This window comes from Chiloscyllium plagiosum, unplaced genomic scaffold (genome assembly GCF_037043375.1).
Source record: "Chiloscyllium plagiosum isolate Xiang-an unplaced genomic scaffold, Cpla_swu_hap1 HiC_scaffold_44, whole genome shotgun sequence".
In the NCBI taxonomy this organism is placed as follows: domain Eukaryota; kingdom Metazoa; phylum Chordata; class Chondrichthyes; order Orectolobiformes; family Hemiscylliidae; genus Chiloscyllium; species Chiloscyllium plagiosum.
Window position 1 is genome coordinate 20246829 of NW_028270182.1, and position 72089 is coordinate 20318917.

The 72089-nt window shown below is 44.8% G+C and overlaps 1 long non-coding RNA gene across 2 annotated transcripts; it reads right to left on the minus strand.

The window, feature by feature from the left end:
* Window positions 1–12335: 12335 nt before the first annotated feature.
* On the minus strand, window positions 12336–23623 carry LOC122546599 (uncharacterized). Of its 2 annotated transcripts, none has more exons than XR_006310773.2 (3): window positions 23474–23623; window positions 13149–13436; window positions 12336–12858 (listed from the first exon to the last, which is right to left on the minus strand). It is a non-coding gene; the product is annotated as an uncharacterized LOC122546599 (long non-coding RNA). The 2 variants fall into 2 exon arrangements; XR_015754337.1 differs by lacking the exon at window positions 23474–23623 and adding an exon at window positions 22885–23222.
* Between the last annotated feature and the right edge of the window lie 48466 nt (window positions 23624–72089).

Sequence of the window (72089 nt, forward strand, 5' to 3'; positions counted from 1 at the left end):
AGTACTGGTGGGGACAGGTCTGTTACTCTATAACACTGGGGTACATTACTGGTGGGGGCCGGCCCGTCAATGTATAACTCTGGGGTAAAGTGCTGGTGGGGACAGGTCTGTCACTGTATAACACTGTGGTAAAGTACTGGTGGGGGACAGCTCTGTTACTCTATAACACTGGGGTACAGTACTGGTGGGGACATGTCAGTCACTGTATAACACTGGGGTACAGTACTGGTGGGGACGGGTCAGTCACTGTATAACATTGGCGTATGGTACTGATGGGGACTGGTCAGTCACTGCGTAACACTGGGGTACAGTACTGGTGGGGACAGGTCTGTCTCTGTATACCACTGGGGTACAGTAATGGTGGGGACAGGTCTGTCTCTGTATACCACTGGGGTACAGTACTGGTGGGGACAGGTCTGTCACTATTACACTGGGGTACAGTACTGGTGGGGACAGGTCTGTCTCTGTATAACACTGGGGTACAGTACTGGTGGGGACAGGTCTGACTCTGTACACCACTGGGGTACAGTACTGGTGGGGATTGGTCTGTCAGTGTATAACACTGGGGTACAGTACTGGTGGGGACAGGTCTGTCACAGTATAGCACTGGGGTACGGTACTGGTTGGGACAGGTCTGTCGCTGTATAATACTGGGATACATAACTGGTGGGGACTGCTCTGTCAGTGTCCAACACTGGGGTACAGTGCTGATGGGGACAGGTCTGTCACTGTATAGTCCTGGGTTGCAGTACTGGTGGGGACAGGTCTGTCACTGTATAGTCCTGGGTTGCAGTACTGGTGGGGACAGGTCTGTTATTGTATAACACTGCGGTATTGTACTGGTGGGGACAGGTCTGTCACTGTAAAATATTGGTATACAGTACTGGTGGGGACAGGTCTGTCATTGTACACTATTAGGGTACAGTACTGATGGGGACAGGTCCCTCACTGTAGAATACTGGCGTACTGTACTGGTGGGGATAGGTCTGTATAACACTGGGGTACAGTCCTGATGGGAACGGGTCTGTCACTGTATCACACTGGGGAACATTACTGATGGGGACAGGTCTGTCACTGCGTAACACTGGGGTGCAGTACTGGTGGGGACAGGTCTGTCACTGTATAGCACTGGGGTACATTACTGGTGGGGACAGGTCTGTCACTGTATAACACTGAGGTACAGTACTGGTGGGGACAGGTCTGTCACTGTATGACACTGGGGTACAGTACTGGTGGGGACAGGTCTATCAATGTATGACACTGGGGTACAGTAGTGGTGGGTATAGGTCTGTCACTGTATAACATGGGGGTTACAGTACTGGTGGGGACAGGTCTGTCACTGTATAACACTGGGGTACAGTACTGGTGGGGATTGGTCTGTCACTGTATAACACTGGGGTACAGTACTGATGGGAACAGGTCTGTCACTGTATAACACTGGGGTACAATACTGGTGGGGCACAGGTCTGTCCCTGTATAACACTGGTGTACAGTGCTGCTGGGGCACCTCTGTCACTGTATAACACTGGGGTACAGTACTAGTGGGGACAGGTCTGTCACTGTATAACACTGGCGTACAGTACTGGTGGGGACAGGTCTGTCACTGATTAACACTGCAGTATAGTCCTGATGGGGACGGGGCTTTCCCTGTATAACATTGGGGTACGGTACTGATGGGGGTAGGTCTGTCACTGTATTGCACGGGGATATGGTACTGGTGGGGACAGGTCTGTGACTGTATAACACTAGGGTACAGTACTGATGGGGACAGGTCTGTCACTGTACAGCACTGGGGTACAGTACAGGTGGGGACAGGTCTGTCACTGTACAGCACTGGGGTACAGTACTGATGGGGACAGGTCTGTCACTGTATAACACTGGGGTATAGTACTGATGGGGACAGGTCTGTCACTGTATAACACTGGGGTGCAGTACTGGTGGGGACAGGTCTGTCACTGTATAGCACTGGGGTACGGTACTGGTGGGGACAGGTCTGTCACTGTATAACACTGGGGTACAGTACTGGTGGGGACAGGTCTGTCTCTGTATAACACTGGGGTGCAGTACTGGTGGGGGCAGGTCTGTCACTGTATAACACTGGGGTACAGTACTGGTGGGGGCAGGTCTGTCACTGTATAACACTGGGGTACAGTACTGGTGGGGACAGGTCTGTCACTGTATAACACTGGGGTACAGTACTGGTGGGGACAGGTCTATCACTGTATGACACTGGGGTACAGTACTGGTGGGGACAGGTCTGTCACTGTATAACACTGGGGTACAGTACTGGTGGGGACAGGTCTATCACTGTATGACACTGGGGTACAGTACTGGTGGGGACAGGTCTGTCACTGTATAACACTGGGGTACAGTACTGGTGGGGAAAGGTCTGTCACTGTATAACACTGGGGTACAGTACTGGTGGGGACAGGTCTATCACTGTATGACACTGGGGTACAGTACTGGTGGGGACAGGTCTGTCTCTGTATAACACTGGGGTACGGTACTGGTGGGGGCAGGTCTGTCACTGTATAACACTGGGGTGCAGTACTGGTGGGGGCAGGTCTGTCACTGTATAACACTGGGGTACAGTACTGGTGGGGGCAGGTCTGTCACTGTATAACACTGGGGTACAGTACTGGTGGGGAAAGGTCTGTCACTGTATAACACTGGGGTACAGTACTGGTGGGGACAGGTCTATCACTGTATAACACTGGGGTACAGTACTGGTGGGGACTGGTCTGTCACTGTATAACACTGGGGTACAGTACTGGTGGGGACAGGTCTGTCACTGTATAACACTGGGGTACAGTACTGGTGGGGAAAGGTCTGTCACTGTATAACACTGGGGTACAGTACTGGTGGGGAAAGGTCTGTCACTGTATAACACTGGGGTACAGTACTGGTGGGGACAGGTCTGTCGCTGTATAACACTGGGGTACAGTACTGGTGGGGACAGGTCTATCACTGTATGACACTGGGGTACAGTACTGGTGGGGGCAGGTCTGTCACTGTATAACACTGGGGTACAGTACTGGTGGGGAAAGGTCTGTCACTGTATAACACTGGGGTACAGTACTGGTGGGGACAGGTCTATCACTGTATGACACTGGGGTACAGGACTGGTAGAGACAGGTCTGTCACTGTATAACACTGGGGTACGGTACTGGTGGGGGCAGGTCTGTCACTGTATAACACTGGGGTACAGTACTGGTGGGGACAGGTCTGTCACTGTATAACACTGGGGTACAGTACTGGTGGGGACAGGTCTGTCACTGTATAACACTGGGGTACGGTACTGGTGGGGACAGGTCTATCACTGTATGACACTGGGGTACAGGACTGGTAGAGACAGGTCTGTCACTGTATAACACTGGGGTACAGTACTGGTGGGGACAGGTCTGTCACTGTATAACACTGGGGTACAGTACTGGTGGGGACAGGTCTGTCACTGTATAACACTGGGGTACAGTACAGGTGGGGACTGGTCTGTCACTGTATAACACTGGGGTACAGCACTGGTGGGGACAGGTCTGTGACTGTGTAACACTGGGGTACAGCACTGGTGGGGACAGGTCTGTCACTGTATAACACTGGGGTACAGCACTGGTGGGGACAGGTCTGTGACTGTGTAACACTGGGGTACAGTACTGGTGGGGACAGGTCTGTCTCTGTTTAACACTGGGGTACAGTACTGGTGGGGGACAGGTCTGACACTGGCGTACTCTGCTGGTGTGCAGGTTGTTGTACAATTAGAACTCTTTCTATTATTTCTCTTGAATTCAGATCTTCTTTCGTTGGCCATCTAGCAGGAATTTTGGTCGGCCTTGCCTATGTGAAAGGACCCCTGAAGATGATGATTAATTGGTTTACTGGCCAAGAATATGGTACAATGCGGTTCCCAGAGTGCTGTCACCGTCGGAATATGTGTCTGGATTTGGAGCTAGAAAGAGGTGAGCTCATGGCCGAAGTTTGTTTTCCTATCAGTGACTGCATCTGGGTTTTTGTGTGATTACAGCTTTGGGTGTGCTGGTTTGAGCTGGAGAGAGAGAGAGAATGTGAGTGAGTGTGTGTGTTTGTGTCTGTGTGTGCGAGCGAGTGAGTACGTATATGTGAATGAGTGTGAGTATGGGTGCAAGAGAGAATGTGAGTGTGTGTGTGTATAGATATGAATGCGTGATTGTGTGTGTATGTGTGTATATGTGATATGTGTGCATACATGAATGAGTGTGTGTATGTGTGCGTGTATGTGGATGAGTCATTGTCTGTGTCTGTCTGTTTATGTAACTGTGTGTGAGTATGTATATGTGAATGAGTGTGTGTATATGTGAATGAGTGTGTGTACATGTGAATGAGTGTGTGTGTATGTGAACGTATGTATATATGTCAATGAGTGTGTGTATGTATATGTGAATGAATGTGTGTATATGTGAATGAGAGATTGTGTGTATGTGTGTCTGTGAATGTGTATGTATATATGTGAATGAATGTGTGTGTATATGTGAACAAGAGATTGTGTTTCTATGTAAATGAGTGTGTGTATATAGGTGAATGAGTGTGTGTATGTATGTGAATGAATGTGTGTGTGTATGTGTGAATGAGAGGTTGTGTGTATGTGTGTGTATATGTGAATGAGTGTGTCTATGTATACGTGAATGAACGTGTGTGTGTATATTGAGCAAGTGTGTGCATGTGTGTGTATGTGAATGTGTGTGTCTTTATGTGAATGAGTGATTGTATCTGTGTGTGTTTCTATGTGAATGAGAGATTTTGAGTGTGTGTGTGTGTGTGTGTGTGAGAGAGAGAGAGAATTAGGAATTATGTGTATGCATGCATACGTGTGTGTGTGTATGTGAATGTGTGATTGTGTGTGCCTGTGCATATGTGTGTATGTGAATGAGTGATTTTGTGTCTGTATGTATGTGTGTTTGTGAATGTGTGATTGTGTGTTTGATTGTGTGTGCAAGAGAATGACTGATTGCGTGTGTGCGCGTGCACATGCGTGTGTATGTGAAAGAGTGATTGTGTATGTTTGTGTGAGCGTGTGCATTTGTGAATGAGTGATTTTGTGACTCTGTATGTGTGAATGAGAGGTTGTGTGTATTTGTGAAGGAGTGATTGTGTCTGACTTTGTATGTGTGTGTATGTAATGATTCATTGTATGTATGTGTGTGTGAGTTTGTGAAAGAGTGATTGTGTGTATGTGTGCGTTTGTCTATGTGAATGAGTGATTCTGCAAGGTTTGTGAAGGTTTGTAGCTCAGGTTGAGGTTTAGGGTGTAGGTTTGCTCGCTGAGCTGTAGGTTTGATATCCAGACGTTTCATTACCTGGCCAGGTAACATCATCAGTGGCGACCTCCAAGTGAAGCGAAGCTGTTGTCTCCTGCTTTCTATTTATATCTTTCTCCTGAATGGGGTTCCTGGGGTTTGTGGTGATGTCATTTCCTGTTTGTTTTCTGAGGGGTTGATAGATGGCATCTAGATCTATGTGTTTGTTTATGGCGTTGTGGTTGGAGTGCCAGGCCTCTAGGAATTCTCTGGTATGTCTTTGCTTAGCCTGTCCCAGGATAGGTGTGTTGTCCCAGTCGAAGTGGTGTTTTTTTTCATCTGCGTGTAGGCCCCCTCTCTCCCTCGTAGCCCTACACACAGATGAAAAAAAACATCATTTCGAGTGGGAAACCTACAGCCCATGAATGATTCTGTCTGTGTGTGTGCATATGTGAATGAGTGATCATGTATGTGTGTGTGTGTGCGTGTGAATGAGTGATTATGTGTGTGTTGGTGAATGAGTGATTATGTTTGCGTGTGTATATGTGAATGAGTGATTGTGTGTCTGTGGTGTGTGTCTTTGTGAATAAGTGATTGTGTGTGTGTCTGTATGTGTATGAGTGAATGTGTGTGTGTGTGTGTGTATGTCTTAATGTGAATAAGTGATTGTGTATGTGTGTGTATGTGAATGAGTGATTGTGTGTGCACGCGCGTGTGTGAATGAGTGATTGCGTGCACGTGTCCATGTATGAATGTGTGTGAATGGTTGATTGTGCGTGTGTGTGCGTGCATGCATGTGTATGTGAATGAGTGATTGTGTGTGCGCGTGTATGCTAGTATGTGAATGATTGACGCTGTATGTGCGTATGTGAATGAGTGATTATGAGTGTGTATGTGAATGAGTGATAGTGTGTGTGTGTCTATATGTGTATGTGAATGAGTGATTGTGTGAGTGTGTATATGTACGTGAATGAATGGTTGGGTGTGTGTCTGCATATGTGAATGAGTGATTGTGTGCATAAGTGTGTGTATGTGAATGAGTGATTGTGCGTGTGTGTATGCACGCATCAATGTATATGAATGATTGTGTGTATGTGTGTGCATGTGAATGAGTGGTTGTATGTGTGTGTATCTGAAGGAGTGATTGTGTGTGCACATGTATGTGAATGAGTGATTGTGTGTATATGTGTGTAAGAGAATAAGTGATTGTGTGTCTGTGTGTCTCTGTGAATGAGTGTGTCTTTGTGTATGTGAATGAGAGACTGTGTGTGCGTGTCTTTGTGAAAAGGTGATTGCATGTGTGTGTGTGCGCATGTGAATGAGTAATTGTGTATGTGTATGTGAATGAGTGATTGTGTGTGTGTCTGTATATGTGAATTTGTGTGTGTGAAAATGAGTGATTGTGTGAGTGCTTTTATGTATGTGTGTGTATATGTGAATGAGTGATTGGGTGTGTGTTTGTGAATGAGTGATTGTGTGTGTGTTCAGGAGTGATTGTAAGTATGTGCGTGTGTGTGTGAATGAATAATTGTGTGTGTGCATGTGTGTGTGAGTATATGTGAATGAGTGAATGTGTGTGCTGTGTATGTATATGTGAATGAGCGATCATGTGTGTGTGCATGTGAGTGTATGTGAATGAGTGATTGTATCTGTGTGTGTGTGTAATGTGTGTCTGTGAATGAGTGATTGTGTGTGTACATGGGTGAATTTGTGTGTGCGAGAATGAGTTATTGTGTGTGTGCGATTGTGTATGTGTGTGTATATGAATGAGTGATTGGGTGTGTGAATGGTTGTAAGAGTGTGTGTGTGCTTGTGTGAGTATATGTAAATGAGTGAATGAGTGTGTGTGCATGTGTTTGTGAATGAGTGTGTGTGCATTTGTGAATAAGTGATTGTGTGTGCATTGTGCATGAGTGTTAGTGTGTGTATGTGTGAAAGAGTGATTGTGTGCATGTGTGTGTGTGGTTGAGTAATTGTGTGTGTGTACATGCATGTTTGTGAGTATATGTGAATGAGTGAATGCATGCGTGTGCTGTGTATGTATATGTGAATGAGTGATTATGCGCGTGTGTGTTTGTGAATGAGTGTGTGTGCATTTGTGAATGAGTGTTAGTGTGTATCGGTATGTGTGGAAGAGTGATTGTGTGCATGTCTGTGTGTGTGAATGAGTAATTGTGTGTGTGAGTATATGTGAATGAATGAATGTGTGCGTGCTGTGAATGTATATGTGATTGAGTGATTGTGTGTATGTGCATGAGTGTATGTGACTGAGTGACTGTATCTGTGTGTGTTTGTGAATGAGTGATTATGTGTATGTGAATGAGTATGTGTGTGTATGTGAATGAGTGATTGTACCTGTGTGTGTGTGGGTGTGTGAGTGTGTGTGTGTGTATGTGTGTAATGTGTGTGTCTTTGAATGAGTGATTGTGTGCATGTGTGTGTTTGTGAATGAGTGATAGTGTGTGTCTGTATGTGTGAAAGAGTGATTGTGTGCATAGGTGTGCATCTGTGAATGATTGATTGTGCGTCTGTTTGTGTGTGAATGAGTGATTGTGTGTCTGTTTGTGAATGAGTGTGTGTGTACCTGAAAGAGCTCGCGTGTGTGTGTATATGTGAAGAGCTTGTATGAGTGTGTGTGCACATGTAAATGAGTGATTCTGTTTGCATATGTGAATGAGTAATTGTGTGTGTGTGCGCGCACGTGTCTGTGTATATGTGAATGAGTTACTCTGTGTGTCTGTATGTATATGTGCATGTGAATGCGTTACTTTGTTGTGCGTGTATGTGAATGAGTGATTGTGTGTACATGTGTGTGTATGTTTGTGAATGAGTAATCTAACATAGAACATAGAACAATACAGGGCAGAACAGGCCCTTCGGTCCTTGATGTTGCGCCGATCTGTGAACTATTCTCAGCTCGTCCCCCTACACTATCCCAAAATCATCCATGTGCTTATCTAAGGATTGTTTAAATCTCCCTAATGGGGCTGAGTTGACTACATTGGCAGGCAGGGCATTCCACACCCTTACCACTCTCTGAGTAAAGAACCTGCCTCTGACATCTGTCTTAAATCTATCACCCCTCAATTTGTAAGTATGCTCCCTCGTACAAGCTGGCGTCATCATCCCAGGAAAAAGACTTTCACTGTCTACCCTCTCTAATCCTCTGATCATCTTGTATGTCTCTATCAAATCCCCCCTTAGCCGCCTTCTTTCCAATGAGAACAGACCCAAGTCTCTCAGCCTTTCCTCATAAGACCTTCCCTCCAGATCAGGCAACATCCTGGTAAATCTCCTCTGCACCTTTTCCAATGCTTCCACATCATTCCCGAAATATGGGGACAGGAACTGTACACAATATTCCAAGTGCGGCCGCACCAGCGTTTTGTATAGTTGCAGCATGATATTGCGGTTCCGGAACTCAATCCCTCTACCAATAAAACCTAACACACTCTATGCCTTCTTAACAGCACTATCCACCTGGGTGGCAACTTTCAGGGATCTATGTACATGGACACCAAGATCCCTCTGCACATCCACACTACCAAGAATCTTTCCATTGACCCAGTACTTTGCCTTCCTGTTATTCTTCCCAAAGTGCATCACCTCACATTTATCTACATTCAATTCCATTTGCCACCTCTCAGCCCAATTCTGCAGTTTATCCAAGTCCCCCTGCAACCTGTAACATTCTTCCACACTGTCCACTACTCCACTGACTTTAGTGTCATCTGCAAACTTACCAACCCATCCACCTATACCTGCGTCCAAGTCATTCATAAAAATGACAAACAGCAGTGGTCCCAGAACAGATCCTTGTGGCACACCACTAGTAACCGGATTCTAGGCTGAATATTTTCCATCAACCACCACTCGCTGCCTTCTTTCAGAAAGCCAGTTTCTAATCCAAACTGCTAAATCACCCTCAATTCCATGCCTCTGCATTTTCTCCAACAGCCTACCATGTGGAATCTTATCAAAGGCTTTACTGAAGTCCATGTACCCCACGTCAACTGCCCTACCCTCATCTACAAGCTTGGTCACCTTCTCAAAAAACTCAATAAGGTTTGTGAGACACGACCTGCCCTTGACGAAACCATGTTGACTATCTGAAATCAAATTGTTGCTTGCAAGATTATTATAAATCCTATCTCTCATAATCCTTTCCAAAACCTTTCCTACAACAGACGTAAGGCTCACTGGTCTATAATTACCTGAATCATCTCTACTGCCCTTCTTGAACAAGGGCACAATAGTTGCAATCCTCCAGTCCTCAGGTACTAAACTGTAGACAATGTTGACTCAAATATCAAAGCCAAAGGCTCTGCTATCTCCTCCCTAGCTTCCCAGAGAATTCTCGGATAAATCCCATCCGGCCCAGGGGACTTGTCCACTTTCACTCCTTCTAGAATTGATAACACCTTTGCGTAACTAACCTCGATCCTTTCTAGTCTAATATCTTGTACCTCATTCTTCTCCTCTACAATATTCTCCTTTTCCTGAGTGAACTCCGATGAGAAATGTTCATTTAGCTCCTCTCTGATCTCCACAGGGTCCACACTCAACTTCCCACTTCTGTCTTTGATTGGCCCTATTCCTACCCTAATTATCCTTTTATTCCTCACATACCTATAGAAAGCTTTAGGGTTCTCTATTCTATTTGCTAAAGACTGCTCGTGTCCTCTCTTTGCTCTTCTTAACTCTCTCTTTGAATCCTTCCGAGCTGATCTGTAACTCTCCATCGCCTCATCTGTATCATCTTGTCTCATCGTCACATAAGCCTCCTTCTTCTACTTAACAAGAGAGGCAATTTCTGTAATAAACCACGGTTCCCTTACCTTATCACTTCCTCCCTGCCTGACAGGGACATACATATCAAGGACACACAATATCTGTTCCTTAAACTAGCTCCACATTTCGATTGTCTGCATCCCCTGCATTTTGCTACCCTGTTCTATGCATCCTAATTCTTGCCTAATCGCGTTATAATTGCCCTTGCCCCATTGATAACTCTTGCCGTGTGGCATGTACCTATCCCTTTCCATAGCTAAACTAAACGTAACTGAATTATGGTCACTCTCTCCAAAGTGCATACCTACAACTAAATCAAACACCTGGCCTGGTTCATTACCAAGCACCAGACCCAGTGTGGCCTCCCCTCTTGTCAGCCCTTCGACATACTGTGTCAGGAAACCCTCCTGTACATATTAGACAAAAACTGATCCATTCGACATACTGGAGTTATAACATCTCCAGTCAATGTTGGGGAAGTTAAAGTTCCCAATTGTGTATGTGTATGTGAATGAGTGTTTGTGTGTGTGTGTTTGAGAATGAGTGAACGTGTGTGTGTGTTTGTGGATGAGTGAACGTGTGTGTGTGTTTGTGGATGAGTGAACGTGTGTGTGTGTTTGTGGATGAGTGAACGTGTGTGAGTGAATGAGTGCTGGTGTGTGTATGTGTGAATGAATGATTGTGTGTGTATGTGAATGTGTGACTGTGTCTGTGTGTGTGTCTGTGTGAATGGGAGATTTTGTGTATGTGAACGAGCAATTGTCTGTGTGTATATATGCGTGAATGAGTGATTGTGTTGTGTGTGTTTGTGAATGAGTGATCATGTGTGTGTATGAGTATGCGGATGCGTGTGAATGAGCAATTGTCTGTGTGTATATGTGTGAATGAGTGTATTTGTGCATGTGTGTGTATGAATGAGTGACTGTGTGCCCATATGTGTGTGTATATGTGAATGAGTGATTGTGTGTTGTGTCTGTATGTGTGTGCACGTGAATGGGGTATTGTGTGTACGGGTGTGTGTGTGTGTGTGCAGGTGAATGAGTGATTGTGTTGTTTGTGTGTGTTTTTATGTGAATGAGTGATTGTGTGTGTGTGTGTGCATCTGTGAATGAATGTGTGCGTGTCTGTATTTGTGAATGCGTAATTGTGCGTGTGTGTTTATGTGAATGAGTGATTGTGTGTGTGTGCCTGTATGAAAATGAGTGATTGTGTGTGTGTGTGTGTGTGTTTATGTCAATGAATGATTCTGTGTATGTACGCAAATGAGTGATTTTGTGTTTGTGTGTGTGAGAATGAATGATTGTGTCTTTGTGTTTGTAGGGCTGCGTGTGTGTGCAAGTGAATGAGTGAATGTGTGTATGCATGCATGTTAATGTGTGATTGTGTGTGCATATGAATGTGTGTATATGAATGAGTACTTGTGTCTATGAGTGATTGTGTGTGTGTGAATGTGAATGAGTGATTGCGTGTGCGTGTGTAGGTGTATGTGAATGAGCGAATGTATCTGTGTGTGTATGTCAATGAATGTGTGTGCGGCACAATGAATGGTTCTGTGTGTGCCTGTGTGAATGAGTGATTGTGCGTATGTGTGTTTGTACGTGAATGAGTGTGTGTGAGAATGACTGATTGTGTGTGTGGATGTGAATGAATAATTGTTTCTCTGTGTGAGTGTTTGTGAGTGTGTATGTGAGTGAGTGCTTCTGTGAGTGTGTGTGCACATGTAAATGAGTGTTTATGAATGTGTGGATGTGAGTGAGTAATTGTATGTGCCTGTGTTTGTGCATGTGTCTGTGTATATGTGAATGACTGATTGTGTATGTGTCTGCCTGTATGTGTGTGTGTGTGTGTGAATGAGTCATTGTGTGTTGTGTATGTGTGTGCGTGTGTATGTGAATGAGTGTTTGTATGTATGCGTGTATAAGTAAATGAGTAATTGTGTGTGTGTGTGTATGTGAATGAGTAACTGTGTGCATGTGAATTATTGTGTGTGTGTGCGTGTGAATGAGTGATTGTGTGAGTGTGTGTGCACATGTAAATTAGTGTTTCTATATATGTACGTGAATGAATAATTGTGTGTGTGTGCGCATGTGTCTGTGTATATGTGAACGAGAGAGTGTGTGTGTCTGTATCTTTATGTGCGTGCATATGTGAATGAATGATTGTATGTGTCTGATTGTATGTGTCTGTCTGTATGTGTGTGTGTGTGTGTGTGTGTGTGTGTGAGAGAGAGACAATCGCACACCTTCTGTGTTCCTTGGAGAAACTGCACAATTTCACTTGGAACAAAGGCAATTTTTATATATTTCTTAAGAAATAGTACAGCCTTAATTGCAGAGTAAATCCAATAAAGTGTAATAAAATAGCATTGTGGACAGCAGGTTAACCCAATGATATTTCCTGGGAAACAAAGTTGTTTTCCACACATTATCTCTTCCCACCTGCATTTGAAGGTTAGCTGGGATGGTTAGTAATGTCCTATCTAGCTTTAGTTAATTCCATACTGTGAAGGGTCCATTGATCTGCTTTATCTTTGATACAGTTAGCTCAGCAAGGCAGGAATACCGCCTTTAGCAGGGTGAGAGGGCATTTTAAACGCAGTGTTAATTTGCAGCCTGAAGCCATTTTGTTATGTTACTTTGCGTTGAGAAGTGTCTGGTTATGGTGAATAAAACTATGCGTAAAATGGTTGCTCCTGGTAACAGCCTAAATCCAAGTTTCGGTACCTCATCTCTCCCCTTTGGTCATTCCATTGTGTGATAGGCGACCCTGGTAAGCCTTGCCTTCATTCAAATAAGTCACGCTGCAAAACAGAAGAAGGGGAAAACGTTATCCTTCACAAACAATTTGTTTCTCCAGAGTCACAGCTGAATATCTGGCAGGGATGAAGTGGTCTGTTACTTCAGCAAAAGACTCTCTGACCCCTTTTCCCCTCCCGAATCTCAACAAAGGAGTATGGAACGCTTCTAAAGTGTTTACTGGACATAATATTTCTTTTAGATATTACTTATGTCCACCTGCCAGTTACTTATGGATTTCCTCCAATAAATGGAATGACCAAAGCACAACGGAAATCAAACTGGCACACAGCACCTGGACAGGGTAAAGACCATTGAGACTTGTTCTGTAAATGGATTGTCCGGTCTCGTTGCTGTAGTTGACCACAGCAGCAGTCATTATTGGTAACCTTCCACGCACCAAAGGAACCAGTCTCTTGGCACACAAGGACACCTTCTTGGCATAGATGGTACACAGTCCCTGGTTGCTCAGGATCGCACGGTTAGACGGTCCTTCCTCGTGCACCAGTGCTGGTGATGGCAAGTCCGCATAGCAGGGTAAGCTCGATCTTGATCCTAGTGGTCATTTCTGAAGCAAGGGTATCTAAAACAGAAGGAGAATTAACATTCAGAACAGACAGCTATATCTTAGTGGTCTGGTTCTGGTTCCTCTTTCATTTCCCAACGTCTCCCCCCTTTGAAGGGGCTCGTGTGATGACCTTACAATGATGGAGGTGGGGACCCTGGAAGCTGATTCTTAGCAGCAGTCGGGCTAGTGAGGAGGACTTGGAAGGGTCCCTCCCATCGAAGTCGGAGGCTGCGGCATGTCCAATTCTTGGTGAGGGTAAAGGAGCCTGGCTCAATAGTGGGAACACCGTTGAGAAAGGGGAGGTTTTAGTCAGCAGCACGGACTCGGGAGTGAAGTCCTCGTAAAATTTTAGTTAAGGAGTGGACCTAGGAGGACATGTCTTCAGCCATGTGGTGAAAGTGAACAGGGGTGGTGGTGTCATCCCAAGGGGTGTGAAGGGCTCGGCCATAGACTATTTTGGCAGGAGATAACCGAGTTTTACCAGCAGGAGTGCAGTGTAGGTGAAACTGGTAGACTTCACCAGTTTCCCCATTTTCCCTCCCCCCCACCTTACCTCAGTTCCAACCTTCCAGCTCAGCACTGTCCCCATGACCTGTCCTACCTCCCTTCCCACTCCGCTCCACCTGCGCCCCCCTGACCTATCACCTCCATTCCCCCCCCCCATTCACCTATTGTACTATTTGCTACCTTCCCCCACCCTCCTTTCTGACCTATCACCTCCATCCCCAGCCCCATTCACCTATTGTACTCTTTGCTCCCTACCCCACCCTCCCCTCTGACCTATCACCTCTATCCCCACCCCATTCACCCATTGTACTCTTTGCTCCCTACCCCACCCTCCTCTCTTGCCTATCACCTCTATCCCCACCCCCATTTGCCTATTGTACTCCTGGCTACCTTCTCGCCAGCCCCACCCCCCCATTTATCTCTCCACCCTGGAGGCTCCCTGCCTCTATTCCTGATGAAGGGCTTTTGCCTGAAACATCGATTTTCCTGCTCCTCGGACGCTGCCTGACCTGCTGTGCTTTTCCAGCACCACTCTGATCTAGCCTCCGGTTTCCTGCATCTGCAGTCCTCACTTTTGCCTGGGTGAAACAGTACCAGAGGCAATAGCTTAACCCAGGAAAGGCCTGTCTCCAAAGTCAATTTGGCGAGTTCAGTTTTCAGGGTCTGGTTACAGCGCTCCACAAGACCTGTAGCCTGTGGGCGATAAGCACAATGGAGTGGCGGCAGATGCTGAAGTTGGAGCATAATTCGTCATTTACGTCACCAATAAAATGAGGACCATTGTGAGAAGACAGACAGGGGAATACCAAACCTTAAGTAGGATAATCTTAAGCAGGAGCTTGAGAAATAGAGTAAGCTTTAACCCATTTAGAAAAAAACATAATCAATAACTAAAACATGTAGCTTTGGCACTTTTGTAACTCAATGAAGTCCATTTGAAGGGTTTGAAAGGGCCCTTCAGGGAGGAGGCTCTGTCCCACAGGGCAAGGAACACCCTTACCCAGGCTGTGTTCTTGGCATCTATCACAGACTCGTTGGGACATTGGCTGCAGGTGGGGAGGCCACCAAGTGGTCAGATGTGGGTCAGACATCGAGCGAGCACCACAGTGTGCAGCAGTGTGGAGACAATCAGCTACCCATAGAGCAAGAACATCAGACCTACAGCTGGAGTGGCCCATAGTTTAGTAACAGGACTACAATAACAGCCGGTTTTAGACCACAACTGCCTTTCAGAGGCGTCCCTCTGTAAGAGGACAACATTAGATTTAGATTTAGATTCCCTACAGTGTGGAAACAGGCCCTTCGGCCCAACAAGTCCACACCGACCCTCTGAAGAGCAACCCACCCAGACCCATTCCCCTACATTTACCCTTTCACCTAACACTACGGGTAATTTAGCATGGTCAACCCACCCTGACCTGCACATCTTTTGGTTTGTGGGAGGAAACCGGAGCACCTGGAGGAAACCCGCACAGACACGGGGGAGAATGGGCAAACTCCACATAGACAGTTGCCCGAGGCTGGAGTCGAACCCGGGTCTCTGGCGCTGTGAGGCAGCCGTGCTAACCACTGAGCCACCGTGCCGTCCATCTTGAATGACTTGGAGATGCCGGTGTTGGACTGGGGTGTACCAAGTTAAAAATCCCACAACACCAGGTTATAGTCCAACAGGTTTAATTGGAAGCACTAGCTTTCGGAGCGCTGCTCCTTCATCTTACAACTGTGTCCTCCACAACCACCTGACGAAGGAGCGTCGCTCCGAAAGCTAGTGTGCTTCCAAATAAACCTGTTGGACTATAACCTGGTGTTGTGGGATTTTGAACATCGTGAATGGTTGGCATTAGTTTATCTGAGGTAAACCCACTTTTGTCAGAGCTTTCAGTCTGAGTCATCATTTTAGGCACAATCTTAAGGCTTGTTTTGCCAATATCAACAGGGGATTGGCCAGTAGTATGGACAGTACATTTGATAACAGAAACCTGTTTTGGGAGCAGGAGTGAGGTCAAACGGTCTGAGACAAGCTGACGGTGAGAAATGGGAGTACCATTAGATTAGACTGGATTACAGTGTGGAAACAGGCCCTTCGGCCCAACAAGTCCACACCGACCCGCCGAAGTGCAACCCACCCATACCCCTACATTTACCCCTTACCTAACACTACGGGCAATTTAGCACGGCCAATTCACCTAACAGATGATGTCAAAGATCCTCTGTTACTCCAGAGTTGTCTGAGATCATGCACAACCCCAAAAGCATATTGGGTGTCGGTGTAAATGTTAGCACGGAGCCCTGTCCCGAGAATTCAAGCACGGATGAGGGCAAAAAGCTCAGCTTGCTGGGCAGAGAAAGGGGTCTCAAAGGCAGCGGATTCCAGGATTCCACAGTCATCAACTATCACATACCCTCTACAGTCAGTGAAAGAATTCCCACCAGTGAACATATTGATATCAGGGACTGAGAGAGGGGCATCGGAAAGATCAGGACCACCTCGGGCGTCCTCACTAATGAGGAGAAAACAATCATGTTTGGGAGCGGATAAGGGTGAAGGAGGATGTGCACGGAAATCGGCAGGGTTAGTGGCGGTGCGGTACTTAAAGGCCAGTCCAGGATGGTTCAGGAGATAAATCTCATCACGGTTTCGGCGAGCTGCACTGAAATGTTGACTTTGCAAATTCCCAGGAGGACAGCTACGGAATGAGAACAGTAGATAGCAACATCCTGTTGCAGTTTGAGATTCTCTGCAGATTGTGAACGAAGATAAATAGCTAAAAATCACACAACACCAGGTTATAGTCCAACAGGTTTAATTGGAAGCACACTAGCTTTCGGAGCGACACTCCTTCATCAGGTGGTTGTGGTGTACACAATTGTAAGTCACTGAATTTATAGCAAAAGCTATACAGTGTGATGTAACTGAAATTATACATTGAAAATGACCTTAATTATTTGTTAAGTCTCTCATCTGTTAGGATGACCATAATAGTTTCACTTCTTTCATATGGAAATCACAAAACTATTTTAAAAGTTACATTCTCAGGTTAACTGTAACAATTGGTGTCAGCCAGATACTATGTTGAAGGTGTTAGCCCCCCATGTTCCCTGTCTGTGCCATAATGTTTAGACTGATCTAATCTAAAAAGTGAGTTAACAGAGTCTTACATGGATTCATGCAGTTTTTGAGCAATGTACAATGTAACTCTGCAAGTACAAATTCACCCCACAGATGTATATGTGTATGTGTGCACGTGGGTCTTTGTGTGTGTGTGTGTCTGGGGTGGGCGGTTGAGAGTGTATATGTATGTGTGTGAGTGTAAAGTGTCTACGTTTGTGAGAGGATGCATGTGGGAGTGTGTGTCTGTAGAAGTGTGTGTGAGTGTCTGTCTATGTGTCTGTGTATACATGTGTCTGTGTGTATATATGTATAGGAGTGCCTGTGTGTGTGTAGGAGTGTCTGTGTATGTGTGTGTGTATGTAGGAGTGTCTGTGTGTGTGTGTGTATAGTGCAATGGTGGTCACCTGTAATGTGACATGAACCCAAGGTCCCAGTTGAGGCCCTCCCTATGGGTACGGAACCGAGCTATCGCTTTTCGAAGGGTACCTTTCGTTGTTCAGTACTTCCCAGGAGCTGAAAAACTAGACCATGATCTTCGTGACCTGCAACACATCATCAATGAGGATGAGCACCTCGCCAAGACCTTCCCCACACCTCCACTACTTGCCTTTAAACAACCACCAAACCTCAAACAGATCGTTGTTCGTAGCAAGCTGCCCGGCTCTCAGGACAACTCCATACAACCCTGTCACGGTAGGCGCTGCAAGGCGTATCAGAATGTGGACATAGATACCACCATTACACATGGGGACACCTCCCACCTTGTACATGGCAGGTACTCATGTGACTCAGCCAACGTTGTCTATCTTATACGTTGCAGGCAGGGATGCCCAGAGGCATGGTACACTGGGGAAACCGAGCAAAGGCTATGACAACGGATGAATGGGCACCGCACAACAATCAACAGACAGGAGGGTTCCCTCCCAGTGGGGGAACACTTCAATGGTCCAGGACATTCAGCCTCGGACCTTCGGGTGACCATCCTCCAAGGTGGACTTCGGGACAGGCAGCAGAGGAAAGTGGCCGAGCAGAGGCTGATAGCTAAGTTCAGTACCCATAGGGAGGGCCTTAACCGGGACCTTGGGTTCATGTCACATTACAGGTGACCACCATTGCACTACACACACACAAACACACACACACACACATGCGCGCACACACACACAGGCACTCCTATACACAGACACGCACACAGACATTCACACACTCCTACAGAGACACACACTCCCACACGCATCCTTTCACAGACTTAAACACTCTACACTCACACACACACATATACACTCTCTCACACTCACAACCCCTCACCCCAGGCACACCTACGTGCAACACATACACATTTACGTTTGTGGGGTGAATTTGTACTTGCAGAGTTACATTGTACTTTGCTCAAAACCTGCATGAATCCATGTAAGACTCTGTTAACTCAATTTTTAGGTTAGAATCAATCTAAACATGATGGCGCAGACAGGGAACACAGGGGGCCAACACCTTCAACATCTTACCATCTTATCTGGGCTGACACCAATCGTTACAGTCAACCTGAGAATGTAACTTTTAAAAAAGGTTTTGCAATTTACACATGAAAGAAGTCAAACTATCATGGTCATTCTAACAGGTGAGAGACTCAACAAACAACCAAGGTATGTTTCAATGTATAATTTCAGTTCCATCACATTGTAAACTTTTGCTATAAATTTTGTGACTTACAACTGTGTACTCCACAACCACCAGATGAAGGAGCAGCGCTCTGAAAGCTAGTGCTTCCAATTAAACCTATCGAGTATAACCCCTGGTGGTGTGTGATTTTTAACTTTGTACGCCCCAGTACAACACCGGCATCTCCGAATCAAGATAAATAGCAGTTAAGGTGTGGGTGCAAGGAGGATGGCCTAAAGCAACAGGGTCAAGCTTCGTAGAAAAATAGGTGACTGAGCAAAGTCGATCTCCAGGTGAGTGAGTACTGAAGAGGCACAGTCATCCAGGATGGTATAGTACTTGTCATAAAGTGCTCTTCCCAAAGCTAAAACTTGTGACAAGGCTTGCTTGAGCTCTTCGGAGGTTTACTTTGCCTCTGAGGAGAGGGTGAAGGTACCCTTCGTGGGAGGAAAATGGAGCCAACATCTTAATGAAGAGAGCTGCAGAGGGGATCAATTGTCTGCAGAGGTTGACCATGCCCAGCCATCGGCACACTTGTCTTACGGTGGTTAGGACTGGGAAGTTGACAATAGGGGTGATGCGGCAAGGAGCATGAGTCAGCAGATAGGATGAGGCCTAGGAACTTGACCTGATGTAGTGCAATGGAAACCTTCTGTGGAGAGACTACATATCCCAAGTGCTTCAGGAGGAGGACAACATCAGAGCGGTTGGATTCTCCATCCACACTGGCGACGAGGTGGTCGTCGATATATTGCATCAGTGTAGACCCACTTGTGAGGGTTAGTTGTTTCTGCAGGGTTGGTTAGAAAAGGGTTGGAGAGTGACTGAAGCCTTGAGGTATAGTTGAGTCCATGTCAGCTGTTGTCCAAGGTAAAGGCGAGTAGGTACTGGCTATTTTCATGAAGAGGAAAGGAGAACAGGGCACTTGGAGGTCAACAATGGCGAAAAATTTAGCATCTGATGGTATGGAGGACAAAAATGAGCTGGGTTTGGGACCAGGGCATGAAGAGGCTGGACAATGGCATTGAGAGCTCTTAGGTGTTGAGCCAACCTATATTGGTAGGCTTGCCAGGCTTTGGGACAGCCATAATTGGAGTGTAACAAGACAAGTGATAAGAGACTCGAATGCCTTGATGGAGAATTATTACAGCAGTAAGGCTTGGCATTGCCTGTTGTTTCAGTGGGTATTGGCGATTGGATGGCAGAATAACATTTGGTTTTAGGGCAACTTGAATGGGTTCACAATCAGTGAGTCCAACGTGGGATGATGTTTCGGCCCAGGGTTGACTAAATCAGGGATGTCCCGACTCTCATGGTGTTGGATTGTGGCATTGCAGGAGGTAGGAGTTGGGCAGTCGAGGATGGTCATATCTTCTTAAAATCTTTGCAGCTGATAGCAGTGTGGGTCAGCCCTGGTGACTACACGGTGGACCATAGTCCCCAGGTCCTTAGCATGATGGGGTGGGTTAACCTTCCGAGTGATGTGAGGGGCTGAAGGGTCCCCTTGTTTCCACAGGTGAGGAGGTATTTCAACAGAATCTGCTTCACCTTCTGGACGGGTGACCTGAGCTAAAATCTGCACAGTCCATTCAGTCCCAATCAAGTCCGCAAAGACGTCTACAAGAAATTTGTCTTGGCCTGTCCAATCATAAGCAAGGGTGATGTGACCTCCAAGCACTTGAGGGTCAAGGTCAAGTGACCACCATTGAGATTTAGTGGACACATACAGTTGGCGTTCAACTGAGTCAGAGTCAAGTTGGACACCATCAGGGGAGCAGGCAAGTTTAACTTGAAAGCAGGGTCTCGTCCCATTAGATTGCAGGATAATGTAGTTGTAATCACAAAACGATGGTCTTGGTCTGTTTAGAGATTGGCAAATTCAAGTTTCGCAGAAGATATTGAGGACCCTGTGTCGATCAGGAAGGGGGTACCATCTGCTGTTAACTTTAAGTAAAACTGTGGGTTCCTGCTTGGAAGACACAGACCGTAGGGGAAAATTATTTAGTCAACAGGAAGAGGGATTATTTTGTGAAAAACTGGTGATTTGTCCTCTGCCTCTTGCTTGTGGTGGAGGATGACTATCATCGGAAGGTTTCCCCCAATTGTCATGGGAGTTCTGAGGGTAATTCTCATATAAGCTTCCTTGATTCCTCTTTGCTGCCCCTCTAGGGCAATAAGAGGCCCAATGGAGGGGACTGTCGCAAGTAAAGCAGTTTCGTGTCGGGCAGTCACAGGCCTAGTGCTATAGGCTTTTACAATTAAAACAGGTGGGAGGCAGACTCTAAGAGGAAGCCCCTCGGCCATACCCATGACTGTGGTTTCGAATGGGTGCAGGGCCGTTACTATGATACATGGGATGTTGTTGAGATAGCTCCTCCTGGACTACAAATCCTGATTTTACACAGATTGGTGGTCTGTCTTCGCTCTGCTGTTTCCATAAGGCCTTAATAGAACAATGGAGTTGGTTAGGGGTGGCTTCAACCCATACCAGGTGTTTTGTTTTGACGGCTGTGACTACAGAGGGCGGCAGGCAGTTTAACAGCGTAGAATTAGATTACATTACAGTGTGGAAACAGGCCCTTCGGCCCAACAAGTCCACACTGATCCGCCGAAGCGCAACCCACCCGTACCCCTACACTTACCCCTTACCTAACACTACGGACAATTTAGCATGGCCAATTCACCTGACCTGCACATCTTTGGACTGTGGGAGGAAACCGGAGCATCCGGAAGAAACCCACGCAAACACGGGGAGAATGTGCAAACTCCACACAGTCAGTCGCCTGAGGCGGGAATTGAACCCGGGTCTCTGGCGCTGTGAGGCAACAGTGCTAACCACTGTGCCACCGTGTCACCCACTGAGCATTATACTGAGCATTAATAGCATTCCAAACTCAATTGCTGGAATAACATTCTCTAAAGCACTCAAGGGAGTCTTCAGCAGACTCCTAATTTTTGAGGGTGAGGATGTGAATAAAGTCAATAGGTTTTGCTAGTATGTCAGCAGCAAGGGTAACATCTTGTCGTTGCTGATCTTGGGCAACAGCATTAGGGAAGGCAGTAAACTCACCGTGACCAATACGTTCAGTAAAGCGGGCATGTTCAGAGCAGGTAAGGATTTGTTGACGAAGGGCCCAAAAGATCCTGGGCATTGCCATCACAAACTTTAATTGTGGTGCTTAGGCAATCAATGAACTGCTGATATGGTGGTCCAGTGCTTTACTGAAGATCGGACAGAATTTCATGTGGTTTCCAGGGACAGTAAATACAGATAGCAGAGTTTTGACTGGGATGGCAAGCCCGTGGGTTCAGTAGTTCTCTCATCGGGAACATGCCTAATGCAGGTACTTTGTCTCCCGAGTCCTCAGAAGAGGAACTCAAAGGGGTTTCTAATCGCTGAACAAGTTGAAAGAATTGGTGCTGTTTCAATTTCTGCTGACTACAAGCGTTACAAGCAACAGGGTCAGTAAACCGGGGAGCGGGGTGGCGGGACAGGGATGGCCACAGCAGCAGCATACGTCTTTGGTCGGAGCTGCAGCTGCCGAGTTAACAGTAACCTGGGGGGAATGGGGAGAAGGAGCAACGTTTGTGGGGGGGGGGGGTTAGAACTGGGCGGGAGAACACAAGGGTAGGCTGCAGGAATTTGAGAATCAGGTGGAACAACAGTTTGATATGCCGGAGGCTGAACAGCCTGTGGAGGAGGGGGTAGTGCAGGGGGCACTTGGAGCCCTGAATGTGCAGATCCGACAGAGTAACCCGGGGGTGCGTTCGGACGCACTTGCAAGTCAGGCAGGGATGGCAGGGATTAGGTAGGAACATTCACCTAAATCCGGACTTTCATCCTCTCCCGCGCTTAAACCAAAGCCAACCATTGGACTGGACAGTTCTGTTTGCTAACCAGGCCACGAGTGACTTCTCCTTTCGTTTCTGTTGCTGTTTAACTTGGGCACATTCACTTTTTTGATGAGCTCAATAGATTTCATGGCACCATCAGTAGTTAATTTGATTCCCAATTTAGTGGCGGTTTGAGCACAAAACTGATTCTTTGTGACTTTCGTCACAAAATTGCCGCCACAGTCTAATTCGTTCCTTCATTTTTGGAGCCAGTTTCCGCTGCCAAATCAATTGCCGGGCCGATTTAACCAATTGAATACGTTTCGAGTCACCTAGGGGGCCACTGCTCACCATCTAACGTTTTGTTTAAGCTGCCAGAAAGTTTCCGAAAAGCTTCGGACTTTCCCGGAAACTTCTTACTGACAGTGAAGACGGATCTTCCATCTTGTCTATGTGATTCCCCAATCCTCAAACAGACTTCCTTCCACATAGTGCCGACTCAAAACCTTCACCCGTTGGCGCACAACGGTTTACCGACTTCCGCAAGACTTTCCAAAACCCTCAAGACTTGCGTTATAAAATATCGCCATACTTTCGTATTTCACAGAGCAGTTTAGGTATTAATTTAGATAGCGCCGATCTGATTGAATCAGAGTTTCACGACTCTGAGAAAGTCCCAAATCCTTTCTTTCTCTCTCTTTTTTTGAAGGGTGCTGCACCCTATTGGGATCCGTTTCTCAATCCTGTCCTCAGATCCCCGATCTGAGGTAGAGCCTTTTCGACTTTTCTCTCACTTCTTCCCCCTTTTTATTTATAGGGTCCCCTTGACCCTATCCTTGCCAAGACCCTTAGTCGGGCTGGACTAGGACAATAGACAGAGAGGGGTCAGGTCAACCACTGCTTGAATGAGAGGAAAACCAAACGGATATGAAATACTCACGTCTGGTTGGCCGATTCCTCAACACTCAATAGCAGAGGGCTCAAGGCTCTCACACCACTGTCCACAATCCGTCCGTACCGAATCCGAGTCACGGCACCATATGAAGATCTCAAACCCCGGGAGGGGCCTCTCGGTCCCGCAATTGGTCAAATAATCAACAGGAATGCAGTCTGCTACAGCAAGATTTCGCAGTTTATTACGATGCCAGGCATAGGTTTGTCCAGCAGCACAGAGGTTAAAACCTTCTGTGTTCCTTGGAGAAACTGCACAATTTCACTTGGAACAAAGGCAATTTTTATATGTTTCTTAAGAAATTGCCTTAATTGCAGAGTAAATCCAATAAAGTGTAATAAAATAACTTCGTGGACAGCAGGTTAACCCAATGATATTTCCTGGGAAACAAAGTTGTTTTCCACACATTATCTCTTCCCACCTGCATTTGAAGGTTAGCTGGGATAGTTAGTTAATCGAGCTTTAGTTAATTCCATACTGTGAAGGGTCCATTGATCTGCTTTATCTTTGATACAGTCCCCTTCCAATTTAGGTGCAATCCGTCCTTCTTGTACAGGTCACTTCTACCCCAAAAGAGATTCCAATGATCCAAAAATGTGAATCCTTCTCCCATACACCAGCTCCTCAGCCATGCATTCATCTGCTCTATCCTCCTATTTTTACCCTCATCAGCTCTTGGCACTGGGAGTAATTCAGATATTACTACCCTTGAGGACCTCCTTTTTAAATTCCTGCCTACTCTCTGTAATCTCCCGTCAGAGTCTCAACCTTTTCCCTTCTAATGTCATTGGTTCCAATGTGGACAATGACCTCCTGCTGGCCCCTCTCCCCCCGTGAGAACATTCTGCACCCTCTCTGAGACATCCTTGATCCTGGCACCAGGGAAACAACACACCATTCTGCTTTTTCTCTGCTGGCCACAGAAACGTCTGTCTGTACCTCGGACTACAGAATCCCCTAACACAATTGAACTCTTGGAACCCGACGTATCCCTCATTGCATTAGAGTCAGTCTCAATAACAGAAACTTGGCTGTTTGTGCTACGTTCCCCTGAGAATCCATCACCCCCTACATTTTCCAAAGCAGCATATCTGTTTGAAATGGGGATAGCCACAAAAGACTCCTGCACTAGGTGCCTACCTCTCTTACCTTTCCTGGAGTTAACCCATCTATGTGACTATAACTGCGACTTTACCCCCTTCCTATAACTGCCATCAATCACATACCATTGCTGTTGCAAATTCCTCATTGCCTCTAATTGTATCTCCAACCGATCCATTCAATCTGATAGGATTCACATCCAACAGCATTTATTGCAGATATAATCCACAGTAACCTGTAAACTCTCCTTAAACTCCCACATCTGACAAAAAGCATATATCACTGTACTAAAGGCCATTTTTGCTCCTTCACAATCTACAGACCCAGAAAATAACACCGTCTTATTCCTCTACAAAACACTGCTCCAAGTTAAATTAATAGTTATGGCTTATATCTTTAGTTTAATCAAGAGACATATCTCAAAAAACATATGATCAAGAAAGAACCAACTCTACTCACTACTGCAGACTTTCTGTAGGTCACACTTAAAGCTATTCACTTATCTGTTTCTGTGCTGTGACTTCACCCAAACAGTTCCTCCAAGATTAGTTGTGAATTTCACTGTTTGTTCATTTTCCCAGATGCACTCCGATGTGCAGTGATACATGAATTCAAACAGCAAACGCAGGTTCTCTCTCTCTCTCTCTCTCCTGCACTGTCCACACCATGTGCTTCCTTTGTCTGTACCTCTCCTTTTTTTAAAACTGCTGTTGTTTTGACTTTTTTTCCCAAAGTTCCAAAACAATGCAACAGCATCTAAAACAGGAATTACTGCTCCCGCAATTCGAAGAAATCACCTCCAACACCTAAAATACCTCAAAAATGGAGGAGCTGTTACAGACAGACATTTTTCCTGCCCTCCATCTTGAATTACACAGAATCCTTGTGTGCGATTGTGAATTTCTGACTCTGTGTGTGTGTGTCTTTGAGAATGAGTGCTTTGATTTTGTGTGTGTTTGTGTGTGCGTGTATGTGTATGTGAATGAGTGATTCTGTGTCTGTGGATGTGAATGTGTGATTGTGTGTGTGAATGCGTAATTGTGTGTCTGTATGTATGTGTGCGCTCATGTGTGTATATGTGAATGTGTGTGGATGTGAATGAGTAATTGTGAGTGTATGTATGTAATTAATTGATTGTGTGTGCATGTGAATGTGTGATTGTGTCTGTGTGTGTATGTGAATGAGAACGTTTGTGTGTGTACGTGAATAAGTGATTGTGTGTGTGTGTACATGTGTGTGTTTCAGAGTGTGTGTTTGTGTGAATGAATGGGTGATTTTGTGCATGTGAATGTGAATGGGTGATTGTGTGAATTTATGTGATTCAGGGAATGTGTTTCTGTGTATGTATGTGAATGAGTGATTGTGTGTATGGGTCTGTGTGTTAATGTATGTGAATAAGTGATTCTGTGTATGTGTGTGTATATATATTATTGTGTGTGTGTTTGTGTATGTATGAATGTGTGACTGTGTGTGTATGTGAATCAGTGATTGTGTGTATGTGTATGTCTGTGAATGTGTGTTGCTGGAAAAGCACAGCAGGTTAGGCAATGAATGAGTGATTGTGTGTGTTTGTGAATGAGTGATTGTGTATCTGTGTCTGTGTGCGTGTGCAGGTGAATGAGTGTGTGTGTTTGCGAATGAGTGATGGTATGTGTATTTGTTTGAGAATGAATGATTTTGTGTGTGTGTGATTGTGAATGTGTGTGTGTTCATGTGTTTGAGAATGAGTGATTATGTCTGTGTGTGATTGTGAATGTGTGTGTGTTCATGTGTTTGAGAATGAGTGATTATGTCTGTGTGTGATTGTGAATGTGTGTGTGTTCATGTGTTTGAGAATGAGTGATTATGTCTGTGTGTGATTGTGAATGTGTGTGTGTTCATGTGTTTGAGAATGAGTGATTATGTGCGTGTGTGTCTGTGTGCGCGTGCGTGTGGATGTGAATGATTGATTGTGTACGTAAGTGTGTGTACGTAATTGAGTAAGTGTGTGTATGTGAATGAGTGATTTTGTCTGTGTGTGTGCATATGAATGTGTGATTGAGAGTGTACATGTTTGTGTCTATGAATAAGTGATTGTGGGTGTGTGTTTGTGAATAAGTTATTGTGTATCTGTGTCAGTGTACATGTTTATGTCTGTGAATGAGTGTGTTTGTGTGTTTGTGAATGAGTGTTTGTGTATATGTGTGTGAGAAAGAGTGATTGTGCCTGTGAATGTGAATGAGTGATTGCATGTGTGTATGTGTGTGCATGTGAATGAGTGATTGTGTATGTGTGTGAATGAGTGATGGTGTGTGTGTACGTGTGATTGTATGTGGGTGTATATGAATGAGTAAGTGTGTGTTTGTGTGTCTGTGTATATGTGAATGCATGATTGTGTGTGTCTATATGTGTGTATGTATGTGAATGAGTGATTGCGTGCGCGTGTGTGTACGAGAACGAGTGATTGTGTGTGTCTGTGTATGTGTGTTTGTGCATGTGAATGTGTGAATGTGTGTGTGTGGATGTGAATGATTGATTGTATGTATGTGTGTGTACATAATTGATTGTTTGAGTGTGTTTATGTGAATGCGTGATTTTGTGTGTGTGTGTGTGCATGTGAATGTGTGATTGAGTGTGTACATGTTTGTGTCTATGAATGAGTGATTGTGCTTGTGAATACGTTATTGTGTATCTGTGTCTGTACATGTTTGTGCATGTGAATGAGTGATTGTGTATATGTGTATTTGTCAGTCACATACATACACAGACACACGATCACTGAAACACATACACATACGTGAATAATTGATTTTGACTGTGTGTGTGCATGTGAATGAGTAATTGTATGCATTTGAATGAGTGTGGGTGTTTGAATGGGTGATTGTGTGTCTGTGTGTTGTGTGCACGTGATTGAGTGAGTGATTATATGTGTGTGAATCAATGCTTGTTTGCATGTGTGTGTCTGTACGTGTTTGTGTATATGTGAATGAGTGTGTGTGTATGTGAATTAATGATTGTGTGTGTGTCTGTGAATGAGTGATTTTTGTGTATGTGCTTATGTTAATGAGTGCTTATGTCTGTCTGTGTGTGAATGCGTGATTGTGTATGTATGTATGTGAATTAGGGACTGTGTGTGTATGAGTGATTGTGTGTATGTGTCTGTGTGTGTATATGAATGAATGATTGTGCGTGTGTGTGTGTGAGAAAGAGTGATTGTGCCTGTGCATGTGAATGAGTGATTGTGTATGTGTGTGAATGAGTGATGGTGTGTGTGTACGTGTGATTGTGTGTGGGTGTATATGAATGAGTGAGTGTGTGTTTGTGTGTCTGTGTATATGTGAATGTATGGTTGTGTGTGTCTATATGTGTGTATGTATATGAATGAGTGATTGCGTGTGCGTGTGTGTCTGAGAATGAGTGATTGTGTGTGTGTGTGTGTGAATGAGTGATTGTGGGTGTGTATGTGAATGAGTGATTGTGGGTGTGTATGTGAATGAGTGATTGTGGGTGTGTGTATGTGAATGAGTGATTGTGTGTGTGTGTATGTGAATGAGTGATTGTGTGTGTGTGTATGTGAATGAGTGATTGTGGGTTTGTATGTGAATGAGTGATTGTGTGGGTGTGTATGTGAATGAGTGATTGTGGGTGTGTATGTGAATGAGTGATTGTGGGTGTGTATGTGAATGAGTGATTGTGTGTGTGTGTATGTGAATGAGTGATTGTGGGTTTGTATGTGAATGAGTGATTGTGTGTGTGTATGTGAATGAGTGATTGTGTGTGTGTATGTGAATGAGTGATTGTGTGTGTGTGTATGTGAATGAGTGATTGTGGGTGTGTATGTGAATGAGTGATTGTGTGTGTGTGTGTATGTGAATGAGTGATTGTGGGTGTGTATGTGAATGAGTGATTGTGTGTGTGTGTATGTGAATGAGTGATTGTGGGTGTGTATGTGAATGAGTGATTGTGGGTGTGTATGTGAATGAGTGATTGTGGGTGTGTATGTGAATGAATGCCTCTTTGTTTGTGTGTGTTTGTGTAGGTGTCTGCATGTGAATGAGTAATTGCGTGTGTGTGTGCATGAGTGATGGTGTGTATGTGTGATTGTGTGTGGGTGTATATGAATGAGTGATTGTGTGTTTGTGTGTCTGTGTATATGTAAACGCATGATTGTGTGTCTGTTTGTGTATATGTATGCGTGTGCATGTCAGTGTGAATGAATGATTGTGTGTATGAGTGCTTGTGTGAGTGTTTGAATGAGGGAGTGTGCCTGTGTGTGTGTTTGTGTGTATGTGAATGGGTGATTGTGTGTGTATGTGAATGAGTGATTGTGTGTGTGTGTGTGTGAATGAGTGATTGTGTGTATGTGTGTATGTGAATGAATGCTTATATGTGTCTGTGTGTGTGAATGAGTGATTGTGTATGTATGGCTGTGTGTGTATGTGTGTGACTGTATGATTGTGTGCGTATGTCAATGACTGATTGTGTGTGTGTGTATCAGTGAGTGATTGTATGTGTGTGAATGAGTGCGTGTGTGTGAATGTTAATGCGTTATGGCATCTGTATGAGTATGAGTGATTATGTGTGTATATGAATGAGTGATCATGTGTGTGTGAATAAGTGCTTGTGTGCATGTGTGTGTATGTGAATGAGTGATTTTGTGTGTGTGTTTATGTGAATGAGTGCTTATGATTGTCTGTGTGTGAATGAGTGATTGTGTGTGTGTATGTGAATGTGTGATTGTGTGTGTATGTGTGTGAATGTGTGATTGTGTGTGTGTATGTGAATGATTGTGTGCCTGTGTGTGTGTTTGTGTGCATGTGAATGAGTATTTGTATGTGTGTGTATGTGAATGAATTAATGTGTGTGTGAGAATGAGTGATTGTGTGTGTATGTGAATAAGTGATTATGTGTGAGCGAATGAGTGATTGTGTGTTTGTGTATGTGAATGAGTGATTGTGTGTGTATATATGAATGAATGATTGTGTGTGTGAGAGAGAGAATGAGTGCTTGTATGTGTATGAGAAAGAGTGATTGTGTGTATGTATGCGAATGAGTGCTTGTGTGTTTGTGTGTCTGTATGTGAATGAGTGATTGCATGTTTGTACGTGTGTGCATGTGAATGAGTGATTGTGTATGTCTGTGTGAATGAGTGAATGTGTGTGTGTGTGTCTGTGGTCTGTATGTTTGTTATGTCAATGAATGATTCTGTGTGTGTATGTGAACGAGTGAATGTGTCTGTGTATGTATGTGAATGAGTGATTTTGTATGTGTGGGTGTATATATGTATGTATAGATAGTTTTATATATATATATAAAAAACATATCTGTGTGTATGTTTGTGTACATAAGTGTTTGTGTGTGTATGGGTGATCGTGAGTGTGTGTGTGCGTGTGAATAAGAGATTGTGTGTGTGTATCTGTGTATGAGAATGAGTGATTGTATGTGTATATGTGTGTCTGTGTGAATGAGTGATTGTGTGTGTGTATGTGAATGAGGGACTGTGTGTATGAGTGATTGTGTGTGTGTCTGTGTGTGTATGTGAATGAATGATTGTGTATGTGTGTGTGATTGAGTGATGGTGTGTATGTGTGTGTACGTGTGATTGTGTGTGGGTGTATATGAATGAGTGATTGTGTGTTTGTGTGTCTGTGTATATTTGAATGCATGATTGTGTGTGTCTGTATATGTATATGTATGTGAATGAGTGATTGTGTGTGCATGTCTATGAGTGTGAATGAGTGATTGTGTGTGTGTGCATGTGTATGTTTGTTATGTCAATGAATGATTCTGTGTGTGTGTAAAGAAGTGAATGTGTCTGTGTGTGTATGTCGATGAATGATTCTGTTTGTGTGTGTCAATCAGTGATTGTGTGTATGTCTGTGAATGAGCAATTTTGTATATTTATATACATACGTGAATGACTCATTTTGATTGTGTGTGGATGCAAGAGAATGAGTAATTGTGTGCATTTGAATGAGTGTGTGTGTGTGTATTTGGATGAGTGATTTTGGGTATGTGTGGAAGTATGTGTGTATGAGTGATTGTGTGTGTGTGCGTGTGAATAAGAGATTGTGTGTGTATCTGTGTGTGAGAATGAGTGATTGTAAGTGTGCATGTATGTGTGTAAGAGAGTTAATGAATGAGGGAGTGCGTGTGTGTTTCTGTGTGTGTGTGAATGAGGGAGAAGGTGAGTGTGTGTATGTGAATGAGTGATTGTGTGTGTGAATGAGTGCTTGTATGTTTGTGTGTTTACGTGAATGAGTGATTGCATGTGCGTGCATGTGAATGAGTGATTGTGTGTGTCTGTATGTGTATATGTGTGTGAATGAGTGATTGCGTGTGCATGTCTGTGAGTGTGAATGAGTGATTGTGTGTGTCTGCGTGTGTATGAATGATTCTGTGGGTGTGTATGTGAGAGAGAGAGAATGAGTGATTGTATGTATGTCTGTCTGAGAACAAGTGATTGTGTGTGTCTGTGTGTGTATGTGAATGAGTAATTGGGTCTGTGTGTATGAGTGAGTGCCAATTTGTTTTTTTTTGTGTGTATGTGAATGATTGCTTGTGTGTGTGAAAGAGTGATGGTGTGTGTGTATATATACAAGTGATTGTGTGTGTGTGTGTGTGAGAGAGAATGAGTGGTTGTGTGTGAATGAGAAAGAGTGATTGTGTGTGTATGTGAATGAGTGATTGTGTGTATGTATGTGAATGAGTGATTGTGTGAGTGTGTATGTGAATGAGTGATTGTGTGTGAGTGAATGTGTGTGTGTACGTGTGTGTGTGAATGAGTGCTTGTGTGTGTGTGTATTTTAATGCATGTTGGTGTCTGTGTGAGTATGAGTGATTTTGTGTGTGTGTAAGAATGATGTGATTATATGTGTGTGAATGAGGGCTTGTGTGCATGTGTGTGTCTGTATGCGTGTGTAAGTAAATGAGTGATTGTGCGTGTGTGTATGTGAATGAGTGATTGTGTGTGCTTGTGTGCATGCGAATGAGTGATTGTGTGTGTGTATGTGAATGAGGGACTGTGTGGGTGTGAGTGATTGCGTGTGCATATCTGTGAGTGTGAATGATTGACTGTGTGTGTGTATGTGAATGAATGATTATGCTTGTCTGAGAGAGAGAGAGAATGAGTGATTGTGTGTGAATGTGTGTATGAGAAGGAGTAATTGTGTGTGTGTGTATGTGTGAATGAGTGATTTTGTGTGCGCGTAAGTGAATGAGTGCCTCTTTTTTGTGTGTGTGTGTGTGTGAATGAGTGATTGCATGTGTGTGTGTATGTGAATGAATGATTGTGTATGTGTGTTGAACGAGTGATTGTGTGTGTATATGAATGAGTGATTGTGTGGATGTGAATGAGTGATGTGTATGTGTTTGTGAATGAGTGATGGTGTATGTGTGTGAATGTGTGATGGTGTATGTGTGTACGAATGATTGTGTGTGTATGAGAAGGAGTGATTATGTGTGTGTACGTGAATGAGTGCTTGTATGTTTGTGTGTGCGTGTATGTGAATGAGTGATTGTGTGTATGTGAATGAGTGATTGCATGTGTGCATGTGTATGAGTGATTGTATATGTGTGCGTGATTGAGTGATGGTGGGTATGTGTGTGTACGTGTGATTGTGTGTGGGTGTATATGAATGAGTGATTGTGTGTTTGTGTGTCTGTGTATATGTGAATGCATGATTGTGTGTGTCTGTATGTGTATATGTATGTAAATGAGTGATTGTGTGTGCATGTCTGTGTGTATGAGTGATTGTGCCTGTGTGTGAGAGAGAGAATGAGTGATTGTGTGTATGAGAACAAGTGATTGTGTGTGGGTGTATATGAATGAGTGATTGTGTGTTTGTGTGTCTGTGTATATGTGAATGCATGATTGTGTGTGTCTGTATGTGTATATGTATGTAAATGAGTGATTGTGTGTGCATGTCTGTGTGTATGAGTGATTGTGCCTGTGTGTGAGAGAGAGAATGAGTGATTGTGTGTATGAGAACAAGTGATTGTGTGTGTATATGTGAATGAGTGATTGCGAGTGTGTGTGAATGAATGTCTTTGTGTGTGTGAATGAGTGATGGTCTGTGTGTGCGCATGTGTGTTTGTGTGTACGAGCGATTGCGTGTGGGTGTATATAAATGAGTGATTGTGTGCATGTGAATGAGTGATTGTGTGTTTATGTATGTATGTGTGTATGTATGTGTGTGAATGAGTGATTGTGTGTGTGTGAATGAGTGATGGTGTGTGGGTGTATATGAATGAGTGATTGTGTATTTGTGTATGTATGTGTGTATGTAAATGAATGAGTGATTATGTGTGTGTGTCTGTGTATATGTGAATGCGTGATTGTGTGTGTCTGTGTGTATATGTATGTGAATGAGTGATTGCGTGTGCGTGGGTAGGTGTATGTGAATGAATGAATGTGACTGTGTGTGTATGTGAATGAGTGATTGTGTGTGAGTGAATGTGTGTGTGTACGTGTGTGTGTGAATGAGTGCTTGTGTGTGTGTGTATTTTAATGCATGTTGGTGTCTGTGTGAGTATGAGTGATTTTGTGTGTGTGTAAGAATGATGTGATTATATGTGTGTGAATGAGGGCTTGTGTGCATGTGTGTGTCTGTATGCGTGTGTAAGTAAATGAGTGATTGTGCGTGTGTGTATGTGAATGAGTGATTGTGTGTGCTTGTGTGCATGCGAATGAGTGATTGTGTGTGTGTATGTGAATGAGGGACTGTGTGGGTGTGAGTGATTGCGTGTGCATATCTGTGAGTGTGAATGATTGACTGTGTGTGTGTATGTGAATGAATGATTATGCTTGTCTGAGAGAGAGAGAGAATGAGTGATTGTGTGTGAATGTGTGTATGAGAAGGAGTAATTGTGTGTGTGTGTATGTGTGAATGAGTGATTTTGTGTGCGCGTAAGTGAATGAGTGCCTCTTTTTTGTGTGTGTGTGTGTGTGAATGAGTGATTGCATGTGTGTGTGTATGTGAATGAATGATTGTGTATGTGTGTTGAACGAGTGATTGTGTGTGTATATGAATGAGTGATTGTGTGGATGTGAATGAGTGATGTGTATGTGTTTGTGAATGAGTGATGGTGTATGTGTGTGAATGTGTGATGGTGTATGTGTGTACGAATGATTGTGTGTGTATGAGAAGGAGTGATTATGTGTGTGTACGTGAATGAGTGCTTGTATGTTTGTGTGTGCGTGTATGTGAATGAGTGATTGTGTGTATGTGAATGAGTGATTGCATGTGTGCATGTGTATGAGTGATTGTATATGTGTGCGTGATTGAGTGATGGTGGGTATGTGTGTGTACGTGTGATTGTGTGTGGGTGTATATGAATGAGTGATTGTGTGTTTGTGTGTCTGTGTATATGTGAATGCATGATTGTGTGTGTCTGTATGTGTATATGTATGTAAATGAGTGATTGTGTGTGCATGTCTGTGTGTATGAGTGATTGTGCCTGTGTGTGAGAGAGAGAATGAGTGATTGTGTGTATGAGAACAAGTGATTGTGTGTGGGTGTATATGAATGAGTGATTGTGTGTTTGTGTGTCTGTGTATATGTGAATGCATGATTGTGTGTGTCTGTATGTGTATATGTATGTAAATGAGTGATTGTGTGTGCATGTCTGTGTGTATGAGTGATTGTGCCTGTGTGTGAGAGAGAGAATGAGTGATTGTGTGTATGAGAACAAGTGATTGTGTGTGTATATGTGAATGAGTGATTGCGAGTGTGTGTGAATGAATGTCTTTGTGTGTGTGAATGAGTGATGGTCTGTGTGTGCGCATGTGTGTTTGTGTGTACGAGCGATTGCGTGTGGGTGTATATAAATGAGTGATTGTGTGCATGTGAATGAGTGATTGTGTGTTTATGTATGTATGTGTGTATGTATGTGTGTGAATGAGTGATTGTGTGTGTGTGAATGAGTGATGGTGTGTGGGTGTATATGAATGAGTGATTGTGTATTTGTGTATGTATGTGTGTATGTAAATGAATGAGTGATTATGTGTGTGTGTCTGTGTATATGTGAATGCGTGATTGTGTGTGTCTGTGTGTATATGTATGTGAATGAGTGATTGCGTGTGCGTGGGTAGGTGTATGTGAATGAATGAATGTGACTGTGTGTGTATGTGAATGAGTGATTGTGTGTGAGTGAATGTGTGTGTGTACGTGTGTGTGTGAATGAGTGCTTGTGTGTGTGTGTATTTTAATGCATGTTGGTGTCTGTGTGAGTATGAGTGATTTTGTGTATGAGAACAAGTGATTGTGTGTGTATATGTGAATGAGTGATTGCGAGTGTGTGTGAATGAATGTCTTTGTGTGTGTGAATGAGTGATGGTCTGTGTGTGCGCATGTGTGTTTGTGTGTACGAGCGATTGCGTGTGGGTGTATATAAATGAGTGATTGTGTGCATGTGAATGAGTGATTGTGTGTTTATGTATGTATGTGTGTATGTATGTGTGTGAATGAGTGATTGTGTGTGTGTGAATGAGTGATGGTGTGTGGGTGTATATGAATGAGTGATTGTGTATTTGTGTATGTATGTGTGTATGTAAATGAATGAGTGATTATGTGTGTGTGTCTGTGTATATGTGAATGCGTGATTGTGTGTGTCTGTGTGTATATGTATGTGAATGAGTGATTGCGTGTGCGTGGGTAGGTGTATGTGAATGAATGAATGTGACTGTGTGTGTATGTGAATGAGCAATTTTGTATGGGTGTGCGTATATACGTATGTATATATAGGTATATATAATATATATCTGAATGAGTTTTGGGTGTTTGTATGTTTGTGTACATACATGAATGACTGATTTTGACTGTGTGTGCGTGCACATGAATGAGTAATTGTGTGTGTTTATGTGTGTGAATGAGGGAGTGCCTGTGTGTATGTGAATGAGTGATTGTGTGTGTGGGGGTATGTGAATGGGTGATTCTGCATGTGTGTGTTTGTGTGTGTATCTGAGAATGAGTGATTGTGTGTGTTTATGTGTATGTGAATAAGTGATTGTGTGGGTGTATGTGAATGAGGGATTGTGTGTGTGTGTGTTTGTGTGTGTGTGTATGTGTGAGAATGAGTGATTGCATGCGTGTATATGTATGTGAATAAGTGACTGTGTGGGTGTATGTGAATGAGGGATTGTGTATGTGTGTGTGTTAGCGAGGTTTGAGAAGATTTGTACCTCAAGTTGAGGTTCTGCATGTAGGCTTACTTGCTGAGCTGGAAGGTTTGTTTTCAGACATTTTGTCACTGTACTGGGTAACATCTTCAGTGAGCCTCAGGATGAAGAAGCGGTGTTTGGTTTGTATTCATATTTTTGGGTATCCTTGGATTGGTTATGCCATTTCCTATGGTGATGTCATTTCCTGTTCTATTTCTCAGAGGGTGGTAAATGGGATCCAAGTTAGTATGTTTGTGTGTGTGAATTAGTGCTTGTGTGTGTGTATGCTAATATGTGATTATGTGTTTGTGTCTGTATGTGTGTATGTATGTGATTGAGTGATTGTGTGTGTGTGTATGTCAATGAATGATCTGTGTGTGTTTGCATGTGAATGAGTGATTATGTGTGTGTATGAGAATGAATGATTGTGTGTTTCTATTAGATTAGATTCCCTATGGTGTGGAAACATGCCCATCGGCCCAACCAGTCCACACTGACCCTCCGAAGAGTAACCCACCCAGACCCATTTCCCCTCTTGACTAATGCACCTAACACTATGGTCAATTTAGCATGGCCAATTCACCCTAACCTGCACATCTTTGGACTGTGGGAGGAAACCGGAGCATCCGGAGCAAACCCACGCAGACACGGGGAGAATGTGCAAACTCCACACAGACAGTTGCCCGAGGCTGGAATCGAACCTGGGACCCTGCTGCTATGAGACAACAGTGCTAACCACTGAGCCACCATGCCGCCCTCAAGGTGAAGATCTTGTCAAAAGTGGGCGGCACAGGGGCACAGTGGTTAGCACTGCTGCCTCACAGCGCCAGAGACCCGGGTTCAATTCCTGCCTGTGTGTGTGAGTGTGTGTGCGTGTGAATGAGGGCGTGTATGTGTATGTATCTGAATGAGTGATTGTGTGTCTATGTGTGTTTGTGTGTGTGTGCACGTGAATGATTGAATGTGCATGTGTATGTGAATGAATGATTGTGTGTTTGTGTGCATGTGAATGAGTGACTGTGTGTATGAGTGATTGTGTGTTTGTGTGTGTATATGTGAATGAGTGATTGTGTGTTTGTGTTTGTATGTGTGTGTATGTGAATGAGTGATTACATGTGAGTGTAGGTGTATGTGAATGAGCGAATGTATCTGTGTGTGTATGTCAATGAATGATTCTGTGTGTGCCTGTGTGAATGAATGTGTGTGTGAGTGTGTGTCTGTGTGTGTACGTCAATGAATGATTGTGTGTATGCTTGTGAATGAGTAAATGCGTATTTTTGAATGAGTGACTATGTGTGTTTGTGTGTGTGTATATGTAAAGGTGTGATTGTGTGTGTATGTGAATGAGTGATTGTGTGTGTCTGTGTGTGTGTATGTGAATGAGTAAGTGTGTGTGTAAATGAGTGATTCTGTGTGAATGAGTGATTGTGCATGTGTGTGCACGTATGAGTGATTGTGTGTCTGTGTATGTGAATGAGTGATTGCACCTGTATTTGTTGTGTAAAGAGTGATTGTGTGTGTATGTCTATATATGTGAGAGTGATTGTGTGTGTGCTTTTTTGAACAAGTGATTGTGTATCTGTGAGTGCATGTGAATGAGTGATTCTGTGTGTGTTTGTGTATGTGAATAAGTGATTGTGTGTGCATGGGTGTGTGTTTGTGAATGAGTGATGTATGTGTCTGTGTTTGTGAAAGAGTGATTGTATGTGTGTGTGTTTGTGAATGAATGATTGTGTGTGTATGCATGTTTGTGGGTGTATGTGTGTCTGTGTGTATATATGTGTGTATGTGCATGCTTGTGTTTGTTACAATGAATGAGTGATTTTGTATGTGTGTATGTGAATGAGTGATTGTATGTGTGTGTGTTTGCAAATGCATGATTGTGTGTGTGTTTGTGAATGAGTAATTGTGTGTGTTTGTGAATAAGTGATTGTGTGCATGTGTGTATGTGTGTGTGTTTGTGTGAATGAATAGATGATTTTGTGTGTGTGCATGTGAATGGGTGATTGTGTGTGTGAATGTATGTGATTCTGTGAATGTATTTCTGTGTGTATGTGAATGATTGATTGTGTGTTTGTGTCTGTGTGTATGTATGTGAATATGTAATTGTGTGTATGTGTGTGTATGTAAATGAATGTGTGTGTGAGTGTGCATGTGAATGCATGACTGTGTGTGTTTATGTAAATCAGTGATTGTGTATATGTGTGTCTGTGAATGTGTGTTGCTGGAAAAGCTCAGCAGCTCATGCGATGAATGGGAGATTTCATGTGTTTGTGTGCGTGTGAGAATGAGTGATTGTGTGTCTGTGTTTGTGAAAGAGTGATTTTGTGTGTGTATTTGAATGAGTGATTGTGTGTGCACGCGCGGGTCCATGTGAATGTGTGATTGAGTGTGTAGATGTTTGTGTCTGTGAATGAGTGATTCTGTGTGTGTACATGTGAATGAGTAAATGTATGTGTGTGTGTGAATGCGTGATTGCGAATGTGTGTGTGCAAATGAGTAAGTGTGTGCATGTTTGTATGTATCTGAATGAGTGTTTGTGAGCAAGTGTGTTTATGTGTGCATGTGAATGGGTGATCATGTGTGTGTGCATGTGAATGAGTGATTGTGTGTATGTATGTGAATGAGTGATTGTGTGTGTGAATGAATGTATGATTGTGTGTGTGTATGAGTGTTTGTGTACCTGTGTGTGTGTTTGTATGTATATCAATGACTGATTGTATGTGTGTGCATGTGCATGAGTGATTGTGTGTGTAAATGAGTGATCGTGTCAATGAGTGAATGTGTGTGAGTGATTGTACGGGTGAGTGTGTGTATGAGAGTGATTGTATGTGTGTGAATGAGTGCTTATGTGTGTGTATTCTAATGCATGATGGTGTCTGTGTGAGTATGAGTGATTGTGTGTGTATGTGAATGAGTGATTATGTGTGTGTGAATGAGTGCTTGCGTGCATGTGTGTGTCTGTGTGTATGTGAACGAGTGATTGCGTGTGCATGTCTGTGTGTGTGAATGAGTGATTGTGTGTGTATGGGTGACTGTGTCTGTGTGTATGTGAATGAATGATTGTGTGTGTGTGAGAGAGAATGAGTGATTGTGTGTGTATGTGTGTATGAGAACGAGTGATTGTGTGTGTGTATGTGAGAATGAGTGATTGTGTGTATGTGTATGTGAATGTGTGATTGTATGTGTATGTCTGTGAATGAGTGCATCTTTATTTGTGTGTGTGTGAGTGAATGAGTCATTGCATGTGTGTATGTGTATGTATGTGTGTGTATATGAGTGATTGTGTATGGGTGTATATGAATGAGTGATTGTGTGTATGTGAATCAGGGATTGTGTGTGGGTGTATATAAATGAGTGATTGTGTGCATGTGAATGAGTGAAAGTGTGTTTATGTAAGTGTTTGTATGTGTGTATGTGAATGAGTGATGGTGAATGTGTGTGTGAATGAGTGATTGTGTTGGATGTATATGAATGAGTGATTGCGTGTATGTGAATGAGTGATTGTGTGTGGGTGTATATATAAATGAGTGATTGTGTGCATGTGAATGAGTGATTGTTTGTTTATGTAAGTGTGTGTATGAGTGATTGTGTGTTTATGTAAGTGTGTGTATGTGAATGAGTGATGGTGAATATATGTGTGAATGAGTGATGGGGTGTGTGTGAATGAGTGATGGTGTGTGTGTACGAGTGATTGTGTGTGAGTATGTGTGTATATATGTGAATGAATGATTATGTGTGTGTGTCTATGTATATGTGAATGCGTGACTGTGTGTCTGTATGTGTATATGTATGTGAATGAGTGATTGCGTGTATGTGGGTAGGTATATGTGAATGAGTGAATGTGTCTGTGTGTATGTCAATGAATATTCTGTTTTTGTGTATGTCAATGAGTGATTGTGTGTGTATGTATGTGAATGAGCGATTTTGTATGTGTCTGTATATATGTGTATATATGTATGTATATACAAGTGTATATACATAATATATATCTGAATGAGTATTGCGTTTGTGTACATTTGTGAATGACTGATTTTGACTGTGTGCACGTGCAAGTGAATGAGTAATTGTGTGCATTTGAATAAGTGTGTGTGTGTTTGAATTGGTGATTGTGTGTGTTGTGTGCACGTGGATGACTGAGTGTGTGTGCATATGTGAATGAGTGATTGTGTATGTGTGTGTGTGTGTGGGTGATTGTGTGTGTCTGAATGGGTGATTGTATATGTGTGTGTGAGAGAGAGAGATTGTGTATGTATCTGTGTATGAGAATGAGTGATTGTGTGTGTGTGTATGTGTGAGTGAATGAATGAGGGAGTGTGTGTGTTCCTCTATGTGTGAATGAAGGAGAATGTGTCTGTGTATATGTGTGTATGTGAATGAGTGATTGTGTGTGTGTGTGAATGAGGGAGAGTTCGTGTGTGTGAATGATTGATCGTGTGTGTGTGTGTGAACGAGTGATGGTATGTGTGTGTATACGTGTGATTGCGTGTGGGTGTATATGAATGAGTGATTGAGTGCATGTGAATGAGTGATTGTGTGTGTGTCTGTGTGTGTATGTGAATGAATAAGTATGTGTGTAAATGAGTGATTCTGTGTGAATGAGTGTGCACGTGTGTGCACATATGAGTGATTGTATGTCTGTGTATGTGAATGAGTGATTGCATCTGTATTTGTTGTGTGAAGAGTGATTGTGAGTGTGTGTGTGTTTCTGAACAAGTGATTGTGTGTCTGTGTGTGCATGTGAATGAGTGATTCTGTGTGTGTTTGTGTTTGTGAAAGAGTGATTGTGTGATTGTATGTGTGTGTGTGTGTTTGTGAATGAGTGATTTTGTGTGTGTGAGAGAGAATGACTGTGTGTGGTATGTATGTGCCTGAGTGATTGTGTGTGTATGTATGTGTGCATGCGTTAGTGAATGAGTGATTGTGTGTATGTATGTGTGTCTGTGCATGCTTGTGTTTGTTTCAATGAATGGGTGATTTTGTGTGTGCATGTGAATGAGCGATTGTATGTGCGTGTGTGTATGTGAATGAGTGATTGTATGTGTGTATGTGAATGAGTGATTGTGTGTGTGTGTTTGCGAATAAGTGATTGTGTGTGTGTATGTGTGAGTGTTTGTGTGAACAAATGGGTGATTTTGTGTGTGCATGTGAATGGGTGATTGTGTGTGTGAATATATATGATTCTGTGAATGTATTTCTGTGTGTGTATGTGAATAAGTGATTGTGTGTGTGTGTCTGTGTATGTATGTATGTGAATACATAATTGTGTGTATATGTGTGTATATAAATGAATGTGTGTGTGTGCATTAGAATGCATGACTGTGTGTTAATATGAATCAGTGATTGTGTATATGTGTGTGTCTGTGAATGTGTGTTGCTGGGAAAGCTCAGCAGCTTATGCAATGAACGGATGATTTTGTGAGTGTGTGAGAATGAGTGATTGTGTGTGTTTGTGAAAGAGTGATTGTGTGTATTTGTGAATGAGTGATTGTGTGTATGTGTATTTGTTTGAGAATGAGTGATTGTGCATGTGTGTGATTGTGAATGTGTGATTGTGCGTGTGAGGGTGTGTGTGTGTGAATGTGAATGATTGATTGTGTGTATGCAATTGATTGTTTGAGTGTGTACATGTGAATGAGTGATTTTGTGTGCGTATGTGTGTATGTGTGGGAATGTGTGATTGAATGTGTACATGTTTGTGTCTATGAATGAGTGATTGTGTTGTGTGTTTGTGAATGAGTGATTATATGTATGTGTGTGTGTTTGAGAATGAGTGATTGTATGTGTCTGTGTGTGTGTTTGTGCATGTGAATGGGTGATTGTGTGTGTGAATGAGCAAGTGTGTGTGTGAATGATTGATTGTGTGTGTGTGAATGAGTGATTGTGTGTGTGTATGTGTGTGTGTGCACACGTGCGAGTACATCCATGTGAATGGGTGATTGAGTGTGTACAAATTTGTGTCTGTGAATGAGTGATTCTGTGTGTGTACATGTGAATGAGTAAATGTTAGTGTGTGTGTGAATGCGTGATTGCGAATGTGTGTATGCGAATGAGTAAGTGTGTGCATGTTTGTGTGTATCTGAATGAGTGTGAGCATGTGTGTGTGTGTTTTGTGTGTGTATGTCAATGACTGATTGTCTGTGTGTGCATGTGAATGAGTGATTGTGTGTGCATGTGAATGAATGATTGCGTGTGCATGTGAATGAGTGATTGTTTGTGTGCTTGTGAATGTATGATTGTGTGTATATGAGTGTTTGTGTGCCTGTGTGTGTTTGTGTGTATATCAATGACTTATTGTATGCATGTGCATGTGAATGAATGATTGTGTGTGTGTGAGTGAATGTGTGTGAGTGATTGTATGGGTGAGTGTGTGTATGAGAGTGATTGTATGCGTGTGAATGAGTGCTTATGTGTGTGTATTCTAATGCGTGATGGTGTCTGTGTGAGATTGAGTGATTGTGTGTGTATGAATGAGTGATTATGAATGTGTGAATGAGTGCTTGTGTGCATGTGTGTATTTGTGCGTGTATGTATGTGAATGAATGATTGTGTGTGAATGAGTGATTGTGTGTGGGTGTATATAAATGAGTGATTGAGTGCATGTGAATGAATGATTGTGTGTTTATGTGTGTATGAGAACGGGTGATTGTGTGGATGTGTATGTGAATGAGTGATTGTATGTGAATAAGTGCCCCTTTGTTTGTGTGTGTGTGTGTGAGTGAACGAGTCATTGCATGTGTGTGTGTGTGTGAACGAGTGATTGTGTATGTGTGTGTGAATGAGTGATTGTGTGTGGGTGTATATAAATGAGTGATTGTGTGCATGTGAATGAGTGATTGTGTGTTTATATAAGTATGTGTGTATGTGAAGTGTGTATGAGTGATGGTGTGTGTGTGTACGAGTGATGGTGTGTGTGTGTACGAGTGATGGTGTGTGCATGTACGAGTGATTGGGTGTGGGGATATATGAATGAGTGATTGTGTGTGTGTCTGTGTATATGTGGATGCATAATTGTGTGTGTCTGTGTGTGTATATGTATGTGAATAAGTGATTGCATGTGCATGTGTAGGTGTATGTGAATGAGTGAATGTGTCTGTGTGTATGTCAATGAATATTCTGTTTTTGTGTATGTCAATGAGTGATTGTGTGTGTATCTATGTGAATGAGCGATTTTGTATGTGTATGTATATATGTATGTATATACAAGTGTATATACATAATATATATCTGAATGAGTATTGCGTTTGTGTACATTTGTGAATGACTGATTTTGACTGTGTGCACGTGCAAGTGAATGAGTAATTGTGTGCATTTGAATGAGTGTGTGTGTGTTTGAATTGGTGATTGTGTGTGTGTTGTGTGCACGTGGATGAGTGAGTGTGTGTGTATATGTGAATGAGTGATTGTGTATGTGTGTGTGTGTCTGTATGGGTGATTGTGAGTGTCTGAATGGGTGATTGTATGTGTGTGAATGAGTGTTTGTGTGTGTATCTGTGTATAAGAATGAGTGATTGTGTATGTGTGTGTGAATGAATACTGGAGTGTGTGTGTTTCTGTGTGTGTGAATGAGGGAGAGAGTGTGTGTATGTGAATGAGTGATTGTGTATGTGTGTGTGCGTGTGTGTCTGTATGGGTGATTGTGAATGTCTGAATGGGTGATTGTATGTGTGTGAATGAGTGATTGTGTGTGTATCTGTGTATAAGAATGAGTGATTGTGTATGTGTGTGTGAATGAATACTAGAGTGTGTGTGTGAATGAGGGAGAGAGTGTGTGTATGTGAATGAGTGATTGCGTATGTGTGTGAATGTGGGAGTGTGTGTGAGTTTGTGTGTGTGAATGATTGATCGTGTGTGTGTATGTGAATGAGTGATTGTGTGTGTGTTTGCGTATAAGTGATTGTGTGCATGTATTTCTGTGTGTGCATGTGAATGTAGGACTGTGTGTGTTTATGTGAATCAGTGATTGTGTATATGTGTGTGTCTGTGAATGTGTGTTGCTGGAAAAGCTCAGCAACTCATGCAATGAACGGGTGATTTCGTGTGTGTCTGAGAGAATGAGTGATTGTGTGTGTGTTTGTGAATGAGTGATTGCGTGTGTGTGTGTGCATGCAAATGAGTGATTGTGTGTGTATATGAATGAGTGATTATGCGTGTGTGTGAATGCGGATGAGTGTGTGTGTATGTGAATGATTATGCGTGTATATATCAATGACTGATTGTGTGTGTGTGTGCATGCAAATGAGTGATTGTGGGTGTGTATGTGAATGAGTGATTGTGTGTGTATGAGTGAATGTGTGTGAGTGATTGTATGGGTGTGTGTGCTTGAGAGTGATTCTATGTGTGTGAATGAGTGATTGTGTGTATGAGAAAGAGTGATTTTGTGTGTGTATGAGAACGAGTGATTGTGTGCATGTGTATGTGAATGTGTGATTGTATGTGTGTGTGAATGAGTAATTGCATGTGTATGTGTGTGTGAATGAGTGATGGTGTGTGTGCGTGTACGAATGATTGTGTGTGGGTGTATATAAATGAGTGATTGAGCGTTGTGAATGAATGATTGTGTGTTTATGTGTGTATGAGAACGAGTGATTGTATGTATATGTATGTGAATGAGTGCCTCTTTGTGTGTGTGTGTGTGTTTGTGAATGAGTCATTGCATGTGTGTGAATGAATGAGTGATTGTGTATGCGTGTGTGAATAAGTGATGGTGTGTGTGTGTACGCGTGATTGTGTGTGGGTGTATATGAATGAGTGATTGTGTGTGGGTGTATATAAATGAGTGATTGTGTGCATGTGAATGAGTGATTGTGTGTTTATGGAAGTATGTGTGTATGGGGGAGTATGCGAATGAGTGGTGTGTTTGTAAATGAGTGATGGTGTGTGCGCTCGAGTGATTGGGTGTGGGTATATATGAATGAGTGATTGTGTGTGTGTGTCTGTGTATATGTGAATGTGTGATTGTGTGTATATGTATGTGAATGAGTGATTGTGTGTATATGTATGTGAATGAGTGATTGTGTGTATATGTATGTGAATGAGTGAATGTGTCTGTGTGTGTATGTCAATGAATGATTCTGTTTTTGTGTATGTATGTGAATGAGTGATTTTGTATGTGTGTGTATATGTGTATGTATATACAGGTATATATACATAATATATATCTGAATGAGTATTGCGTTTGTGTACATATGTGAATGACTGATTTTGTGTGTGTTTGAATTGGTGATTGTGTGTGTGTGTTGTGTGCATGAGAATGAGTGATTGTGTGTTTATGTAAGTATGTGTGTGTGTGTGTGAGTGAATGAAAGAGGGAGTGTGTGTGTTTCTGTGCGTGTGAATGAGGGAGAATGTGTATGTGAATGAGTGATCATGTGTGTGCATGTATGTGAATGAGTGTGTGTGTGAATGAGGGAGTGTATGTGTGTTTGTGTGTGTAATGACTGATCATGTGTGTGTATGTATGTAAATTAGTGATTGTGTGTGGGTATGTGTGAGAACGAGTGCATGTGTGTGTGTGTTTGTGTGTGTGTATGTGTGAGAATGAGTGATTGTATGGGTGTATGTGAATGAGGGATTTTGTGTCTGTGTGTATGTGTATGTGAATAAGTGATTGTGTGGGTGTATGGGAATGAGAGATTGTGTATGTGTGTGTGTTAGCGAGATTTGAGAAGATTTGTACCTCAGGTTGAGATTCTGGATGAAGGTTTGCTCGCTGAGCTGGAAATTTCATTTTCAGATGTTTCATCACCGTATTAGGTAACATCTTCAGTGGGCCTCAGGATGAAGCACTGGCATTTGGTTTGTATTCATATGTTTGGGTATCCTTGGATTGCTTATGCCATTTCCTGTGGAGACGTCATTCCCTATGGTGATGTCATTTCCTGTTCTATTCCTCAGAGGGTGGTAAATGGGATCCAAGTTGTGTGTGTGTGTGTGTGAGAGAGAGAGAGAGAGGGAGAATGAGTGATTGTGTGTCTATGTGTATGTGTGCATGTGAATGAGTGAATGTGTGTGTATGTAAGCGTGTGTATACATGTATATATCTGAATGAATATTGTGTGTATGTATGTTTGTGTACGTACATAAATGCCTGATCTTGACTGTGTGCATGCATGTGAATGAGTAATTGTGTGCATTTGAATGAGTGATTGCATGTGTTTGTGTATGTGTGTGTGCGTGTGTGTGTATGTGTCTGTATATGTGAAAGAGTGATGTGCCTTTGTGTCCGCATGAGTGTGTATGTGTGAATGGGTGATTTTGTGTGTGTGAGAATGGGTGCTTGTATGTGTGAATATGTGATGATGTGTTTGTGTCTGTATGTGTGTATGTATGTGAATGAGTGATTGTGTGTGTGTGTGTGTGTGTGCAAGTATGTGAATGAGTGATTGTGTGTCTGTGTGCAGATGTGCATGTGAATGAGTATGTGTGTGTGAATGAGTGATTGTGTGTGTGTTTGTGAATGATTGTGTGTGTATGTGAATGAGTGATTTTATGTGTGTGTGCATGTGTGTGTATATGAGTGAGTGATTGTGTATATGTGAATGAGTGATTGTGTGTGCATGTGAATGAGTGTGCACGTGTGAGTATGTGAATGAGTGGTTTTTGTGTGTGTGTGAATGAGTGATTGTGTGTGTGTATGAGTGATTGTGTGTGTGAGATTGTGTGTGTATGTGAATGAATGACTGTGTGTGTTTGAGTGTGTATGTGTGAATGAGTGATTGTGGGTGTATGTGAATGAGTGATTCTGTTTGTGTATGAGTAATTGTGTGTGTGACTGTGTGTGTGTATGTGAATGAATGATTGTGTGTGTGAGAGAGAGAGAGAATGAGTGTGTGTATGTGAATGAGTGTTGGTGTGTGAATGTGTATATGTGTGAATGAGTGATTGCATGTGTGTATGTGTGTGCATGTGATTAAGTGATTGTGTGTGTGAATGAATGATTGTGTGCTTAAGTATGTATGTGTGTATGTATGTGAATGAGTGATTATATGTGTGTATCTGTGTCTATGTGAATGCGTGATTTTGGGTGTTTGTATATGTATATGTATATGGATGAGTGATTGCGTGTGCATGTGTAGGTGCACGTGAATGAGTGAATGTGTCTGTGTGTGTATGTCAATGAATGATTCTGTTTGTGTGTATGTCAAAGTGATTGTGTGTATGTATGTGAATGAGTGATTTTGTGTGTGTGCATATATATATATATCTGAATGAGTATTGCGTGTGCATATGTTTATGTACATACTTGAATGACTGATTTTGTCCGTGTACGTGAATGAGTGATTGTGTGCATTGAATGAGTGTGTATATGTTTGAATGGGTGATTGTGTGTGTGTGTGTGCACGTCAATGTGTGAGTGCATGTGTGCATGTGAATGAGTGATTGTGTGTGTCTGAATGGGTGATATTGTGAATGAGGGAGTGTGTGTGAATGAGGGTGTGTGTGTAGGTGAATGAGTGATTGTGTGTGTGTGTGAGAGAGAGAGAGAATGGGTGATTGTGTGTGTGTGTATGAGCGATTACATGTGTGTGTGTATGTTTGTGAATGACTGCTTATGTGTGTGTGTGAATGAGTGATTGTGTATGTCTGTGGTATATATGTGCATGAGTGATTGTGTGTGTGTATGTAAATGAATGATTGAGTTGGTGTCTGTATATAATGAATGATTGTGTATATGTGAATGAGTGATTGTGTATAAGTGAATGAGTGATTGTGTGTAAATGAATGCTGTGTGTACATGAATGAGTTTGTGTGTGTGTGAGCACGTAAATGAGTGATTGCATGCATGCATGTATGTTAATGAGTGAATGTGTGTGTGTTTGTGTGTGATTGTGTGTGTGAGTGATTATGTGTGTGTGTCAGTGAGTGTGTGTGCATATGTGAATGAGTGATTGTGTATGTACATGAACAAGTGATTGTGTGTGTGTGAATGAGTGTTTGTGTGTGTATGTGAATGAGTGATTGTGTGTGTGTACGTGAATGAGTGATTGTGTGTATGTGAATGAGTGATTGCATGCATGATTGTATGTTAATGAGTGATTGTATGTGTGTGTGTCTGTGAATGAGTGATTGTGTGTGTGGCTGTGAATGAGTGATTGTGTGTGTGTGTGTCTGTGAATGAGTGATTGTGTGTCTATGAATGAGTAATGGTGTGTATGTGAATGAGTGATTGTGTGTGTACGTGAATGAGTGATTGTGTGTGCATACATGAATGAGTGATTGCATGTGTGAATGTATGTGAATGAGTGATTGTGTGTCTGTGAATGAGTCATTGTATGTATGTGAATGAGTCATTGTGTGTATGTGAATGAGTGATTGCATGCATGATTGTATATTAATGAATGATTATGTGTGTGTATGCGCGTGTGTGTATGAGTGATTGTGTGTTTGTGTAAGTCACATAGTCATAGAGATGTACAGCATGGAAACAGACCCTACGGTCCAACCCGTCCATGCCGACCAGATATCCCAACCCAATCTAATCCCACCTGCCAGCACCCGGCCCATATCCCTCCAAACCCTTCCTACTCATATACCCATGCAAATGCCTTTTAAATGTTGTAATTGTACCAGCCTCCACCACATCCTCTGGCAGCTCAGTCCATACATGTACCACCCTCTGTGTGAAAAAGTTGCCCCATAGGTCTCTTGTATATCTTTCCTCTCTCACCCTAAATCTATGCCCTCTAGTTCTGGATTTCCCCCACCCCAGGAGGAAAAGATTTTGTCTATTTACTCTATCCATGCCCCTCATAATTTTATAAACCTGTATAAGGTCACCCCTCAGCCTCCGACGCTCCAGGGAAAACAGCCCCAGCCTGTTCAGCCTCTCCCTAAAGCTCAAACCCTCCAACCCTGACAACATGCTTGTAAATCTTTTCTGAACCCTTTCAAGTTTCACAACATCCTTCCGATATCCTATCTACCTGCGACTCCACTTTCAAGGAGCTATGAACCTGCACTCCAAGGTCTCTTTGTTCAGCAACACTCCCTAGGACCTTACCATTAAGTGTATAAGTCCTGCTAAGATTTGCTTTCCCAAAATGCAGCACTTCGCATTTCTCTGAATTAAACTCCATCTGTCACTTCTCAGCCCATTGGCCCATCTGGTCAAGATCCTGTTGTAATCTGAGGTAACCCTCTTCGTTGTCCACTACACCTCCAATTTTCATGTCATTTGCAAACTTACTAACTTACTTACGCTCACATCCAAATCATTTATGTAAATGTAGAGGGCCCAGCACCGATCCTTGTGGCACTCCACTGGTCACAGGTCTCCAGTGTGAAAAACAACCCTCCATCACCACCCTCTGTCTTCTATCTTTGAGCCAGTTCTGTATCCAAATGGCTAGTTCTCCCTGTATTCCGTGAGATCTAACCTTGCTAATCAGTCTCGCATGGGGAACCTTGTCGAACGCCTTACTAAAGTCCATATAGATCACATCTACTGCTCTGCCCTCATCAATCCTCTTTGTTACTTCCTCAAAAAATGCAATCAAGTTTGTGAGACATGATTTCCCACGCACAAAGCCATGTTGACTATCCCTAATCAATCCTTGCCTTTCCAAATACATGTACATCCTGTCCCTCAGGATTCCCTCCAACAACTTGCCCACCACCGAGGTCAGGCTCACTGGTCTATTGTTCCCTGGCTTGTCTTTACCGCCCTTCTTAAACAGTGGCACCACATTTGCCAACCTCCAGTCTTCTGGCATCTTACCTGTGACTATCGATGATACAAAAATCTCAGCAAGAGGCCCAGCAATCACTTCCCTAGCTTCCCACAGAGTTCTCGGGTACACCTGATCAGGTCCTGGGAATTTATCCACTTTTGTGCATTTTAAGACATCCAGCACTTCCTCCTCTGTAATCTGGACATTTTGCAAGATATCACCATCTATTTCCCTACAGTCTATATCTTCCATATCTTTTTCCACAGTAAATACTGATGCAAAATACTCATTTAGTATCTCCTCCATTTTCTGCGGCTCCACACAAAGACCGCCTTGCTGATCTTTGAGGCGATCAATTCTCTCCCTAAGTCAATGACTGATTCTGAATGTGTGTATGTGGATGAGTGACTCTGTGTGTGTGTGTGCATCTCTGAATGAGTCATTGTGTGTGTGTTTGTGTATAAATGTGAATGAGTGATTTTGTCTGTGAGTGCATACATGTGAATGAGAAATTGTGAGTATTTGAATGAGTGATTGTGTGTGTTTGTGGATTTCAATGTGTGAGGGGATGTGTATGGGAATGAGTGATTGTGTGTATGTACATGAATGAGTGATTGTGTGTGTATGTGAATGAGTGATTCTGCGTGTATGTGAAAGAGTGATTGTGTGTGTGTGAATGAGTGATTATGTGATTGTGTGTGTATGTGAAAGAGTGATTGTGTGTGTGTGAATGAGTGATTGTGTGATTGTGTGTGTATGTGAATGAGTGATTGTGTGTGTGTGAATGAGTGATTGTGTGCTTGTGTGTATGTGAATGAGTGATTGTGTGTGTACCTGACTGAGTGATTGTGTGTGTTTGTATGTGAATGAGTGACTGCATGCATGTGAATGAGTGATTGTGTGAGTGTGTGAATCAGTGATAGCATGTGTGTGTGTATGTGAATGACTGATCATGTGTGTATATGTGAACGAGTGAATGTGCATGTGTCTGTATGTGAATGAGTGATTGTTGTGTTTGTGTGTGTGAATGAGTGATTGTGTGTGTCTGTGTGTGTGAATGATTGATTGTGTATGTATGAGAAAGTGATTGTATGTGTATGTGAATGAGTGATTGTGTGTGTGTGTATGTGAATGAGTGATTGTGTGTGTATGTGAATGAGTGATTGCGTGCGTGCGTTTGTGAACAAGTGATTCTGTGTGTGTACATGAATGAGTGATTGTATGTGTTTGTGTATGTGAATGAGTGATGTTTTGTGTGTGTGTATGTGAATGAGTGATTGTGTGTGTGCGTTTGTGAACAAGTGAATGAGTGATTGTGTGTATGTGAATGAGTGATGTTTTGTGTGTGTGTATATGTGAATGAGTGATTGCATGTGCGCATTTGTGAACAAGTGAATGGGTGATTGTGTGTGTGTATGAATGAGTGATTGTGTGTGTGTGTGTTTTGGCGGGTGTGTGTATGTGAATGAGTGATTGTGTGTGTGAATAAGTGATAGCATGTGTGTGTGTATGTGAATGAGTGATTCTGTGTGTGTACGTGAATGAGTGATTGCGTGCGTGTCTGTATGTTAATGAACGATTGTGCGTGAGTGATTGTGTTTGTGTAAGTCAATGAATGATTCTGTGTGTGTATGTAAATGAGTGACTCAATGTGTGTGTCTGTCTCTCTCTCTCTCTGAATGAGTCATTGTGTGTGTGTTTGTGTATAAATGTGAATGAGAAATTGTGCGTATTTGAATGAGTGATTGTGTGTATTTGTGGATTTCAATGTGTGATTGTGATTGTGTACGTGATTGTGTGATTGTGTGTCTGTGTGTCTGCGAGTGAATGTGTGTATGCTTCTATGTGTATGAGTGATTGTGTGTGTGTGAATGAGTGATTGTGTGTGTGTGAATGAGTGATTGTGTATGTGTGTGCGTGCATGTGTGTGATGTGAATGATTGTGTGAGTGTCTGTGTATGTGAATGAGTGATTGTGTGTGTGTCTGTGTGTGTGAATGAGTGATTGTGTGTGTGTGAATGAGTGATTGTGTGTGTGTGTGTGAATGAGCTGGGAGTGAGAGCTGGATTTGGGAGCTGGGAACTGAAGCTGGGAGCTTGAGCTCGGAGTTGAGAGTTAGAGCTGGGAAGTGGAAGTTGGGAGCTGGAAATGAGAGCTGGAGCTGGGAGGAGGGGCTGGGAGCTGGGAGTTGGGAACGAGTGTAGGAACTGGGAGCCCGAACTGGTGCTGGGAGCTAGGAGCTGGGGCTAGAAGCTGGGAGCTGGAAGCTAGGTGCTGGAGCTGGGAGCAGATGCTGGAGCTGGGAGCAGGGGTTGGGAGCTGGAAGCTGGGAGCTAGTGGAGGAGCTGGGAGTTGGGAGCGAGGTACTCGAGCTGGAAGCTTAGAGCAGGAGCTGGAGCTGGGAGCTGGGAGCGTGATGCTGGGTGATGGGAGCTGGGATTCGTGTGTTGGAGCTGGGAGCCGGGATTTGTGTGTTGGAGCTGGGATTTGTGTGTTGGAGCTGGGAGCTGGGATTTGTGTATTAGAGCTGGGAGCTAGGATTTGTGTGTTAGAGCTGGGAGCTGGGATTTGTGTGTGGGAGCTGGGATTTGTGTGTTGGAGCTGGGATTTGTGTGTTAGAGCTGGGATTTGTGTATTGGAACTGGGAGCTGGGATTTGTGTGTTGGAGCTGGGAGCTGGGATTTGTGTGTTGGAGCTGGGATTTGTGTGTTGGAGCTGAGAGCTGGGATTTGTGTATTGGTGCTGGGAGCTGGGATTTGTGTGTTGGAGCTGGGAGCTGGGATTTGTGTGTTGGAACTGGGAGCTGGGATTTGTGTGTTGGAGCTGGAAGCTAGGATTTGTGTGTGGGAGCTGGGAGCTGGGATTTGTGTGTTGGAGCTGGGAGCTTGGATTTGTGTATTGGTGCTGGGAGCTGGGATTTGTGTGTTGGAACTGGGAGCTGGGATTTGTGTGTTGGAGCTGGGAGCTAGGATTTGTGTGTGGGAGCTGGGAGCTGGGATTTGTGTGTTGGAGCTGGGAGCTGGGATTTGTGTGTGGGAGCTGGGAGCTGGGATTTGTGTGTTGGAGCTGGGAGCTGGGATTTGTGTGTGGGAGCTGGGAGCTGGGATTTGTGTGTTGGAGCTGTGAGCTGGGATTTGTGTGTTAGAGCTGGGAGCCGGGATTTGTCTGTTGGAGGTGGGAGCTGGGATTTGTGTGTGGGAGCTGGGAGCTGGGATTTGTGTGTTGGAACTGGGAGCTGGGATTTGTGTGTTGGAGCTGGGAGCTAGGATTTGTGTGTTGGAACTGGGAGCTGGGATTTGTGTGTTGGAGCTGGGAGCTGGGATTTGTGTGTGGGAGCTGGGAGCTGGGATTTGTGTGTTGGAGCTGGGAGCTGGGATTTGTGTGTTAGAGCTAGGAGCCGGGATTTGTCTGTTGGAGGTGGGAGCTGGGATTTGTGTGTGGGAGCTGGGAGCTGGGATTTGTGTGTTGGAACTGGGAGCTGGGATTTGTGTGTTGGAGCTGGGAGCTAGGATTTGTGTGTGGGAGCTGGGAGCTGGGATTTGTGTGTTGGAGCTGGGAGCTGGGATTTGTGTGTTGAAGCTGGGAGCTGGGATTTGTGTGTTGGAACTGGGAGCTGGGATTTGTGTGTTGGAGCTGGGAGCTGGGATTTGTGTGTGGGAGCTGAGAGCTGGGATTTGTGTGTTGGAGCTGGGAGCTGGGATTTGTGTGTTAGAGCTGGGAGCCGGGATTTGTCTGTTGGAGGTGGGAGCTGGGATTTGTGTGTTGAAGCTGGGAGCTGGGATTTGTGTGTTGGAGCTGGGAGCTGGGATTTGTGTGTTGGAACTGGGAGCTGGGATTTGTGTGTTGAAGCTGGGAGCTGGGATTTGTGTATTGGTGCTGGGAGCTGGGATTTGTGTGTTGGAGCTGGGAGCTGGGATTTGTGTGTTGGAACTGGGAGCTGGGATTTGTGTGTTGGAGCTGGAAGCTAGGATTTGTGTGTGGGAGCTGGGAGCTGGGATTTGTGTGTTGGAGCTGGGAGCTTGGATTTGTGTATTGGTGCTGGGAGCTGGGATTTGTGTGTTGGAACTGGGAGCTGGGATTTGTGTGTTGGAGCTGGGAGCTAGGATTTGTGTGTGGGAGCTGGGAGCTGGGATTTGTGTGTTGGAGCTGGGAGCTGGGATTTGTGTGTGGGAGCTGGGAGCTGGGATTTGTGTGTTGGAGCTGGGAGCTGGGATTTGTGTGTGGGAGCTGGGAGCTGGGATTTGTGTGTTGGAGCTGGGAGCTGGGATTTGTGTGTTAGAGCTGGGAGCCGGGATTTGTCTGTTGGAGGTGGGAGCTGGGATTTGTGTGTGGGAGCTGGGAGCTGGGATTTGTGTGTTGGAGCTGGGAGCTGGGATTTGTGTGTTAGAGCTGGGAGCTAGGATTTGTGTGTGGGAGCTGGGAGCTGGGATTTGTGTGTTGGAGCTGGGAGCTGGGATTTGTGTGTTGAAGCTGGGAGCTGGGATTTGTATATTGGTGCTGGGAGCTGGGATTTGTGTGTTGGAGCTGGGAGCTGGGATTTGTGTGTTGGAACTGGGAGCTGGGATTTGTGTGTTGGAGCTGGGAGCTAGGATTTGTGTTTGGGAGCTGGGAGCTGGGATTTGTGTGTTGGAGCTGGGAGCTGGGATTTGTGTGTGGGAGCTGGGAGCTGGGATTTGTGTGTTGGAGCTGGGAGCTGGGATTTGTGTGTGGGAGCTGGGAGCTGGGATTTGTGTGTTGGAGCTGGGAGCTGGGATTTGTGTGTTAGAGCTGGGAGCTAGGATTTGTGTGTGGGAGCTGGGAGCTGGGATTTGTGTGTTGCAGCTGGGAGCTGGGATTTGTGTGTTGAAGCTGGGAGCTGGGATTTGTGTGTTGGAGCTGGGAGCTGGGATTTGTGTGTTGGAACTGGGAGCTGGGATTTGTGTGTTGGAGCTGGGAGCTAGGATTTGTGTGTGGGAGCTGGGAGCTGGGATTTGTGTGTTGGAGCTGGGAGCTGGGATTTGTGTGTGGGAGCTGGGAGCTGGGATTTGTGTGTTGGAGCTGGGAGCTGGGATTTGTGTGTTGAAGCTGGGAGCTGGGATTTGTGTATTGGAACTGGGAGCTGGGATTTGTGTGTTGGAGCTGGGAGCTGGGATTTGTGTGTTGGAACTGGGAGCTGGGATTTGTGTGTTGGAGCTGGGAGCTGGGATTTGTGTGTGGGAGCTGGGAGCTGGGATTTGTGTGTTGGAGCTGGGAGCTGGGATTTGTGTGTTAGAGCTAGGAGCCGGGATTTGTCTGTTGGAGGTGGGAGCTGGGATTTGTGTGTGGGAGCTGGGAGCTGGGATTTGTGTGTTGGAGCTGGGAGCTGGGATTTGTGTGTTAGAGCTGGGAGCTAGGATTTGTGTGTGGGAGCTGGGAGCTGGGATTTGTGTGTTGGAGCTGGGAGCTGGGATTTGTGTGTTGAAGCTGGGAGCTGGGATTTGTATATTGGTGCTGGGAGCTGGGATTTGTGTGTTGGAGCTGGGAGCTGGGATTTGTGTGTTCGAACTGGGAGCTGGGATTTGTGTGTTGGAGCTGGGAGCTAGGATTTGTGTGTGGGAGCTGGGAGCTGGGATTTGTGTGTTGGAGCGGGGAGCTGGGATTTGTGTGTTGGAGCTGGGAGCCGGGATTTGTCTGTTGGTGGTGGGAGCTGGGATTTGTGTGTGGGAACTGGGAGCTGGGATTTGTGTGTTGGAGCTGGGAGCTGGGATTTGTGTGTTGGAACTGGGAGCTAGGATTTGTGTGTGGGAGCTGGGATTTGTGTGTTGGAGCTGGGAGCTGGGATTTGTGTGTTAGAGCTGGGAGCAGGGATTTGTGTGTTAGAGCTGGGAGCCGGGATTTGTCTGTTGGAGGTGGGAGCTGGGATTTGTGTATTGGAGCTGGGATTTGTGTGTTGGAACTGGGAGCTGGGATTTGTGTGTTGGAGCTGGGAGCTGGGATTTGTGTGTTATAGCTGGGAGCTGGGATTTGTGTATTGGAGCTGGGAGCTGGGATTTGTGTGTTGGAGCTGGGAGCTGGGATTTGTGTGTTGGAGCTGGGATTTGTGTGTTGGAGCTGGGAGCTGGGATTTGTGTATTGGAGGTGGGAGCTGGGATTTGTGTGTTGGAGCTGGGAGCTGGGATTTGTCTGTTGGAGGTGGGAGCTGGGATTTGTGTGTTGGAGCTGGGATTTGTGTGTTGGAGCTGGGAGCTGGGATTTGTCTGTTGGAGCTGGGAGCTGGGATTTGTGTATTGGAGCTGGGAGCTAGGATTTGTGTGTCGGTGGAGGGAGCTGGGATTTGTGTGTTGGTGCTGGGAGCTGGGATTTGTGTGTCGGAGCTGGGAGCTGGGATTTGTGTATTGGTGCTGGGAGCTCGTGGGCTGGGAGCTAGAAGCTGCAGGCTAGGAGCTGGGAGATGCGAGCTGGGAGCTGGGACTTGTGTATTGGAGCTGGGAACTGGGATTTGTGTATTGGAGCTGGGAACTGGGAGCTAGGAGCTGGAAACTGGGATTTGTGTATTGGAGCTGGGGACTGGGAGCTAGGAGCTGGGAACTGGGATTTGTGTATTGGATCTGGGAGCTGGAGCTGGGATCTTAAGTTGGAAGTGGAGGCTGTGAGCTAGAGCTGGGAGCAAGAGTTGAGAGCTGAAGCTGGGTGCTTAGAACTGGAGCAGGGAGCAATTGGAGGAGCTGGGAGCTGGGAATCAGGTGGTGGGAGTTGGGAGCTGGGAGCTAGGAGTTGTGAGCTGGGAACTGGGAGATGGGGGCTGGGAGTTTAGAGCAGCAGCTGGAGCTGGGAGCTGACAACTTGAGCTCAGTGTTGGGAGTTGGGAGTTGGAGCTGGGAGCGAGAGCAGGAGGCTGGGAGCTGGGAGTTTGGAACTTGTGCTGGGAGTAGGGAGTTAGAGCTGGAGTGGGAGCGGGAGCTGGGCGCTAGAGCTGGGACCCAGGAGATGAGGGCTGAGTGCTGGAAATTGGAGCTGGGGGCTGGGAGCTACAGCTGGGAGGAGAGAACTGGGAGATGGGAGCTGGGTGCTTGAGCTGGGAGCTGGGTCCCAGGAGATGAGAGCTGGGAGTTGGAAGCTGGAAGTTGGAGCTGGGAGGTGGGAGCTGGGAGATGGAAAATGGGAGCTGGGATCTTGAGCTGGGAGATGGGAGCTGGGAGATGGGAGCAGAGCTGTATCTGGGAGCTGGGGGCTGGGAGCTGGAAGTTGGAGCTGGGAGTTGGGAGCTTGAGCTGGGAGTTGGATGTTGGAACGGCGAAATAGGAGCTGGGAGATGGGAGTTGGGAGTTGGAACAGGGAACTGGGAGCTGCGAGATTGGAGCTGGGAGCTGGGGAGTGAGTGCTCGGAACTGGGAGTTGGGAGTTGGGAGCTGAGCACTGGGGGCTGGTAGTTGGGAGCGGGAGCTGGAGCTGGAAGCAAGAGCTGGGAGCTGGAGTTGGGAGCGGGAGCTGGAGCTGGAGCTGGGAGCAAGAGCTGGGAGCTGGAACTGGGAGGTGGGAGGTGGGAGCTGGAGTTGGGAGCTGGGAGGAGGTGCTGGGTACTTGGAGCTAGGAGCTGGAGCTGGGAGCAGGAGCTGAGACTTGGAAGTTGGAGCTGGGAGATGCAAACTTGGAGCAAGAGCTGGGAGCTGGAGCTGGAGTGGGAGCAGCAGCTGGGAGCAAGAGCTGGGAGCTGGGAGTGAGAGCTGGAGCTGGGAACTGGAGCTGGGAGTTGGGGGCTGCAGGCTGGGAGCTGTGGAGTGGGAGCTTGTACCTGGGGGCTGGGAGCTTGAGCTGGGAGCTGCAGCTGGAGCTGGGAGATGGGAGCTGGGGGTGGGCGTTGGGAGCTGGAGCTGGAGCTGGGAGCAATAGCTGGGGGCTGAGAGTTGGCAGCTGGGAACTGGGTGCTGGGGGCCGGTAGCTGGGAGCATGAACTGGAAGCCCGGGGCTGTGGCCTGAGCTGGGGTCTGGGAGTTTGGGGTCAGGAGGTGGGAGTTGGAGTTGGGAGCTGGATCCGGGAGCTTGAACCAGAGCTGGGGGTTGGGAGCTGGAAGTTGGGAACAGGGAGCTGGATGCTGGTAGCTTGGGTTGGGGGCTGGGAGCTGGGATCTGGGAGCAAGAGCTGAGCGATGGAACTGAGAAATGAGAACTGGGAGGTGGGAGCTGGGAGGAGGGAGGAGGGAGGAGGGAGGAGGGAGGAGGGAGGTGGGAGGTGGGAGGTGGGAGGAGGGAGCTGGGAGGAGGGAGGAGGGAGGAGGGAGGTGGGAGGTGGGAGGTGGGAGGAGGGAGCTGGGAGGAGGGAGGAGGGAGGAGGGAGGTGGGAGGAGGGAGGTGGGAGGTGGGAACTGGGGGCTGGGGTCTGGATGCTTGGGGAACCTTCCTCAGCCTGGTCACTTGACAATAGTGTGTGGGGTCGAACAGGCAATCTCCTCTCGCGTGACCCCTCCACCCACCCCTGATCTGGACTTCCAGGAAACCAGAGCATTTCCCCCATCCCATTGCTTGAACCAGACACGTTAGAATGGCCAGTTGAAAGGTTGATGGTTGAGGGGGAAATAACACCTCCAAGACGGTTCACCTCCCTGTGAGGAGAATATTAGCAAACCACAAGCTGCCTGCATCATGGAAGAAGCCGACATTACCCTTTCCTTATGAGCAGCCTGACCCCAGTGACATGGAAGACGTAAGTCTGAATTGGATGGTGGATCTTTCTATACCATGTGTGGAAGACATTAAATTGTATTAAACGTTGCACATCAAAGAGCTCAAAGGTAGTACAGGATAGTAGTGAGGCCTTGTCTAGAATACTGTGTCGCCCAGTTATTGGAAGGTTATTATTAAGCTGGAGAGGATTCAGAAGAGATTTACCAGGATGTTGCCGGGTATGGAAGGTTTGAGTTCATAAAATCCCTACAGTGAAGCAGGCAGTTTGTCCCATTGAATCCTCCCTGACCCCTCAGAAGAGCATCCCACCCAGACCCATTCCATCTCTGTAACCTTGCATTTCCCATTGTTAACCCACCTAGCCTGCAAATTCCTGGACACTACGGACAATTTAGCAAGTCCAATCCAGCTAACCTACACCTGTTTGGATGATGGGAGGGAACTGGAGCACCCAGAGGAAACCCACGCAGACACGTGGAGAATGTGTAAACTCTGCCTCAGGGTGGAATCGAACCCAACTCCCTGGTCCTATGAGCCAGCAGTGCTAACCCCTGAGCTTCCATGCCACCCGTAAAGAGTTATAAAGAAAGGTTAGATAGGTTGAGACTTTTTCACTGGAGCGTAGGACGTTGGGAGGTGACAGTAACGAACTTTATAAAATAATGAGGGATATAGATAAGGTTAATGGTAGTTGTTTCCCGAGGATGGGAAATTTCGAGACTGGGGGCACATTTTTAAGGTGACTTAGGTTTAAAAGAGATGTTTTTTTAACACGGTTCATGTTTGGAATGAACTTCCTGAGGAGAAGTGATGGGTGTGGGCACAATTACAATACTTAAAAGACATTTGGATAAGTACATGAATAGGAAAGGTGTAACTAGTTTAGTTTGGGGTTATGTTTGGCAAGGACTAGTTGGACCAAAGGGTCTGTTTCTGTGCTGTGTGACTCTTTAAAACTAGCCTGAAATTTACATAAATCTTTCTCTTTCAAAGTTGAAAATCTCAACACCAGGTTGTAATCCAATAGGTTTATTGGGAAGCACTAGATTCCAAGTAAACCTATTGGATTATAACTTGGTGTGTGTGATTTTTGACTTTCTCCATCCCAGTCCAACACCAGCTCCTCCACCTCATGGCTCCTCCTTGCAGTCAGCTGTGGCTTTATTTCACCTGTTGTGCCTCATATTGTGAATTGCAGCGAAAGAGGAGCAACATCTCATCAAACTTGGCAGTTTACAACCTACTGGGCTCAGTATTGGTTCAACACCTCCAAATTGAGAACTGAGAACATAGAACATAGAGAAATACAGCGCAGTACAGGCCCTTTGGCCCCCGATGTTGCGCCGATCCAAGCCCACCTAACCTACACTAGCCCACTATCCTCCATATGCCTATCCAATGCCTGTTTAAATGCCCATAAAGAGGGAGAGTCCACCACTGCTACTGGCAGGGCATTCCATGAACTCACGACTCGCTGAGTAAAGAATCTACCCCTAACATCTGTCCTATACCTACCACCCCTTAATTTAAAGCTATGCCCCCTCGTAATAGCTGACTCCATTCCTTCTCTTTCTTTTAGCCTTGCTAGTTACTCAACCTCTTGCCCCTTCCAGTGGCACTGTCCGTTCCTCCCAGTCTGGCAGTTAGACACCCCATAATTCAGCTATTCTCCATTTCCATCACTTAATCTGAACTATCAACATCCTTTCGTCCCCTGCACCCCAACCCACCCCCCCACCCCCCCCCACCCCCCACCCCCACCATTGCAGTAATGCCACTTCCATTCAGCCCCGAGTTATCCAGACTCAGTGTTAGCTTGCCCTCTCTCCCTGAACGCTGCCTAACCTGCTGTGATCTTCAGTACTTTTTGTTTTCAGTTTTAAATTCCAGCATTTGAGTAATTTACTCTTACAATGCCCAATGCTGCCTTGACCATGTCAGCTGTGTTGCCATTTTCAGGGACTTGTGGACCTGCATGCTTCCGTATCTTGATGCTACTAAGGGCTCTGCCATTTAAGTATACTCTCTTCCTGCATTAGACCTCCCAAAATGCATCACCTTGCATTTGTCAGATTAAACTCCACCTGCCACCTTCTTTGCCAGGGTCTGCAGCCTGTCTATATCCTGTTATATCCTCTGGTAATCCTCCCTCACTATCCATAGCTTCCCCAATCTTTGTGTCACCCACAAACATGCTAATCAGATCACCTGTATTTGTATCATTGATAGTCACAGGTGAGATGCCAGAAGACTGGACTTTGGCTAACGTGGTGCCACTGTTTGAGAAGGGCGGTAAGGACAAGCCAGGGAACTATAGACCGGTGAGCCTGACCTCAGTGGTGGACAAGTTGTTGAAGGACAGGATGTACATGTATTTGGAAAGGCAAGGACTGATTCGGGATAGTCAACATGTGTGGGAAATCATGTCTCACAAACTTGATTGAGTTTTTTGAAGAAGTAACAAAGAGGATTGATGAGGGCAGAGCAGTAGATGTGATCTATATGGACTTCAGTAAGGCATTCGACAAGGTTCCCCATGGGAGACTGATTAGCAAGGTTAGAGCTCATGGAATACAGGGAGAACTAGCCATTTGGATACAGAACTGGCTCAAAAGGTAGAAGACAGAGGGTTGTTTTTCAGACTGGAGGCCTGTGACCAGTGGAGTGCCACAAGGATCGGTGCTGGGCCCTCTACTTTTCATCATTTATATAAATGATTTGGATGTGAGCATAAGAGGTACAGTTAGTAAGTTTGCAGATGACACCAAAATTGGTGGTGTAGTGGACAGCGAAGAGGGTTACCTCAGATTACAACAGGATCTGGACCAGATGGGCCAATGGGCTGAGAAGTGGCAGATGGAGTTTAATTCAGATAAATGCGAAGTGCTGCATTTTGGGAAAGCAAATCTTAACAAGACTTATACACTTAATAATAAGGTCCTAGGGAGTGTTGCTGAACAAAGAGACCTTGGAGTGCAGGTTCATAGCTCCTTGAAAGTGGAGTTGCAGGTAGATAGGATAGTGAAGAAGGCATTTGGTATGCTTTCCTTTATTGGTCAGAGTATTGGGTACAGGAGTTGGGAGATCATGTTGCAGATATTGGAATTGCATGCAATTCTGGTCTCCTTCCTATCGTAAAGATGTTGTGAAATTTGAAAGGGTTCAGAAACGATTTACAAGGATGTTGCCAGGGTTGGAGGAATTGAGCTATAGGTAAAGGCTGAACAGGCTGGGGCTGTTTTCCCTGGAGTGTCGGAGGCTGAGAGAAAGGGGTAGGAGCTGGGAGTTGGGAGCTTGAGCTACGTGTTGGGAGCTGGGAGTTGGAAGTTGGAACTGGGAGATGCGAATTAGGAGCGAGAGCTGGAGTGGGAGCGAGAGCTGGGAGCTGGAGCTGGGGGCTGCGAGTGAGAGCTGGGATCTTGAGCTGGAGTTGGGTGTTGTGAGCTGGCAGCTGGAAGTTGGGAGTTCGGTGCGGGGAACTGGGGGCTAGGGACTGGGAGCTACAGCTGGAGCTGGGAGCAAGAGGTGGGAGATGAGAGTAGGAATTAGGAAATGGGAGTTGGGAGCTGGAGTTGCGAGCTGGGAGCTAGAACTGGGTGGTGGGGGCTGGGATTTAGGAGCTAGGAGCTGGGAGTTAGGAGCAGGAATTAGGAGATGGGAGCTGGGAGGTGGGAGCTAGAAGCTGGAGGATGGGCGCAAGATGCTGATAGCTGGGAGCTTATTGGAGGCTGGGAATGAGTGTAGGAGCTGGGTGTTAGGAGCTGGGAATGGGGAGCTGGGAACTTGAGCTGGAGTTGGGAGCAGGGAGTTGGAAGTTGCCAACCAGATATCCCAACCCAATCTAGTCCCACCTGCCAGCACCTGGGCCATATTCCTCCAAACCCTTCCTATTCATATACCCATCCAGATGCCTTTTAAATGCTGTCATTGTACCAGCCTCCAGCACTTCCTCTGACAGCTCATTCCACACACGTACCACTCTCTGCGTGAAGAGGTTGCCTCTTGGGTCTCTTTTCTATCTTTCCCCTCTCACCCTAAACCTATGCCCTCTAGTTCTGGACTCCCCGACCCCAGGGGAGTCCAGACTTTGTCTATTTATCCTATCCAAGCCCCTCATGATTTTGTAAACCTCTATAAGGTCACCTCTCAGCCTCCAATGCTCCAAAAACCACACTTTATTCATAAACATTGTTAAAATACTATAAAAGAAAGAATCAGCACGGTGGCTCAGTGGTTAGCACTGCTGCCTCACAGCACCAGGGACCTGGGTTCGATTCCAGCTTCAGGCTGTGTGGAGTTTGCACATTCTCCCCTGAGTCTGTGTGGGTTTCCTCCCACAGTCCAAAGATGTGCAGGTCAGGGTGAATTGGCCATGCTAAATTGTCCCATAGTGTTAGGAGCATTAGTCAGGGGTAAATACAGGGTGTGGGTGGGTTACTCTTTGGAGGGTCGGTGTGGACTTGTTGGGCTGAAGGCCATACTGTAGGGAATCTAATCGAACTCTATTGGCAAACTTACAGACCAATAGATTATTTAACTACTGAACAGTAACGTTCCAATATAATAACATCCCATAAACATACTCTTGCCAAAGGCATTTTCAGTAAAACAGATTATCTCTGATGCGTTTCAAGGAGCAGGAAGAGAACCCCCACCTTTTAGCTGTAACAGAGAGAGAAGGAACAGCTTCAACATTGAGCTTCAAGATCCCAGCAGCAACTGCTACTAAAAAAACTAAAGGTGAAAGTGCTGGCTGTGGGGGAGCTTGATCCCACCCATTCAGGCTGCTTCTCTTGTTCCAACTTTTTTCTTAAAAACCCAAAGGCCTCACAAGTTATTTACTTTATTGACTTTGGAGCTGCACCTCTGTCTCAACCTTCCTTCAGAGAAAACCCCAGATAAAATACACCTCTGGGTTTGTATGTTGTATACTTGCGTGATCATAGTGAAAAGTGCTGGAGAAACTCAGCAGCTCTGGCATCATTTGTGCAGTGAAAGCAGAGTTAACATTTTGAGTCCTGTATGATTCCTCTTCAGAACCCTGTAGGACAACAGTTTGCACCTTGTGTGTTAATCAGCCACTGCTGTGGCTCAGGAGACCCGTTCTGGCTAGGGGCTGTCTCTGCTACATCTGCTGCAGGGGAAGCCAGTGGGGTGTGAAGGTGCGTGGTTTGCTGGCCTCGGTATCCTTGTGGGCTTGTTCTCTACCCTCTGGGCCCTTGTTTCCTTCTCTCCTCTTCCAACGACCTCGCAAACAATCAATCTGCAGCCGTCATAGCCATCAGTGACTGTCTTTATCTTCATGTCTTGGGACATCTGTCCTCGGAGCAGGACACTTGGGAGGTCGTGACCCTCGGCCACTTCACCGACAGAAGGTGTTTGGGTAAACAGCTGACATCCATCCAATGAACGTAGTCGTGACAATCAATCAGGGGAGGTGATGACCTAATGGTATCATTGCTGGAACATTGATCCAGAGACCCAGGGAATGTTCTGGAACCAAAGGTTTGAATCCTGCCCTGGCAGAGGATGGAATCTGAATTCAACAAATCTCTGAAATTAAGAGTCTAATGATGACCATTGTCAAAAAAAAATCCATCCGGTTTTTATTACAAACCTTTAAGGAAGGAAACTGCTGTCCTTACCTGATCTGACCTTGAGACCCACTGAAATGTGATTGACTGTTAACTGCTCTCTGGGCAATTAGGGTTGGGCAATAAATGCTGGCCCAGCCAGGGATGCTCATATTCTGTCAGTGAGTAGTGACAAAACAGCACCCTTCTCTCTCGTACAGTAGGAGTATTGCTTTCCTGTTACACTGTTGTTCTTGCAAAGTGTCCTGATGAGTCTTTAACAATGCTCAAGACAGGTCCTTCTTTCTGGGAGTCAAAGTAGACCAAGTAAATCATCTACAGATTGCTCTCCCTTTACCAATTGACCGCCAATGATTTATTTCCGAACAATTTGATCTTTCGATACTAATTCAACTCGTTGTGCTTATGTTAAGGATGTTAATAATGAAGGCATGTGTGAAGGCTCAGAAATGGGAAGTGTTGACTGTGAGTTACATGTACTTTCTCAACACTTTTAAGCTGATTGTGTCACTTGTAGTGTGTCTTGACTCTGGCAAATTATTCCCCTGGACCATGTTGTATTATTTGCGTCTTCAGCCAAGGATGTCAAATCTGATAGGGCTGTGAAACCCGCACTCGTATCTAGCTTGAACTTAATGGGATGTCATAGAGTCACACAGCATGAAAACAGACCCTTCAGTCCCAACCAGTCCATGCCAACTACAATCCCAAACTAAACTATTCCCATCTGCCTGCAAACATCTCTTATTCACGTTCTTATCTCAATGTCTTTTAAACTTTGTAATTGTACCCACGCCCGTCACTCCCCTCTTCATTCCACACATGGATCACTCTCAGTGTAAAACAAAATTTCCCTGCCTGTCTTTTTTAAAAGTCTTTCTTTTCTCACATTAAAAATATGCCCCTTAGTCATAGAGATGTACAGCACGGAAACAGACCCTTCGGTCCGACCCGTCCATGCCAACCAGATATCCCAACCCAATCCAGTCCCACCTGCCAGCACCCGGCCCATATCCCTCCAAACCCTTCCTATTCATATACCCAGCCAGATGCCTCTTAAATGTTGTAATTGTACCAGCCTCCACCACATCCCCTGGCAGCTCACTCCATACACGTACCACTCTCTGAGTGAAAAAGTTGCCCCATAGGTCTCTTTTATATCTTTCCCCTCTCACCATAAAGCTATGCCCTCTAGTTCTGGACTCCCCGACCCCAGGGAAAAGACTTTGTCTATTTATCCTATCCATCCCCCCATAATTTTATAAACCTCTATAATGTCACCCCCTCAGCCTCCGACACTCCAGGGAAAACAGCCCCAGCCTGTTCAGCCTCTCCCTGTAGCTCAAATCCTACAACCCTGGCAACATCCTTGTAAATCTTTTCTGAACCCTTTCAAGTTTCATAACATCTTTCTGATAGGAAGGAGACCAGAATTGCACGCAATATTCCAACAGTGGCCTAACCAATGTCCTGTACAGCTGCAACATGACCTCCCAACTCCTGTACTCAATACCCTGACCAATAAAGGAAAGCATACCAAACGCCTTCTTCACTATCCTATCTACCTGCAACTCCACTTTCATGGAGGTATGAACCTGCACTCCAAGGTCTCTTTGTTAACCACACTCCCTAGGACCTTACCATTAAGTGTATAATTCCTGCTAAGATTTGCTTTCCCAAAATGCAGCACCTCGCATTTATCTGAATTAAACTCCATCTGCCACTTCTCAGCCCATTGGCCCATCTGGTCCAGATCCCGTTGTAATTTGAGGTAACCCTCTTCGCTGTCCACTACACCTCCAATTTTGGTGTCATCTGCAAACTTACTAACTGTATATCCTATGTTCATATCCAAACCATTTATATAAATGATGAAAAGCAGTAGACCCAGCACCGATCCTTGTGGCACTCCACTGGTCACAGGCCTCCAAGTCTGAAAAACAACCCTCCACCACCACTCTCTGTCTTCTACCTTTGAGCCAGTTCTGTATCCAAATGGCTCGTTCTCCCAGTATTCCGTGAGATCTAATCAGTCTCCCATGGGGAACCTTGTCGAACGCCTTACTGAAGTCCACATAGATCACGTCCACCACTCTGCCCTCATCAATCCTCTTTGTTACTTTGTCAAAAGTCTTGAAATCCCCCACCCTCAGGAAAAGATACCTGCCATTCACTTTACCTAACATACCTCATGATTTTATAAACCACTCCATCTCCTATGCTCCTGTAAAAAACATTGTAGCCTATCCAACCTTTCTTTATAACTCAAAGCCTGTCAACATCCTGATAACTCTCTTATGAACCCTCTCCAGCTTAATAATATCCTTCCTATAACAGGGAGACCCGAACTGGACACAATACTCCTTAAGAGACCTCACCCACATCCTGTACAACCTCAACATAACATCCCAACCCCTAAACTCAAAGGTCTGAGCAATGAAGGTGCTAAACACCTTCTTAACCACTCTATCTATGTGCGATGTCATTTCAAAGAATTATGTACCTGAACCCCTCGGTCTCTCTGTTCTACAATCCAAGGCCCTACTTTTAATTGTATAAGTCTTGCCTTTGTTTTACCAACATGTCCATTGACGGACATAGCTTCTACAAGATTATAATTAATTGAATCACTAATTTCCCCCAGGAATGCCTTCAGTACTTTTTCCAGTGGTGACTGCTCTACTGTAATGAGCTCTTTAGCTATTGTTTTGACCACTATGTCCTACTTAGAGAATGTCATAGAGGGTCACTTGGCCAATAGCCTTTTATGCAATGGTTTTGCAGATACATTTTTTTGACATACCTGGGCACTGCCTGTGCCTGTGACGTTTTATTATTCCAGGGCACTCACTCAGTCTTAGAATTTATTGTTTGACCTACTCCTTGTCTTAGCTTTTCTATAAAGTGCTTATACTTTATAAAGTGAGTCGGTTTTGTTGCTCTCCTATAGCTTTCTCCTCTCAGGGTTCTTTGTGACTCTTCATGGTTTCTGCTTCCATCCTAACTTGAATAACTTTCCCTGCAGTCAAATCTTCTTTGAACTGTAATATATCTGACAAAGATTCATCAATAGTTCCAACAACAATTCTGTCTCTTATGAATTTTGTTTCCAAAGCTCCATGGTCACAGTTAACTATAATCCAGGGAGGTCATTAAGAGGTCTCCATGACTATCCTCAACACTAGCACCCCATAAGTCTTCATACGCAGTCCCTGACTGTACTCCCTGTACACTCATGACTGTGTGGCCAAATTTCATCCTAACTCCATCTCCAAGTTTGCTGATGACACCACCATTGTAGACCAGATCTCAAACAATGATGAGACAGAATGTAGGAAAGAGGTAGAGTGCTTGGGTGGCATGATGTAAAAATAACAGTCTCTCCCTCAATGTTGGCAAAACTAAAGAGCTGGCCATTGACTTCAGGAAGCAAGGTGGAGGGCATGCTCCTATCTACATCAATGGAACTGAGGTGAAGATGTTCAAGAGCATCAACTTCCTGGGAGTGACAATCACCAACAATCTGTCCTGGACCACCCGTGTTGATGCGATGGTCAAGAAGGCACAACTCCTTCCTCAGGAGGCTAAGGAAATTTGACATGTCCATAAGGACCCTCATCAACTTTTATAGATGCACCACATGAAGTATTCTATCTGGATGCATCGCAGTTTGCTTCGGCATCTGCTCTGCCCAGGAGTGTAAGAAACGACAGAGAGTTGTGAACACAGCGCAGTCCGTCACGCAAACCAACCTTCCATCCACTGACTCCACCTACACTTCCTGACTTACAGAAAGGCAACTAACTGCATCAAAGGCCCCTCCTATCCCCTTATAATCTCTCCCAACCACTTCTGTCAGGCAGAAGATATACAAGCCTAAACACACAGACTAACAGATTCAAGAACAGCTTCTTCCCTGCTGTTAGCAGACTCCTGAATGGACCTGTCGAGTTCTCTTCAGCGATAACATTGTATGCCTCACCCTGTTCGATCACCCCGTGAACTTGGTTTGGAATGATCTGCCTGGACTGCACTCAAAACAAAATCTTTCACTGTACCCAGGTACATGTGAGAATAATACATCAGAAATCATTAATAAAACTCTATGGCTTCTTCTGGCTAGTAAACCCCTCAGTGTCATGTCATCAAAGCATGAACAGCAATCATAAACTCTTCTTAAAAGCTACACTTTCTTGACAAAACTTTATAATGATAGTTGCTGGATTAAAACATGGTTACTGTAAATCACATCGTGCAGATTGACCACAATTTTGGAAGGATTTCAATAAATAGTTACCAAAACAAAACTCAGACATCACTGTCCCAGAAAGTCACACCTTTGCTCCGCAACTCTGTCTGTTCAATTTGGTGAGGTCAAAGTGAGGACTTGCAGATGCTGGAGATCAGAGTTTAGATCAGAGTGGTGCTGGAAAAGCGCGGCAGGTCAGGCAGCATCCGAGGAACAGGAGAGTTGACGTTTCGTGCGAGAGCCCTCCATCATTCCTGACTTGCCTGAAACATGGATTTTCCTGCTCCTCGGATGCTGCCTGACCTGCTGTGCTTTTCCAGCACCGCTCTGATCTTGACTGTTCAAGTTGGTGGAGAAAGTGAGGACTGCAGATGCTGGAGATCAGAGCTTAAGAACGTGTTGCTGAAGAAGGGCTCATGCCCGAAACGTCGATTCTCCTGCTCCTCGGATGCTGTTCAATTTGGTGTCAAGAGAAGGAAATTCCGTCAAATCATCACTTCCTTTGGTATGAGCACCATCTGGTGTCTGAAAACTGTTACTACTGGCCTTTCTCCCTCTCTCCCTCTCTCTCTCTTTACTAAAGAAGTGGAATCTTTTGTCCAGAGGAAGAAGGTTTATGTTACAATGAGATGTGAAGGCTCAGTTAGGGCACTTGAGAGTTACAGGTTAGCCAAGAAAGACTAAAAGAGAGAGCTAAGAACACCGTGCCGCTCGTGGGCGGCACGGTGGCACAGTGGTTAGCACTGCTGCCTCACAGCGCCAGAGACCCGGGTTCAATTCCCGACTCAGGCGACTGACTGTGTGGAGTTTGCACATTCTCCCCGTGCCTGTGTGGGTTTCCTCCGGGTGCTCCGGTTTCCTCCCACAGTCCAAAGATGTGCAGGTCAGGTGAATTGGCCATGCTAAATTGCCCGTAGTATTAGGTAAAAAGGGGTACATGTAGGGGTATGGGTGGGTTGCGCTTCGGCGGGTCGGTGTGGACTTGTTGGGCTGTAAGTAATCTAATCTAACAGCCAGGGGTAAGATTAAGGCCAATCAGAGATAGCAGTGGGAAGTTGTGCATGGAGTCCGAGGAGATGGGGAAGCGCTAAATGAATATTTTTCATCAGTATCACGCTGGAAAAAGACAATGTTGTCAAGGAGAATACTGAGATACAGGCTACTAGACTAGATGGGAGTGAGGTTCACAAGGAGGGGGTGTTAGGAATTCGGGAAAGTGGGAAAATAGATAAGTCCCTGGTCCAGATGGGATTTATTCTCGGATTCTCTGGAAAGCCAGGGAGGAGATTGCTGAGCCCTTGGCTTTGATCTTTATGTCGTCATTGTCGACAGGAATAGTGCCGGAAGACTGGAGGATAGCAACTGTTGTCCCCTTGAGAAAGAAGGGGAGTAGAGATAACCCTGGTAATTATAGACCAGTGAGCCCTCCTTTGGTTGTGGGTAAAGTGTTGGAAAGGGTTAGAAAAGATAGGATTTATAATTATCTAGAGAGGAATAATTTGATTAGGGATAGTCAACACGGTTTTGTGAAGGGTAGGTCGTGCCTTATTGAGTTCACTGAGAAGGTGACCAAACAGGTAGATGAGGGTAAAGTGGTTGATGTGGTGTATATGGATTTCAGTAAGGCATTGGATAAGGTTCCCCACGGTAGGCTATTGCACAAAATACAGAGGCATGGGATTGAGGGTGACTTAGTGGTTTGGATCAGAACGTGGCTAGCTGAAAGAAGACAGAGGGTGGTGGTTGATGGGAACTGTTCATCTTGGAGTTCAGTTACTAGTCGGGTACCACAAGGATCTGTTTTGGGGCCATTGCTGTTTGTCATTTTTATGAATGATCTGGATGTGGGCGTAGAAGGAGGGGTTAGTAAATTTGCGGATGACACTCAGATCGGTGGAGTTGTTGGTAGTGCGGAAGGGTGTTGCAGGTTACAGAGGGACATAGCTAAACTGCAGAGCTGGGCTGAGAGGTGGCAAATGGTGTTTAATGTGGAGAAGTGTGAGGTGATTCACTTTAGAAGAAGTAGCTGGGCTAATGGTAAGATTCTTGGTAGTGTAGATGAGCAGAGAGATCTTGGTGTCCATGTACATATATCCCTGAAAGTTGCCTCCCACGTTGATAGATTGTTAAAAAGGCATAAGGCATGTTGGCTTTTATTGAGGGATTGAGTTTCGGAGCCATGAGGTCACGCTGCAGCTGTACAAAACTCTGGTGCGACCGCACTTGGAGTATTGTGTACAGTTCTCGTCACCGCATTATAGGAAGGATGTGGAAGCTTTGGAAAGGATTCAGAGGTGATTTATAAGGATGCTGCCTGGTATGGAGGGAAGGTCTTATGAGGAAAGGCTGAGGGTCTTGAGGCTGTTTTCATGAGAGAAGAAGGTTGAGAGGTGACTTAATCGAGGTGTATACGATAATCAGAGGGTTAGACAGGGTGGACAGGGAGAGCCTTTTACCCTGGATGGTGATGGCTAACACAGGGGACATAGCTTTAAATTGAGGGGTGATAGATATAGGACAGATGTCAGAGGTAGGTTCTTTACTCAGAGAGTAGTTGGGACATGGAACGGTCTGTCTGCAACAGTAGTAGACTCACCAACCCTAAACACATTTAAATGGGCATTGGATAGACACATGGATGAGAATGGAATGGTGTAGGTTAGATGGGCTTCAGATTGGTTCCACAGGTTGGTGCGACATCGAGGGCCGAAGGGCCTGTACTGTGCTGGAATGTTCTAGGTTCCATGTTCTATTCCTCAAGCAGGTCAGTGAGGATCTCTCCACTTCCTCACCTGAACTCTGTTTCTAATCTGGAACTCTTTCAGCTCAGCTTTACTGTGAGCTATCCGTGCTAACCTCCTCAGCTCCGGATCTGTCTCAAGAGCTTCAATTGAAAAGCAGGTACAAAACACTTCTGAATGATCTCACCCTTACAGAATCACAGAGTTGTTATGGTGCACAGAGCCCATTGTGCCTTTAGCGATTCTATTTCCTCATGTCAATCTCCTGCCTTTTCCCCACATCCCTTGAACACCACTTCTATCCCAATAACCATCCAGTGCCATCTCCGAATACCTCAGTTGAACCTGCCTCCATCACACTTCCAGACAGTACATTCCAAACCCTAATTACTTACTGTGTGAGTACATTTTATTTTTCTGACAAAGGGAAGTTTCAACTCCCAAAATATTTGCTTGTGGTTTACATTGGTCACTACACATGATGGAAAAGTACCAAAAGTGCTTTCCTATGATTGTTCTGCTTTGTTTATTAGAGTCACAGAGATGTACAGCACGGAAACAGACCCTTTGGTCCAACCCGTCCATGCCGACCAGATATCCCAACCCAATCTAGTCCCACCTGCCAGCACCCGGCCCATATCCCTCCAAACCCTTCCTATTCATATACCCATCCAAATGCCTCTTAAATGTTGCAATTGTACCAGCCTCCACCACATCCTCTGGCAGCTCATTCCATACACGTACCACTCTCTGCGTGAAAAAGTTGCCCCTTAGGTCCCTTTTATATCTTTCCCCTCTCACTCTAAACCTATGCTCTCTAGTTCTGGACTCCCCGACCCCAGGGAAAAGACTTTGTCTATTTATCCTATCCATGCCCCTCATGATTTTGTAAACCTCTGTAAGGTCACCCCTCAGCCTCCGATGCTCCTAGGGAAAATAGCCCCAGCTTGTTCAGCGTCTCCCTGTAGCTCAAACCCTCGGAAGGATGTTGTGAAACTTTAAAGGGTTCAGAAAAGATGTTGCCAGGGCTGGAGGGTTTGAGCTATAGGGACAGGTTGAACAGGCTGGGGCTGTTTTCTCTGGAACGTCGGAGGCTGAGGGGTGACCTTCAAACTCACTTTGACCTTTTGCCATTTTGCAAATGACGTAAAGAATGACTCCACATCTTTTTCTTCAAATGTTGGTTAGGACTGTGTAACTTTAAACATAAGACCATCGGAGCAGAAATTAGACCATTCAGCCCATTGAGTCTACTCTGCCATTCAATCATGGCTGATGAGTTTCTCAACCCTATTCTCCTGCTTTCTCCCGGTAACCCTGGATCCCCGTGACACTCAAGAACCTAATTATCGCCGTCTTAAATATACTCAAAGACCTGGACTCCACGGCCTTCTGTGGCAGTGAATCCCATAGATGCCCCACTCTCTAACTGAAGAAGTTTCCCCTTATCTCCATTCTAAAAGCTC